General features: G+C 39.7%; 1 protein-coding gene and 1 long non-coding RNA gene across 2 annotated transcripts; one reads left to right on the forward strand and one right to left on the reverse strand.

The window, feature by feature from the left end:
* The first annotated feature begins 12,120 nt into the window (after nt 1-12,120).
* LOC114012639 (uncharacterized) lies at nt 12,121-44,797 on the forward strand. The gene is made up of 4 exons (XR_003555228.1): nt 12,121-12,227; nt 12,320-12,427; nt 35,649-35,870; nt 44,139-44,797. It is a non-coding gene; the product is annotated as an uncharacterized LOC114012639 (long non-coding RNA).
* A 12,641-nt stretch (nt 44,798-57,438) lies between these two features.
* LOC114012638 (UPF0500 protein C1orf216 homolog) lies at nt 57,439-58,367 on the reverse strand. The gene has a single exon (XM_027789062.2). The coding sequence runs from the start codon at nt 58,365-58,367 to the stop codon at nt 57,564-57,566; it is 804 nt and encodes a 267-aa protein (XP_027644863.2). The 3' UTR covers nt 57,439-57,563.
* Nucleotides 58,368-72,089: the final 13,722 nt, after the last annotated feature.

A 72,089-nucleotide genomic window follows, 5' to 3' on the forward strand; every position in this document is an offset into this window, starting at 1 on the left:
TCCCACCGTACAATTGTATGAATATTTGCCTTCTCGTATCTTTCCAGTTGAGAATGAGGCAGCCAAGTAACGGGATTTGAATGCATATTGGCTTGCTGCCTCTGCTGTTTTGATTTGCAGAGTGGCCAAGCAGAACACAATTAGTGGTTATTGACACCTTTACAGGAAGCACTCATAAGGGAAATGGGAAATTGAAAATGTCCTTTAAAAGATGGAAGCAAAATACTGTATCAAAGCTTGCTGGTAAATAAGACGAGCCCAGAAAAGTGCTCAGTCAGAATATTTGTATTTCTGTATCATTTAGGAAAATCCTATTATGGCTTTAGCCACAGAGACATCCCTGGTGTGCAAGATAGAGGCAGTTCATAAAATACATAGCATTTTCAGCTTGAAAATAGGGCAACCTATTGCTTTCTGTAGATGGCTATGTTACACCCCAGTTCCCATCAATAGAACATAATCTCATTGCAGCAGGCAATACTCAATATCAATGAAACACTGGTATTGTAGGTATTTGCAGACTGCCAGTACCTAAAGGACAGAAAGACTTTGTGTTTTTACAAGGGCCAATATCTCTGCAACACATTTATGAAACAAGGCAGCACACCAAGGAGGCAAACGAGTTACATGCATGTGTCCACAGAGCTGTCTGCAGGCGTTTCCTTGTTCTTTCTCCCCTCTCTCTCTTTTCTGATACTTTGCACCGTCCCTACCTTACACTCTCTAAGTTTCACTAGCAATGTCAGTTATGCAATTAGTCCCCTGCCAATTAATGCCAAATTAGATGCCTGCTGTCAGTGCTCCCTAGCACTGACGGAGTGTATGGTAATAATCTGTAACCAGGATAATGCTCTAAGGAGTCTGCATTGTTCTCTGGAAAGGAAAAAAAAAAAAAAAAAGGGGGAGAAGAAAGAAAAAGAGAAAGAAAAAGTATGTTGCACGTTCACTTAAGCCATCAGCAGTCAGTGCAAAAATAAAATAAGTTTTGTTGTGCAGTTATCCCAATGATTAAAATATAATAGGCTAATGAGATTACAAAGCTGATTGTGAACAAGACCAATTGTGTTAATTGGAGACTCCTGAATGGCAATTTGAGCTGCTGCCGCTGCTGAGTTTTGAAATATAATCAGTTTTACTAATTTTATCTGATTTCTTAATGAAGCTTGCCTTGAGCAATTGTTCTATGTGTTCTTTAGCAAACAGCGTGTGTCATAACTGCTGACATTAATCTTGATTACTTTAGTTAAAATAAATAGTTATACTTGGGCGGCTTTCAGAAAATACATCAGAGCAAATGTAATGTTGGGAAGAGATGGGGGTTTACTTATATTTGTTGTTTTTTCTATATTGTATTTGCAAAGTCCCAACTGTGAAACATCTTTCTTGTGTGACCGGATCCCTTTCAGGCTCCCCTGTCTTTTGCCCACCCTTCAGAAGGCATTTTTGCCTTCCACAGAAGGAGGGATAAAGACAATATCATTATTACAGAAAAATCTTTATGAAGAGGAAAAAAAACCACACCACCAACAAAACCCATCTCAGAAAAAAAATACTACAAAGTGCTTTTTCATGCATGAATCTCAAAGTTGGCACACACATTCTCACCACCTCATGCTCCAGCTGCCAGTACTAACACTCAAGCCTTATAGAAATGCTCTCTCTCATATAGCTTATTTATTTTTATGGAGGATTAATATACTTAGGATGGCTCTTTGGAGCTTTCATAGTGCATTTGATGGGATGCTGTACCATATTGCTGCTTACAAAGGGACACATAAACATTAACAAAAATAAACAGTAGAAAAGGGGAAATGGGAATCTAAGTGCAGTCTGAATTAATGGTAAACATAGCTAGAGATTGTTCATATTTCAGAACTCCTATTCTATTATGGCCTTGCCTTTACAAGGATAATCCCTTCATAATTAAGATAATGGCTAACTAGCCTGATAGGTATTATACATCTTTTTGAGCCAATACGCCTACATGACAACATAATTTGCATGTACTTATTGCTGGACTATAAAATCTGTGGATTTTATATGTAGTTGCATTGATTAGGTACTTGGATGATAAATAGAAACCATTTTGGGAAAGATGATATAAGACATATTAAACATTTATTTCACCCTCTCTTTATAGCCAGCAGTGGTTTGGTAAATTAAAAGTGTTTAGTCTGGCCTGGATAGTAATCTATGTCCAATTAGGACCTAAATATGTGCAATAGACTAGCTTTTAATCCACATGCATGTAGCAATTTCTTTAGTTATGGGTTTTTAGAAAGAGTGGCCAAGTTTTTTATCTAAGACACAGTATTCTGGAACAGAGGAAGGTCACGAGCAGCAGTGCAAGCACAGAGAGAAGCCTCAACACAGCACTCCTGAGGGCTGCGCTGAGTATCAAATAGTGGCATTTTCTACTCACAGATACAATGGGGAAAGAAGGAAAGTCTGGATTTCCTACTCAGAATCTGCCTTCTCAGTGCTTGAATGCACTACTGCTTGAAACACTGCAGTGAGATGTCAGCTTTTTATGGGCAGCTCTGACTTTTATGGAGGAGCTGACGCCTGACATGGCGTTTTCACTCCCTGTCCCTGAAAAGTATTGCCTTTTATTTAAAATTCCTTTCTGTCCTGCTTAAAAATCGAGCTCGAAATTTTGGGGAGAAAACACCCCAAACATAAGATGTTTCCACAACAACCCTTCTTTGAAATAATCATAATTCACAACCATGATTCATAACTGTTATTCAGACCCTCACCTCGAACGGCAGTGTCCCCATTAGCCTGGGTCCCTCAGATGTCAAACAACCTTTTTCAGACACGTTTTAAGTCTCCAGTGAGTAGGCTTGTGGCTTCTTCAGAAGATCTGCTTCACTCAGTGAGTAAAAAACATGTGAAATTGAATTTTTGTGTTTTCACTTCTTCTTAATAAATATAAAAATTTATACTTAATGAGAATCTACTTTTACCCCTCTCTGCCTTCCTTAATGAGAGCTAATTGAATAGAACAATCTTCATTTGGCAGGACACATCACGAGGGCTTGTCTATACTTAGAAATTTACTGAGATAACTAATCTAAAATGGTTGAGAAATATCCCTACAGCTTTCTGCCCAAATAGCTGTTCCAGAGCAATTATTTCAAATGAGCTATTTTTGTAAATTTTCAAGTGTATACAAGTCTCAAATCTAATATCTAGCTGGCATTACATACCCAGCTAGTTTTTATGGATCAACTTACTTGATCTGGTGAGTAAGTCACACTGTAGTAGCAAAAATTATACTAACGCTGGCTCTGATTTGCCTTTATGCTAATGCATGACACTTTAAAAAAAGAGCATTAATGCCAATGATAATTTGGCTATATAAGACCTGGATATCAATTCCACACTACCAGCTGCAAATTCCTAGCCCCAAATACTTTTAAAGGTACCATACAGGCTACTTTGTAATAAAATTTTTCACCTTTTCACTTCCCATTAGGACTGAATAATTTATTTCTCAAGTGCTTTCCCTGCAATTTGCAGACAGCTAGGCTGCTGTAACTTTCAAAGGTACATTAGTGTGTGATAAGCCCTATTCTGGGTCCTTGCTGTGCTCAGTGCAAGAATGGCCACCAAGTTTCAAAGCTGACAAGTATTTCTTTGGGGTCTGGCAGCACACCAAAACGGCTGCCTCGGCTAAAACAGCCTGGTTTCAGCAGACATGGATTGATCCTTTCTTTTTATGCGCGAGAACCATTTCCCTCAGCATGACCACTGCTTTAATCTTGTATTTTAAACATAAACAGAATGACAGATTTTACAGTATAATCTGGTAGGCACAGCAGCCTTTTAGAAGGATGAATCATTAACCTAGAAGCTATGTTTAAGTAAAAAGGACAGACAACAAGAAAGGCGGGAGAGATTGGTTTTGTTCATGATTTAACACACAACTGTGATCCATCCGCCTCTAAAATGCATTGCTGGAAAAGAAATAAACCTCACTATAAGCAGGGCAGGAAAAAGTGGCAATACAAAAGAGCTTGAGGAGCACAGGGAGAGAGAGGAAGGAAAAATGAATTTTAAATTTTTCTTTCCTGCTGCATTTTTTAAACGTAACACATATTTTTATGGTGGTAATGTTCTTGTTGCCGTACTGGTGTAAAGAGACAGCAGAGAAGGCAGGCATGTTGAGAAAGGCAATGCCTCTCATTAGACCAACTGATACAAGTGGAATAAAACAGAGGAGAGGAAATACAGATGTATTGTTTTGCCTTGTATTCAAGTCAAGCAGTTTAAAAGAAACTTCCATTCTATTGCAACACTAGGTCACTTTTGTTTAGAGGATAACTAGATTGCAATAAACGTTGATATATTAATCAATTTGCAGAGGGAGAGCTGCTGGGACAGTTTCTCATTTATACTACTGTCCCTTTTGTATCAGGCATGGCAGATTAAATGTAATTTACACCCTTGTTTAAGTTTATTTTACATTGCTATGTTATTAGTGTAAATAAGAATCAGACCCTCTGCTCTTAAACTACTCCCAAAGGTGGCTTAAATAATAGAGACCCAAATGTGAAACCGATACTACTAATTCATTATCTTCTTTGTCTTAACAGAATAAATTTTGCTCTCATTTATATAAATGTATGTGTAAATGTACTGACATCACAGGTACATAGGCGGAGCAGGAGAGTCTGTGCTAGCATTGCTATAATTACAGCATTTATTCTTGTTCATCATGTGTACACATGTAGCTTTCCTTCTTGATTATAAGGAGGATGTTAGATTGACCCATTATTAACTTTAATGTTTTGTTTGTGGGTTGCATTTTCAAATTTGACCCCTTAGGAAGACATCATGGAAAAAAATAAGCCTTTAAACTTGTGGTTAGGGTTGGTACGGTCTTGAGAAATATATTTTCCGATGTATGACTTAAATCCTTTGTGTAACTTGAACTTGTGCTGCCCAATTGTTCACTGCAGTTGGTGTTCCCAAATGCATATGCAACCCATGTGATCAGCAGGTTTTTTTCAGCCATTTCCTGGGAATTGTTTTATACACCTGAGTCACCAGAAATGACTGAACTAAATCAAAGTAGGGCGAAAGTGAGGTCATCCAGTTGGATGGGTGGCTGTTATCATGTGTCCTAATATACTTTGGTGATGCAGTGATAGGCCGTGTTACTGTGACAAGATGCATCAAAAGGAAATGAGGCATGTCTGAAGGCAGTTCATGCCACCAGGAAAGCTTAGGTATGGCCAAGTGCATGCTTGTACATGGAGCTATCTGAGGAGACATCCATGGCCATCTATAAATGGCATCCTGCTGACCTGCCTGTGATGGAGGACATCATCAGCTGGGTTTCTCGTTTGCTTGAGGGAATGAGCAGTAACTCTTTTTTCTATTCTTCATTCAAACTAAGGCATTTGTAAACAAGAAGCAAACTCATACCAGATGGGATCTTACTTTTTATAATGCAAAGACAAAACTGTTATTTAATCCTTCCAAACAGATTTACTATGTCAGGCATCTCTTCTGTTGCTAATAGTAGGAACTCAAGAATTTGGGGGTTTCCTCCCCTCATCCCAGAATGCAGAGTGACTTATCTCCCAGTTCTTATAACTCCTTTTACACCCACAAAGCTGAAGCTACAGATGAATCAATCATGTGCTGGGCATTAGAAGCCTCTCACAGAAGACATGCATGCCTCTACCTTCCTCTCCTCCTTCAAGCCACCTCTACACATAAGAAAAAAGGTCGCACTACGATCCCTTCCTTTAATTCTTCACAGGTATTTTTTTTTAATGCTGTCACACCTGCACTTCTGAGATGCTTTACTAACCTTTTTCTTTTTACCCTTAATTTCTCAAGCATATCTGCTGAAAACAGACAGTTGTTAATTTTCCAGGCAATATTTACTTATGTCATATAGACTACATTCAGATTTCTCTTTCAAGAAGAAAACATTGCCTCAAACCGCACATACATGTAGGTAAGGCACCTTTGCTATATTTAGATTATTTTTTTTTATAGCTGGGATTTACATCTTCCTGTATTGTTTTTATACTGCTGTTTCTTTTTATTAGGGTTTTTTAACATATTTTTCTTGCATGGCTATGGCTTTCTCTGTAAGCCTTGAAAATATAAGTGAAGCTTTTCATACAACAAATAAGAATTATCTGATTTCAGAAAACGAAAGGACAAAAAAAAAAAAAACCCAAAAGATTAAGGTGGGGTTAAAGGCTACAATTTGCCTATAAATGCAGTCTAGCACTTACACAGGCACGTAGTTTTAACTATATGAATATTCCCGCTGAAATCTAGGACAGGGAACTGTATTTAGAACAGGTTTTAAACACTCTTCTGACCAACTGGGGTTGTAACAAGTTTTGCGTTCAAGCATAACACTATTAACAACCACGAGGAAGGAAAAAAAAAAAAAAAAAAAAAAAAAAAAAAAGAAAAGTAGGCTAAAGTGTTATCCCGGGTTGCCTGTCGAGTGATTTTATTCCTGATGCCTTCCCTTAGCTGGACAAATAGTAGTGCCACAGGAGCTCACTGGGCATCCCGAGGTTGTGGGACAGCCACTTCTGAACATGAGAGCAAAGGCTGCTCTGCCTTAGCTCACTGCGTGGACAGGACCTGAAGCGCTAGAAAACAGACGGAGATGTTAGACCTCGGTAATTCAGGTTTGTGGGAGAGTGCAGTCACTCTCAGTCGGGCTGCTTTTTTACCTTCCTTCTCCAGAATTAAATCAAAACTGACAGAGTAAGGAGAAGATTAACACATTTGGAGTTTGGGAGCAGAAAGACTGACTCATTCTTGTTTATAATTCTTGCCTGGTTTGTGATTTGGAACAGAAGAAAAGTATCCAGCTACATTTTTCAAGCACATGCCAAGCATGAAGCGTTGCCGGGCTTCAACCTTCCTCGTGACATCATCTGAAAGGCTACATAACTCCCTGCAGAAAAATATTGACAGAGATCATAGCAGCTTGCTTCAGCAGCAGAAATCTTTTTGCTGTCCTCTACACACTTGCATTTGGGGGAGGGTTTATGATTATTATCTAACTGGGGGTATGGAAAAGTTCAAAGGCAGTTTGTAAATGAACAGGGAGGATAGCTGGGTAGAGACATTAAAACAAAGGTGTGATCTAGTGGCAAAATAAAAAGCAAGAGCTTTCTCTAGGCTCCAGGTCCCAAAGTCCTTAATCTTTCTACCAGAAGAATTTGCGATCTTGTGGAAAACTAACAAAAAATAAAGAGATCTCTTTCCTTCTCCCAATAACCAGTGATCATAAACGATCTGTCAAAAATAGCATCTCAGCGCTGCACAGATCTACTTGATCCCTGTGTGTTGAAAAATATTTATATATTTCACCACTGCTAACCTAGTTCAGATAGTTTGTGGACCTAGCTTGATTATTTTCACCTTGTGGAACAACAAAGTTGTTAATTTAATTCTAATTCAAACTTTTGCCTTACTGCTAATGCACATATTGGGAGAACACCTTTTAGCTTTCAGATTTCAAACCAAATGTAATAATTGTCATGTCTTCCTGAGAGGGAAAAGCTGAATCCACATATTTCCTACGTTATTTCTTCTGTGTAATTTCTTTTGATTTAAAGAAAGATTGCAGTAAGAGAAACTAATGCAAATTCTGTTGTCTTTTGACAAATAGAGTAATCTTGTATTTTCAGACTACAACTTCCAGACCTGAAGACTTCAAGCATTAGAAAAAAACTTGTATTTTTATTACTGTGCCTTGTCTTGTCTCTATCCTTTTAGTTCTTCAACGCCACATGGTTTTAAACAGTGCTAGTCTCAATCTGAGGTTTTTAAAACAAGTCAAAACATCAATCTTGTGGCATCACTAGTAAAGAAATATAAACTCAAGTCTGCATTTTTTACATCAGTTTGCAACTTCTGGCTGCAGAAATTTTCTTTTCAGGAAGCTGCTGGTTTTGGCTGGGATAGAGTTAATTTTATTCATAGTAGCTAGTGTGGGGCTATGGCTTGGATTTGTGCTGAAAAGTGTGTTGATAACACAGGGATGTTTTAGTTATTGCAGAGCAGCTTGCACAGCATCACAGCCTTTTCTGCTTCTCACTTCACTCCACCAGCGAGCAGGCTGGGGGAGCACAAGAAGTTCAGAGGGGACACAGCTGGGACACCTGAGAGCTGACCCCAACTGACCAAAGGAAATTTCACAATCACAGAACAGTCAGGGTTGGAAGGGACCTCTGGAGAGCATCTACCCAACCCCTGCTAAAGGGGGTCTGCTCAGGGTCTCCCAGGGCAGGCTGCACAGAGCCGCGTCCAGGCGGGTATGGGATGTCTCCATAGCAGGAAACCCCACAGCCTCTCTGGGCAGCCTGTCCCAGGGCTCTGGCACCCTCTAGGTAGAGAACTTTTCCCACATATTCAGATGGAACTTCTCGTGTTGCAGTTTGTGCCCGTTGCCCCTGTCCTGTCGCTGGGTACCACTGAAAGAAGCCCAGTCCCATCCTCTTGGTACTCGGTCTTAAAATATTTGTAGAGGTATTTGTAGACATATTTGTAGATAAGATCCCCTCTCAGTCTTCTCTTCTCCAGGCTGAACAGGCCCAGCTCTCCCAGCCTTTCCTCATCAGGGAGATGCTCCAGCCCCCTCACCATCTTCATAGCCCTATTCCATACCATATGATGTCATGGCCAGCATATAAAGCTGGGGGAGAAGAAGGAATGGGGGGACACAGATTCAGAGTGATGGGGTTTGTCTTCCCAAGTAGCCGTTAGGCGTGATGGAGCCCGGCTTCCCTGGGGATGGCTGAACACCCACCTGCCCATGGGCAGTGGTGGATTAATACCTTGTCCTGCTTTGCTTGTGTGCAGCTTTTGCTTTATGATTTAAACAGTCTTTATCTCAACCCACGAGTTTTCTCACTTCTACCCTTCCAATTCTGTGCCCCATCCCACCGGGGGGGAGCAAGTGTCTGCGTGGGGCTTAGCTGTCAGCTGAGGTTAAACCACGACAGGGAATTACAATTTTTTTTCTTTAATTTCAAAGTATTCAGTTAGTTCTTTCTAATGGATACTGCAATCAACATTAGAAACCAACTGGAAGTAAAATAAAGAGCTTGGGTTTGTCTTTCAATGATTATGCATATAGTAGATAAAAAAGGTTGAGCTCTACCACTTTGAAAGCCTTGATGGAGATTATGAACAGAAACAGTTGGTTTAACTATATCATTATACTGTTTCTTTTATTTAATATGCTTGATTGAAATGAAAAAAATCTGGTTTAAGTACATAAATTTCTCCTCCTGTACATCTATTAATTTTAAGATAGATTTACATACCTAGTAAGAACTATTATAAATTGTTTTTCCCTGCAGTTGTAGAGATGTTGTGAGTTCCACAAAAACAGTTTTTATCACAAACATCAAAGAAAAACTAGTATGCACCTAATGAAAAAGAGGTACAGCACTCACTGTATTCTAATATTATGTGAAGTTAAAAAATGAGAAATTTATACTGCATTAAACTAAAAAGCTGGCTAATTGAATGGGCAAAGATACAAAATATCCTTCTGATCAGCAACAAATACATGAAGCAGGCAGCTTACTTCCTAGGATGTGTTTAGCCACGTATTTTACAGCTTACCAACCAAAAGCTTCCCGAGAAAGGGAAAGCTTTCTAAACTGTACCAGAAAAGGACAAATGCTAACAAAAGTCACAGATAACTTAAACCAAGTTAACCTCATTGGTTAAAACAAAGAATTTAAATGCTCGAGAATTAAATCAAATCAATGAAAGCTTTGGGTTTCTACACACATTTCACACGTATCACAGTGAGACCCTGGCACATGCCTGCCACACCAACAGTGGTCATCCATGCCTGTTGTTGCTTTGGAGCTCTCTTCTGGTAATCTGCTTCGACAGGTTCCCCTGCCAACAGGATGGTTTAGCTCTGGGCCACAGCTGGATTTTACCCATAATGTTTAAGGGATGCGCAATCCCAGAGGTTTGAAAAATGTGTCGTACCTAAATGCTTGCCAAGTTGCTACTAGTAGTTCGTGAGCCACTCTGGGACGGTATGTGGCACAGGCCTGGGAGCAGCACTGCTACCATGGCTGCTGGTACCCAGAGGATGCCAGCTCCGCATGACAGTGACCTGCCTCCTGCCCTCAGAGCAGAGCAAGGTGGCAACTTCATTTTCTCCCAGGGTCTGCAGTGACCAGTCTTATAAAGATGACCGTGAACTTCAGGTTCAGAGCTGTCAGCTGGACCTCTCATGCTCCTTGCAACAAGGAGGTCCCTGCCCATTCCTGCCCAGGATCTCCTCATAACTGGATGGGGATGGCAGTCAGTATTACAAACAACCACCAACAGGCTTTTGCTTTGACAATAACTCTCAGCAATATTTACCCTTTCTCCAATACTTCTTTCTCACAGGGAGTGGCCTGCAATGGCTACATCAAGGTTTGTTTGGAGATAAGAGTGTCCCCTGATCTCCTGCCCCTCTTCTGTTTCAAGCCAGCCACTGTGCTGCAAGTTGAATTTCTCTAGCAAAGAGTATGACCCACCAGTAATAAAGTTTACCATGTGGTAGTTCTGGGGGAGATAAAGAGACAATTTCTTTGATCTCTAAATGTGTAACCTGCAATGTGGTGATGGTGAGTCATTTGGCATTTCCTTTTTACTAGAAACCCACCAGTTCCAACTTTTAACTCATTGTCTGTCTTGCTAGGATTGAAACCTGAGCAAGTGAAACACAGTTCAGAGCTCACAAAAGCCTCCAGTCAAGGGGTAGGCTTGATAGCTGGTCACACAAGAGAAGAAATCTATCTGGTTTTATTTCTGGTAAAAGAAGTCATTTTTTGAGAAATTGGATCTATAAAACTGCAGGGCATGATACAACGGTAATAAATGCATAGAAGCTTTCATATTTATTAATTGCACATATTATAAGATAGAAACCAGCCAGAGTAGTTTTCTAAATCGGGATCAGAATTTTTTAAAGCAGCAGCTCTTTTAGCTGCAGCTACTCATACAAAACCCACCAGTGAGGTTTCTGAGTATCGGGAGACTGAGTACTGAATTAGTATTCGAGAAAAGGCAAACAAGACTATCATGTGAAGTGCACAGCTCCTTAAAATTACCTTGTTCATATGTCCCAAGATGGACATTAAAAACAAAAACAAAGCAAGAAGTGACACTTTCTAAGGTCTTGCCCCAAACCAGTCAATAAAAAGCAACTTCTAGAGATCACTTTCTCAGAAATTATTTGCAAGCTTCCATTTAGTGTTCTGAAACATGAATGGTAAGTGGCAAGAAACTGCTGTTATTTCCAGCTTAGAAAGCAGAAATTCAGGCACAGAAATTTTATGTAATTTCTTCAGAACTCACAGAGGACTTGGGAATACAACCCCTGTCTTTAGCCTCAAGATCCTTCATCCATTCTCCAGAAATGGGAGACGTTACTGTAATGACTGTATCGTTTTCCTTTGAGTGGGGGGTGAGTTTCCTACCACCCTATTTTCTTGATATTGAATCTTTGATCTTTCTTGTCAAACTGCCTCTTGAGGCTGTCAACAGGGCATTTAAAAAACAAAATGTGTAAAGGAAAAGCTATGCCACATAGCAGGTATGAAACAATTCTAAGGATTGGTGCAAATATTAAAACATGCCTCCTACATTTAACCTGGCATTTTTCTGCTACACTGGCCAGTGGCATTTCATTGTTTCCTACAAAACTACAAAGGGATACTTACATTTTTCCTTTTGCTTTTATTCCAATAATTAGTCACGACTGACATTTAAAAGCATGCAGGGTGAGACACCCCCATGCATTTTCTTTTGACATTCCTCGAATTAGGCTCAGTGCTAAATGAAAACATTTTCCTGCTCTCTTCCTCTACATTTTTAAATGAATGTCATCCAAATGGTATTGCCATTCAAATGCTACAGTGAAATTCCTTGCATGCTGATAGTGCAGTGTGGGAATCTCTAAAATTGTCCCCCGTAGGTTCGAATTCAGCCCCTGAAGGTTCACTTGAGCTTAATTTCACTAATCACACGGGGACAGTTATTTTTTGCTCTCGCTCAGCTTCTCTTTCACATGCGAGCACACACACCATACACACACACACACTCAAGCTGCATCCCTCCCGTTCTGTTGCACTTAAGTCCAGATTAGCTCTGACCATCCCTGCACGCACGCGGAGAGCGACACAACACCGCGGTGCCTAAGACCATAGGTGGGTCGTTTGCTTCAAGCCAATTTATTCACATTTGCAATGGTAAGATTGATTTTTATCCTGCATTTCTGAGTTTATTTAACTGATTTCAGAAACTGCCACAGAGGTGGGGGCAGAGATCGTCTTCAAGGTTGCTGTCATCTGGAATTTTATGTCCTTCATTTTCTTTCACTCTGTATGCCTGTCACATCGGCTTAACTGTGAGTAGCGTACTAGCCAGTACCTCTGGCATACTGTATATTAATAGAATATTGATATAGCCCAAATACTGTTGTGGGATTCATCATTTGGTAAATCCTCTGCCGTCTGCAGTTTTACAGAGCCGTTTAATTAGCAATTTTACAACCTCCTATTCTCTCATTAAATTAATTAATAATTAAGTTCAAATATAGGCATCTTTAATGTCATAATTATATTTCAGTTTTATGGTCACCAGAGTTTAGCTCATTAGGCAAGGTAGTCATAAACCATAGCTCTATTTAGGGGCTGAGGCACTGATGCACAGGTAGTCTGCTTCTGCTTGGTATTTTTATCCTTCTCGTTTTCTCCTCTTCTCCCACCCCCCCACCCCCCACTTCTCCAGCTCCCCTCCCTCTCATTGCTCTCTCTGCTAGCACTAGCTTTTTTTTCCTGTAGCAGCTCTTTCTCATTCATAGGTAAGGTTTAAAAAATCCCTGACACACACCCCCACAGCCCCCCCCCCCCCCCCCCCCAATTACTCTCTCTGGAGCAGCACAGTGACTCTGAAGCAGCACAGTGATGCTGGCCTGTCGTGGGTCCTGCTTCCTTGCAAGCCTCAGGGACCACCACCTTCAGCCCTGGGCACCCAGCAGTGGCAAATTTTCTGTAGCGTCGTATTGGTGTCGTTGTACTCCTGTTTGACTGTGTGATTTACCAAGGCATGGGACTTAGTAATGGCATTTCACACAATATGATATGTTGTGCGTTGTTTTATACGTAGTGGATTTATTTCAGTCATTATCACTGATTAAACCAGCTTAGTTGAAAAGACAAAGCAAAACTTGGCTTTGAAATTGTTCTTATTTAATTTTGTTTGTGCTCACATAACCCAGGACAGCACTAATTATCTCTTTAGTGTAGCTCATATTTCTAATGTAATTCATATGTAAATTGTAATTTAATTCATATGGGAATGTTTGTGTTCCTTGCATATTCTCAGTAAAGAGCACAAACAGTGAATTAAAACTGTTTGGAAATGAAAACTTCATGTTGCCTTTTTTGAACTGTCTTTGATTTGTTTTGGCTTGTTGTTTCTCTAATGAATTGTGATTCAATTGGATGTCTAAGGCCAACGTATTCAGTCTCCTCTCTCTGTATTTAGGCAGCTTGCTCACTGGCCTGCTTTTCCTCCTGGGTTTGGAAGGTGGGGGGGAGCTTTCTGCATGCTTGGTACCTTCAGAAAAAAAATCATCATGTGATGACTGTTATTAAGAACAAATAATTACGGGGCACATTTGTATGACTACAGAGCCTACAAGCACTGCCTGGCACTATTTGTGCCACTTTGCTCCTCAAACAGAACCACGAGAGCACAGCACGGCTTTATTTCTGGCTCAGCATATCTGATAACATTAAATTAAAATTTTAAGCCCAACCCAGATTTTCCATCCAATAACTTTCACATTTTTATTGCCTTTTAAAACCATCAAACCGCTTAATGCAATGTTACTGCCATCTCTAAAAACTGCTGTTGCCCACAGTGGAGTGGTCTTTTGACAGGGCAAGTCAAAACTTCTGAGTTGTATGAGTAAAGTTTGTATGAGTAGGCCAGCAAAAGTTGTTCCCAGGCTGCTGAATTTTCAGGACAGGTTTGCTGGCTGTACGTGGGAATAACGCAGAGGTACGCCCTAACACCAAAAGCAGAACTAAAAGTCACAGCAAATGCAACAACCTGGGTGTCACCAGGAGGGTGAGCTTGGAAGCACGCGAAGTTACGGGCAGTGGGTGTGAAGTGCTATCAGCTAGTGCAGCAGGCAAGGTGAAGCGAAAGACCTGAAGGAAACAGGAAGGGTAAAAAGTTCAAATGGAGGAATAATTAAACCTGAAGAGCTGGCAAGTTACTGAACGATGACATCAGCTACAGCTTTCTCTGCTGGAATGGCTTTTCACATTTTCAAACTGCACGCACAATATTGGGGAGATAATGAATGTCTATTTCTCATCCTGACGAAGAAGATCTTTGCTCATCCCACGCCAAATGAAGCCACCTGTGCTGTAAGGGCCGAGGCCAGGCCCAGAGCCACTGCTTTACCCCAGCGAACCACCACCTGACCTGCCAGTGGCCACAGATTTGGTGCCACCCCCACGTGCAGACATGGTGCAGAGGACTCATGACGTGATGGTCCGGGAAGCCCCTTCCCATAGATAATTGCGTCTCAGGCTGGTATGCAAAGCCCTCAGGGGAAAAATCCTGAACCCCCAGACATCCTCTCTGTTGCTCCTGGGTGTTGCTGTGGCCAGAAGAGAGGTAGGGCTTTGAGGACTGATATTTGTGTGTTAGTCCCTGCTGCTGTAATGCCGAGCTCTGGGACAGGTGGCCCTGCTCTCGGGTAGGAAAAGTGGCAATTTCCAAGAAAAGAGGCAGAGGCATCACACCCCTCCGCCGACCTCCCCATCATGAAAAGCCCTCTCTATTTTATGGCAATTTTGTCTTTCTTGGGCTTTGGGGACCCCCTGCAAATAAGCTCAGCTCAGGAAGGCGCAGCATTAGGGCACTCTTTAGTGGAGCTGAGCAGAGGGAGGACAACATGGGCAAGAGGGAGCACTGGTCAGTTTGTCTGTGATCGCACAGCCCCCCCGCAGCCAGGTACCCTCCAGGGAGGGATGCTGCCACATCTAGGGCACGCGTTTGAAACACACGTGTACACACACACACACACACGCACACATGCATGCACACTCCCTGTGACGACACAAGAGCTGTCCGAAACTATTTTCAATAATTGATTTGCTGTTTAATTGAACATCATGACTGACTAACATAGCTCATTACTTTACTCATTAGTTAATTATCGGAGAAAGTAGGACAAGTCAATAAAATGGAAGGCTGTAAATTCCAATACTAATTAGCACCATTTCCTCAGAGACATATTTAAGGGCAGATTGGCTACCCGAATGTCCCCGGACCTTGTAGATGAAGGGAAAGGGTAGACTTACCATAAATCTAGATTACCGGCAAGCAAGGCTCGTCAGCAGTAAGTAGTCAAGTACACAGGTGCTGAGCTACTGCCAGGCACCCTGTTTGAACTGGAATATTGGAACGCAAGCAGCACAGAAATTCCTATTTTTAAAAGAAAAGAGGGGGGGCAGGGGGAGTGCTCACACACCAGAGAGTATCCATATTTAAAATAAATTATGCAAACTGAACTACTTCTGCAGAGCACATTTGCTTTCCTAAGATCTCTTTCACAGTCTCTCTCACATGCATTCACTTCATCCTCTCTCTTTTTGGCAGTCCAAATCCTAGTCAAAACATCACTGCATCCCTTCTGGAGTGGACACATTTGTAATGTGACGGTTCTATAATTATATCTCTTATTTCATGTTTTTGAAAAATAAACTATTCCAGTAACTGAAATTATATTCTCCTTTTATTGCTATTATTTTTTGTATTATCTTTAATTTAAAATAAGTCTGAAACACCGTCAGAGGCAGAATTCAATGTGTCCAGCAGAGCTTTAATTGAGCCAAAAAGTGATTTACACAAATAAAGACAGTCTCAAAGACTGGGAGAAAATGAGGCAAAGAGTGTATATATGTATATGCATGTTTGTATTCATGGTATATATTTTATATATACATGAGCTTATATTATTTAAGTATATATACACACATGTATAGAAGTATATGTATGTGTGTATGTACATAAAAAACATGCAAGCACATACATAATGCACACACATACACAGCTACTGAAATATGCCTATATAGGGTTCTTGTTGCTCTTTAGGAGGAAATCAGCAAATTCCTTGAGTTCTGCAGTTTAAAAGCCCCCAGGTCTTACTGGCTGCTTTTTAAAAACCAACACAAGAGGACACACACTATGAAAAGGTTCTGTTGACATACTGGTACATTGTTCAACAGTTTGTCTAAATTAATTATAAAAAACTTCCCATCAGTGGTCTTCCTCTCAACAAACTCCCACTTTTGAAGAACTAGTCTCCAGGTAGGTGAATGAAAACGAAGACCACAAGCATTACCTGGGCTCAGCTAAAGCGAAGAAATCACCCTAAGAATAGCCCTGTCTGGAGCTTTAAATATTTAGCAATTCTAAAAATATATTAACAGATTAATGTAAAAAAAAAAATGCTAACAAATGTCTATTACTTGACTTACTATATTTTCTGCCTGCGGTTCTGATTCTTAAGCCACAAATTGTGATTTATTTTCAAATGTTTTAAAAACGTACCTTGCCAAATTGTTCTAAAGATTGCATGGATTTTTTTAATCAGCAGTTTTGAGAATCTGGCCTCTGGTGCTAATAAAGCAAGACTGAAATTTAGGGCAGAAGGGGAAATGTGGTTGTTTTGCTTAATAAAAAGCTCCTGGTAGAAATAATGCAAGGAAAATTCTCTAATGATTTTAGTAAAAGGTAAAAAAATAAAAAGTGGTATATTATGTACATTTGGGAGGGGATATTTGTTTGGGATGTTCTCTTCACATTAGCAAAGGAACAAAAAAAAATACTCATCATGTAAAATTGGTCTTCTATAGAACAGAGAGGAAAAGGTTTCCCCAGTTAGATGTTCACTCAGTGTAAGCTAGGGCACAAGGTATATACGAACGCTCAAGCACCACATACTTGCTAGCAAGTTGGAAGTTATAAAAGAGAACATTCTGAAAAGCAGGAGGTGTGCTCTCTGCCTTGTTTCCAGAGAGTGCCAAGCACTTTTTGACACAGAGATATTTTTTTTATGATTCTGGTGGGTCACACAGGATCCCTAGCTACGCTTGAACACCTTGGCTACAGAGCATAGGAAAAAACCCCAAACTGCACAGCCAGCATGCTCAGCCTGCAGAAGGGCTCGGTGTACATGCTAGGGATGGAAGCGAGAAGTTTGGGAGAGGACCCAGCCTCAAGCTTTGAGTCCTGCTTTAGAGCCACAAATGGCTCTAAAGCGTACACTGAGGTTTAACATACGCAACGCTTACATCTTACACTGCTGTTTCATACCTACACAATGTAAGGTAATTCTCACCTGCATTTTTAACTCCTTGTCTGTACCTGCTATCAAATACTCCAAAACTGGAGGCAGAAGTTGATTACCAAGTGCAATACCTAAAGTACTCCGTGCCAGCTGATGGTAAATGCGCAGACTGGAAGTGCTGTGGTGAATTTGCAGTGGTCCTCTTTTTGAGATGGGGCCCCCAGGCCCCTGCAGCCTTTAATCAGCTGTAACTGGAGTGAAGCTGTCAGCTCCTGCTTGTATTCTGTCAGCTTCCGTACCACTTAGAGCATCCCTGACAAATGCACAATGCATATTGAACAGTCAATCTGTGAGCAAGCTTTTGATTTCGGAAGAAACTTTCTAAGATTCTACAGGGGAAAACTTGTAAATTATTAAGGAAGAAAATTGTGAAAAACATCTTTTAGTCACACTCCTTTGTTTATGGAGAAACCCAGATGTTGTTTTTTCTTTAGTAGGACGATGAATTGGCTCAGTCCAAGGTAAAATCTCAGGCAGTGTAAGACAGAGCAAGGGCTACTGTATGACAAGGACACCTCTGCCAGCCAAACTGTGCTCACTGTATCATATGTCAGCCTGGCGTCATTAGTAGTATTGCCATATAAATTATTCATACTGAAATATTTGTTCAGTTCTGGTGTGTTCATAAGTTTCCCATTAGGAATTCCAGTTTAAAGAACTTTTCCAGCTGCATAAACTTCCCTACATACCTTTCCCCCCACTCACCTACCTCTGGTGTTGCTTCAACAACATCAGGTGTAAGCGTGACTGCCTGGGATGAGTGACTTTGAGCAAAGCTGTTCCTATATTTCTAAAATACTAAATACCTTTCAAAACAATGCAACCCCCTCATCCACACCCAAGAATTCCTTCCTATGTGTAAATCGTTTGAAGATTTTTTTCCTTATCCATTTCCTTCCCAGCACATGGTGATTTTTTTTTCTTTTTTTTTTCTTTATGGACAGTTTATAGGCTAAACCTATTATTCGCTAATTAAAGGTCCTTCCTCCTCCCCTTGGGAGCTTAAAAATTCTAATATTATTTCTTCACAGAGCTCAGTCCTACAATATCCCTGCTGTAAATGCAGCTAAATCTTAGCTAACGGTGACAAAAATAAGGCCGTGGCACGTCTGAGCAGACTGGAAGAAGGGACGGACACAGCCTCTTTGCAAGTCAAAGCATTCCATAGCATTCCGTTTCCCCACAGTCCCCCGGGTAATGTCATTGCAAGAGGGAAATTATTGTAACATTACAACACTGAGCTCCAATAACCACACTGATCCCTGGGGACTCTGCCATTTGCCGTCCCACAACACAGAAAATTCCCTGAATAGGCTCCTTCCCTAACCCCATTAAAAACAGAGATTTCCCAAGGAGAGGACAGAAACCTCCTTGAGGTTGCTCTAAGAGATAGAGTCCTCATAAGACAGTATTTGGAGGCCTTCTACGCCATTTCTGTAAAATGGGAACGAAAACACTCTGGACTCCTAAAAGTGCCACATGAAGATCATGGCAACCTCATCCAGACAGAAATTAGGAAATGAATTCTAAATTAATTAGAAATTAAATTAAGCATTAGAGTAATTAATATTTATGTGGCACCAATATGTAACTATTTATTACTAGTAGTATTACTGTTGTTGGTGTCACTTTTACTATTTTAATTATTTTTTCATTACTGTAGCACTTCGAAGCCCCTGCCACAGTTGAGACCGATGTTGCATCAGCCAACAGACCAAATTGTTGTCCCTTCCCTAAAGGACTGAGGAGCAATGGAAGCAGTTCTGGTCCTACCAATGCAGAAAGTTGCCTAGTGAAATATGGAAGATTATTTAAAGGAAAAACGTATTAATTCATATTGCTTTCAGTGGGAGTTAGGTGCCTAACAAATATTAAAATCCAGTCCCGGATTAGGCAACCACAGCTAGAAAGAGTATTTACGGGCAGACTCAGCAAACTGAAGCACAAGGCACAGCTTTAAGAAAAAAAAGCAGCGACAAACTTTTGCAGACTTTAAAGCGGGAATGTTTCCAGTCGTATTTAAAAAGAGAAAAAGTTTCACACAAAGCCAGGCCTACCCATTTTGCAGAAGTTCAAGAAGCGAGCAGCGTGCCAAAGAGTCCAAAATGAAGCCACCCATCTCCATTACACATTAAGTAAGAGGCAGGCAAATGAGGAAAGAAATAAATATTTGTGCATATACTTGAAAAACCCTTCTTTCCTGCAGTTAACATTCATCACATTCTCACTGCCTCTCCCAGTCAATCCTCTCCTTCAATTAACCAATAAGTCAATTTGTTCCTTCTCCATCAGAAAAATCCCCCTCTCAGCAAAAAATGCATCACTTCACTATCAGATCAATTCGCCCTTCCTTCTCACAGCTCAATCGATATACTCCTCCTCTGCATCTGCTAAACAACAGGTCAGCTGAAGGAAACCTGCCTAGGAAGCTTCTCTCCTTTTATTTGGCATACTACGTGTGTACAAGTGCCTCGCCGGGCACCTCCTGAGTACGCAGACGTGGCAAATATTTGAAACAATACTGTCGAGAATCGTATTTTAAGACAACAAAAAATTTGAACTGAGCTTTCATTTCCAATAACATGTTCAAATAACTGCTGTTCAAATAACCAGTGGAATTAGATGTTAAACCAGTAGCGCATGCAACATTTCACTATATAAAAACAAACAAAAAGTTGAGGCTGCAAGGACAGACTGCACCTTTTTTAGACAAAGTACAGCTTCAACAAAACATTCTATTCCACTGAACTGTTCTGATAAAAGTAACAAGTGCCCATACACAAAGCTCTAGGCATCCTTACATTGCAAATGGAGAATGTAAAAAAAAAAAAAAAAAAAAAAAAAAAAAAAAAAAAAAAAAAAATTACTGAAATCAAGAATTACTCTAAGCCAGGGACTTTTCATTCAACTTTACCATAAACCATCAATAAAATTCAGTGCATTCAAGACGTCTTTGCAAATCAAAAACGTAATGAAATATGGTATTAGAAAAGCACAAGCTTATCTAAGAGGTTGTATCTTCTGTATGATACACATGTACAGATACAAACCCAGAGACTCCTTCAGCACAGGCAGGCATCCAGCTCTGGATGAAATACCGTTACCGTGTAACTAGACAAAGTGGCAATGCCCAGCAGATTCAGGCACAAAGTGAAAAATCTGAGGAGTTTGGATTATATAAAATAATGCAATTTAGCCAAATTGGTTACGATGCCAATATCAGTACTCACAGCAAAGAAAGGGCAAGAAACTCACTTCCACCAGAAACCACAGGCAAACTACAATAAGCAACAAGCACTCCATCCAGTGATTAGAAATAAATGTGAGATTGTGTTTTGGGGGGGTTCTCCACCATTTAGAAGTGTGAAGACTTAAAAGTATGAACTGCTAAAAGCAACAGGACTTCATGCAATTTTTTAAAAAAGTACTGCTGAGTGTCTTTTCACTTTAGTTTTGTTTTTGGGGTTTTTTTACCAATTCAGTAGTTTGCTTTCTATAGCAGTGAGACTGGATGTGGATGGAGTACATTTTTTACTTCCAGCTGTTTATCAAACTAAAAGTGAAAGCTACCCTTTTTTTCCTCTGTGATCTCTTAAGATTTGTGATTATTTTCATAACTAGAGCACTACTTGAATATTCATGGATAAAAATCCATGTAATAGTAATGAGTTTACCATTCTCATTCGCTAGCCTGTTTCTTAGTCGGTTTTACCATCAATTGATAATCCCAACACAGCAGTCCAAATTAGTCTTGGGAAAAAGTTTTGGCTGAATGTTTTATTTAGGGAAGAATGTAAATTTGGGCCAAGCCAAACTATTCTAAACTTGTGCTGGATTTTGTTAGTAGGTCACCTGAAACAAAAAAGAAAGAAATTCACAGAAGTCAGACTTCCCCTTTCCCTTCCTTCACAACCATGTTTCCAGTTGCTGTCTCAAATTGATGCTTTCTGTTCCAGGGAGAACGAGGTCTCAGTTTAACCCACTTAAATACTTTCTGTGCAACCGCAACTTTAGGCACCAAAATTTCCCTCTTAACACCCAGGGAGCTGTAGTCTCCTATGGGAGCCCAGCTGTTTTTGAGTGCCTTGCAACTGGGCACGTCGCTTGCGTCAAAGAGCTCCCGGCACAAGGGCTCCTCCCTGCAAGGATGCTGCATCTTGGCTCAGGCAGCAACAGTGCTGCCGCAGTGAGCTGGGACCTCGCACCGGACCGCAAATTTAACTCTCCACAGGAGAAAAGAGCCAGAGGTTGAGGTTGTAAAAGATGCTACAAGATGTACAACATTAGAAACCTTTTCAACAGAAAAGCTAGAATAAGATGCAGCTTCTTTCAGACAAAAACGTCTTCACCTTTGAGACATTTAGGCCTGCATGTATAACATATACATACGTATTTCACATTATAAATGTCATACTGTGAACATGTACATATGCATTGCTGATCATTTCTGATACAGCCTCTTTTGAGACCATCCCGCAGAAGCTGAGACTTTGCCAGCGTCAGCACTGCAGTTCAGTTTACCACTGATTTTCTAGGCACAGCAAGTGGAGGTGTTTTTAAGACTGAAAGCTCTGTGCAATCTCTCCAGCCTGACCTTCCATAATATAGACATGAGTTTACTTTGGATCGCAGCTGATTGTACGTGCCTTAAGACTCCAGCATACGGAAATAATCTTGCTTTACTCTGTTGAGCTGCCCTGGGCTGGATAAACACAGTTTTCAGTGTTACCTCAGGGCTGTAAGAGCTGCATGGCGGGGAGGGAGGGGAGGACTAACCTGCGTGCAAGATTATGGAGGGGAGAGAAGAGTGCAGGACATAGGCGGTGCCTACCACACTCTTTGTGATCATCACCCAACAGGTCTTCCTTAACCTGAGAGTACGGGGAGAAAAAGGAGAGGATGCAAGATCTTTTTTTGGCCAAGCAATTTACTTCCACATTGTGTGGTAACAGCAAACAATACCCGTACATCACTTGACCAGAAAGACATTTTCATGCTGTTTCCCTTGAAATCCATATTTTTGTTAACCACAGGGCTTACGGCTTCGCTCCCCTTCCCTGCACCCCCTTCCCTCCCAGCCCCTGGTAGCAGGGAAGGGGTCGGGGCAGCCCGCTCCTGGCCCCAGGGAGGAGGTGGCAGAAGGCTGCCTGTATTTGCCTTGGCCACTTCCCCATGTAATCTGGGTAATAGTGTGGCTAATCGGCAATGCGGAGGAGCCCCCCATGCTGCGATTCACAATGCCGACCCATTCATATTTCATACAATAGGGTATTTAAGTCATCCCATGCCTTGCCGAGGAGATTGTGCTCCCTTTGTTCCAATGTTTTGGGCAGGGGTCTCCTGCCCTACCCCCTCTTTCACACCAGCATATGTCCCAGCTCTTGCCTGCTGCAGCTGGACAAGGGCTGTTGTTTTTGTTTTCTCCTTCGAAACCAATGAATTGACTATGGTGGTGTGAAATGTGGGGTAAAACAGTCCTCCTATGTATGCATACATTAGCCATTTGCTACATTACAACTTCACAGCAAGGTGACCGAGGAGGCAACAGTGTTCGTGCTCTTCCATTTCGAATGGGCAATCTGTTGAGCACAAAAGGAAATAAGAAATAAAAGACTGACTGCACGTATTGTTTCAAAAATGGCTTGCCATGCTATATCAAAGTGACATAAAAGTGCCTCTACCCCAATGTACTGCAACCATAAAGATCAAAACCTGGCCTGTAACAGAAAATTACAGGGTTCACATGTATGGATATTGAATATTAAATTCAGACCACATTCCTGCAATAAAGATTGCTATTGCATATTCACCTTTACTTGCTACCCCTCTCACATTTGGGATGTACTAAACTCAACAGACTCACAGAAGCAATAGGATCTGACCTCATCTTTGTACAAACCAAAACCAAAAATCCCTGCAGTTCAGGATTTACCCCTCATAGGGTGTACTGATCCGTGGATCGGAATTGGCACAGAGGTTTTGCCTTCCTTTGCTAGACTGGACTATCAGCTCTCTTCCAGCCCAAGCTTGCAATAAGTCACATCTCTCCAAAAACTCTTTTGTAGCTTGTACAAAACAAGTCTTGTGGCTCCATTTCTCTCCTGAGGTATAAAGAAATGACACATCACAGGAACTCCCTCAAAATTAATATTACAAGCTAAGTTAAAGTCTGGAACAGAAATACCTTTTTCATTTTTAAGAATAACCCTAAATGCATTATAATGTAATTCAGCTAATTAAAAAGATAGATGTGTTTAATGACAAGCTAGAAAATGTCATTCATTCCTGGTTCAGGTTCATGTTACTCCACGGATGTCACTCCTGACTTTTCTCTTAGAAATGCCTGAGCCGTGTTCTTTGGCTTCAGTTCAGCATTTGGAAGTTCACACCTGTGCTCTGTATTACAATCAACTTTCATTTTTGCTCCTAAAATTGGGGGAAAAAAGGCTTGAGCCTCCGTCTTGAGAGCCAATTTTCCAAAGAAAGCTAAACTTTCTATGAAGAGTTAATTAATTAGAACATGTGCAATATTTTACAGACTTATAAATAGTACTGTTTTGTATAAAGTGTGCAAAAGGAAAAATTTGTACAGCATGCTCATCTAGCTATTTGTGTGCTAACTGTGAAACTAGAAGCCAGGAAATAAAAAATCTTTAGGGGAACAGAGGGCACAACACAGATGTATTTAAAATTTCATTTTGATGATCAAAGAAGTTACAATATCTTCTTTCAACAGCTAACTTTCTGATGTCAATATTTTGAAGCCTCTACTCCACCCCACCCACCCCCTTCTCAAAATCACAGAATAAGAAAACCAAAAAAAGCTTCCCAAGGCTGATCTTTGAGGGCTACTGGCACTCTTGTGTGCAGTAGCAAATGATCGATCTGTACCTCTCCCACTGAAGTAAAGCAGATTTTGTTGAAAATGCTATCGGTAGAATTTATACCACTTGAAAATGATCCTAATACAGCTAAATTTGTAAATGGTTACCTCCCCCAGCACCCAAACAGCAGGGACGCAGCTACAGCAATATAAATGTGCTAATCCCAGCACAATGTATTCCCACATCTCCCTGTATCAAATCATTCTAAAGGGTTTTCAATATACAAGTTAATTAGCTACAATGAAGCAGCAGAGTAACATCTAATGAAGACCGGGGCTTAAAATACCAGAAGTGGCCTGTTGTACCCTTTCCCCTCTCTTTAATATTGACATACTTGTCTGAAATAGGTTACAGATATAGTTCAAATGTTATTTAACAAGGTATAGAAGGCACTTAAAGAACACAATTGTTTTGACTATATTGGAAACACACTGGACATATTTAAATTTGCATATTCAACAATATCTACAAGAATACCACTTCTGTATTAGCACCTCAACATGCTACTGCCATACAGTATCTATCTATAAATATACAGATATACACTTGTAATGCTGAGCAAGAAGATGGTACCATCTTGTTACTGAATGTATAACATTATATTCTAATTACATACTCAATTTCTCATTGCTTAAAACGATCAGTGCATGGGGAAGTAGTTATGTATATTCTTCTCAAAAAAATAAATCTCTCTGAAATGAATTGCACAATGTTAAAATGATGCAAGCAATCAACGTCTGCAAAACACAACTTGAAGAAAGAAGGCAAAAAACAACACAGGAGAGTAAACTTAATTACCTAAGAAATATATGCTACTTTCAGAAACAGGGAGCTGCCACGGTTGCATGTTTCAGATTTAACTAAGGAATGAAAAGCCCTAATTAATTAAACTAAATTCCTGATCCTGACTGGATGTGGGAGTCAATGAGACTTTACCCATGCGAACCTCATTGCTGGAGTGGGACTGAACTCTTCCTTTTGCTGTCTGTCAAGGAGGAAGCTCATCTTGTAATCCCACCACTTCATTAGCACCTTTCCAGAACATTATCTTTGCCCTAATCCTCCTGTCACTTTAGGGATTCAGGGTCATTAGAGCACTTGAAGGGTCGATGTTATTGTCGAGGAGGTGTGAATTGATCACTAAGATGACAACTGGTGACAAGTGTACTTTATTAGTCTGCTACTTTGCCTCTTAATTGCTACTGATTAGCCTGTCTGTTAAAAAGGAAATTTGGGCTCCTTCTGCCCTTGCCAAAGATTACACTGCTTCCCTAACAGGACCATCCAAACAACTTTCCCCCCCTGCCCCCTGCAGTGAGCCCATTTAGACATAGTATATTCTCCCAACTCAATGCAACTATTCACTTGAGTAAAATCAACAAAGTAGGGCCCGTTAACTCTCCCATTACATTTAGTGTAGCTTTTAATGGATAGGAGAATTTCTCTGTTAAAAACTAAAACATTTCCAATTGTTTCTTTTTCTTCCCAAAGGCATGAATAGGATCATCTTTTTTTCCAAAAATCCCATTTTAGACATGGCCATGCTTACTATTTGAATGGATTTCCCAGAGGATGTGCTGGCTCTTGAAATATCATATTGCACTTAAACTACACGTTAAGACAAAGCAGAAAAAAAAAAAAAAATAAACCATGCCTCTTGCCAGAGTTCACATGCTTCAAGATTTAATTGCTGTTGACCACAAGAATTGAATATTGAATCATACAGGGCACATTGGCCAGCAGCGAAGAAGTCCACTCTAGTATTTAGTTTTATAGAGCTTGCTGCTTAAAAAGAGGAAGAAACGAGAAGAAAAAAAAAAAAGAGAGAAAAAAACTTTTTTTTTTTTTTATAACTAGATAGCTAGGATAGTAGAAAAATCTTAGTGTACTGTAAATGTAGGGTCATAGTTGCTTGACAGTGACAATCTTTGCATTGCTAGTGGTTTTTTTTTATACCAGGTTAAACATATCTATAAGGGATCGTGCTTAGCAGCAAGATAATACGGATGCAGATCTCTGTAAGCTGTCTGTTCACTTTTATCAACTGTGATTCAAGAATAACAAGGACAACAAAAAGAAAACAACTCCCAGATCTCCTGTTCCTACTCCAAAACGCACATAGAAAATGAGTCTGTGGATTACACTCCCTTCCAAAAGCAAGTGCTAAACCTAAACCGGCACATATTAAGAGCTTTAACAAATACCTAATCTTGAATTGTGCACTGGAGACATTACAGTATGACTCTAGCTGCTGAGGATGAGTATTTGACCTTCCTGGAGTCACCTGAAGTGTTCAAGGTTATTTTACAGAATCGGTATTACACATCCTAATTTTCAAGGATGACACATTTCCCATGAAGAAAAGCTGATGCGTAAAGTTCCGTGATTGGCTCTTTGAATTTAACTGTGGTCAAAAGAAAACTTCAAACAGCTTGTGCAATAACCTGATCCCTCCCCTCCTCTTTTAACCATGCCTACATATAACATCTGCACAGGCATTTTGTTTGATTAAAAAAGCTTGAAGATGATGGGAACCTTTAATTATTTTTTTATTTGATTTCACTAGGGAAAAATAGCAAATACTTATGGTATTAGTTGTCCAAGAGTATGATTGCTTTTTATAGATAGTTGTACGTGCATAGTCCTGTTCAAGAAAAACAAAGGTTCTTTCACTTTACCTCCACAGGTTAACACAAAGCACACATCTGCTCCTGCCTGGAGTCTTGTTTGGTCTTCTGGTATCACTGTCTTCTGCAAAAAGGAATCCTACTCATTATTTGGATGGAAGTCTCAGTAGATCGTATTTTAAACTGTAGCTACTCTAACTTCACAAGTTCAGGTTTTAAAGCATATTAATTTAATTAAGCCAAGGCCCATGCGTGGTCAATGCAATTTCAGGCTGAGTGACACACCTCAGTTTTGATTAACCAGGACCTAAACAGCTTGGCTTGCCTGAAACAAATTGGCCTGTGTGGAAATAATACTCTTACTGACTACAAGAGGTACTGTGTTGATGGGCAAGATAGCTGGGAGACAGAAGGTATCTGGGAAGTAAACGGGAGCAGGTGAGCACCATCGAGGTCACTTCTGAAACAAATGTCTATGCTTGCTTTACACTGTCTAACAAATGTACCCTTAGGAAATAACCGTTATCTGGCAGTATTTCTGGGAACAATAATTCCTGGACATTCATGCTACAAGAGGGTTACTAAGAAACAAGATACTGCAACGGCATCAAGACAAACTGGTGCAGTGAGATGTGGCTGAGATGTTTCCTTACCATTGTCACTCTGATGATTCAAAATGTGGCTCCCACAGAATGTAATTGTCTTCCTGCAACAGACAACTAGTGAGCAGCCCCTCCGGGAAGGAGACTGGCTGACTAGCCATGATCTACTCATTATGATTTAGGTAAATCATAAGGTCAGGTAGATTTTTGGCTAAAAAAAAATATTTCAGGCAAATGATCCCTGCTTGTCTGGACCACCTTTCCAATGATTTGAGATCTTTCTATTTTACATTAGAAAACACGGACTTTCCTGTTGGACAGCCTTTAAGTGTTAGTAGAAGTGTGTCAGACAGCAAATCGTGTGGTCAAATCATTTCATACTGTTGAGCTCTTTTCTCCAGGACTACTCACAGATCAGAAAGGTACTGTCCTCTTGTTGAAGTTTCAACTACATTAAAATACAAGAAGATCACCTATCTTACAAAAAATAATTCTCAGCAGGTCCAAAAATTCACAGGAACAGCTTTCAGGAAATTCCTGGAAAAGAAGGTAGTGTTTACGTGAGATGGGAAACAGCAGCTCAGAAGAAAGGACACAAAACAGCTTGGGGAGGAGAACCTTAGTGGACTGCAGTGGCTAACTGCTACCTCAGTGGCACGGACAGGACAACACCATGGAGAAGCAAACAGGTGGTATCACCTCTACATCTGGTAAAGAGAATATTGCTACTGAAATACACTGATGTCCATACTTAAAAGATGGAGTAGATAATTTGAAATATTTAAGAGAAGGATCACAAAATTAAAGGGCTGAAAAATATGACCAAAAAAAAAAAAAAAAAAAAGGGAGAAGACTGTAAAATTCTTTTACAGAAAATAGTGTCAAAAGGGAAACTAGGACCTCCTGGCTAAAAGCTGGGAATAGTCATGCTCTGAGCTGAAAGAAGGCATATATTTTTCAGCACAGGGAGGGTATACACATTCCTTTGCAGCAACTGGGCAGAGATTGTTCAATAACAGCTCCATCCTCACAGGCAGAGCTGAACAGTTTTCTCAGAGACTTGCTCTTTTCAAGCAGAGCATCAGCAGATTATAAGGCACCAGAGTCAGCTCCAGAGTGGAACTTCCTGAACTTCCTGTGGCAGAGGCTGTATCTGACGGCAGCAGTGATGAGTTCTAGACTTAGCATCTCTATAGAAGTATCCCAGACCCTACCAATTTCCTCTCACTGCCTGAGTAATTCCAGGGTTTCTTCCCTCCCATAGCCTTGGCTTCCCAACCTCTTGCACTTGTGTATAACACCCAGGCATAATGCACCTACTACACACCCAAGGCCCTCTCACAAACAGCCTTAGTAAACAAGCCTAAGGATGCCATAGCACATGATCACAAAGAAATTAAGGTCGTCTTTTACTAAAAAATATGCTGATACTATGTATTGGTGTTAGCAGGACTTTCGGTTCAAGAGATAGCTGTTTGGATAGGCAAGGCTCATGAAGTCCTGGTCAGATTGATAGCTTAGCTCAGAACTCTGGCATTTGGATTAAAGCAGTATAGAAATGAATCATATATTTGACATTTAAAACACTTTCAAAGGGAACCTTTTCCACTGCCTGTAGTTTCTTAAATCATAGCAGAAAGAACTGCCATGGCAGAACGGTGTGAGAAATTACTGTCCAACTGCTTCTCTGTTTTCCCACATTATGACTGAAGACATTAGTCCCTGAATCATTTTACATCCTGGCATTATGTGCAACAACACTGTGCGTAATAAACAGACGATGCAACAGAAAAAAAAATTTGAAAATTCATTTCTCCTTTCCTTTGAACAACATCTAGAATATAAATGTGGTTTGTGGCAGCTCCAGCTGAAAGAAAAGAAAGGGCTGCTTTCGGAGGGCTAGCATGACTAAAAACTTTGGATTTATACAGCCAGACTCCCATTTCCTACGCGACCTTGGCAAAGTCACTTATTGTAACATTTTCAGAAATGGATGCTATTTCCTCGGGCTTTCATTCTACTTCTCATCTCCAGAGTATCTGACTGTTTTGCATGTACAACCAATAGCAAAAGTAAATGTCTCAAGGGATTTCATGGAATCTCTTGATCTCGATCCTTTCGGGGCTTCAGAGCTGTTTGATGTAACATATACATGGCATGATTTGTTAGCTTCTTCCAGGACTTCCCGCTCAACACTTCAGTTTTTACAGAAAGTCTTTATGGACTGCCAGAGTTTTTCAAGCCCTGTTTGAGATGGCTAAGTCATCCAGATGAAGTCGGTGGGAGGTACAGTAGTTCCAAAATATTAGATCTTTTTCCAAGTTAATTTCTTCCCATGCACATGAAATGATATGTTTAATAACTGAGGGACACAAAACAGAGAAGTGGGTGTTTCATCTCTCCCTTATTTCTTTGCCCTCAAATTGGGGGTTAAGCTATTACAGAATGGTTGAGGGAGAAGAAGTAATGAGACAACCACTGAACAAGCTGAAGACCTCCATACTTGGTGGAAGTTCAGTAATATGGTTTATACATATGCTTTTTAGACATAGTGCTTTGTATATTTGCTAGCAACTTCATTGGTTTATAAGAAACATCCTCTTGAACCCGGATATTCAGATTAAGTTAGTAATTGCAATCTCACTCTGCCGCAGCATAAATAAATAGTACATACTTTAGGACTGAAAGAATCAATCCAGGAAGGACGGACTACATCAGACTATAAATACAAACAGAACAAAGCTCTGCTGATCTGTTAGATCAGTTATTGTAGGAGATTCAAGTACACTGCGTACTTCCTCTTTACCTTCACCAGTCTCTCTCCTGCTCAGGTTTGGCCTGAGATGGGCTACCAACCTTCACAATCATCAGAAATCTCATTCTGGTGAATATTCAGGCAAATCTGGCAGAGCATGGGAAGCTGAGTGCTCTAATAGGGCTGGAAAAAATCAGACACTCTGTTGGCGTTTGTACCACCAGCCTTAGATATTCTTTAATTTTTATTGTAGGATGATTTTAGTGATGCTGTCTTATGGTTCTCACTGAATTTTTCCATGTATATGTTCTACATTTTACTGTGCCCATAGGAAATGTCATTTCTCATTGCCATGGCTTAGATTTTTATTTCCACTTTCCTCCTTTCAGTTGTGTGCATATGAAGTTTTCACTGGCTAACATTTCTTCTCCTCTTCTTTCTTTTTTAAGAGTGTTTGTAAGCATGTTATCACTTAAAACGTGCTATATATTTCTTAATAGATGTTCCATTAAGTCAAAACTATGCCAAGGTGAAAATATCCCTTGCTTTACATGCCAGATCATAAAAACAGCTTAGCTTTTCTTAAAATTCTGGACATAAGGTTTGCATATAAAAAATGAAAATGCTAACGAACCTATGATGAACCTATTCTTCAGTTCTTTTGGACAGCTCTAACGGCCATCAGCAGGACAGCAGACAATGGTGTCTGCTGCTCTTACCAGCAAAACCTACAGAGGGACAATAACCAGAAAAGAAAGGAAATTGCATGTATTTTTTTCAGTAATTAAATCAAAATGGAGTGAAAATCTTCTGACAGGTGACCATAATATTGCATACCTGTTAGTGGAATACTGATAAATAGCTGTGTCAGTCAGTGTGTGTGCACTGATTGCCATTTACAGTAGCAAAATCCAGTTGTAGCAAGATTAGCCAATAAAAAGTAATGAAAGCTGATGAGTAAACTATGATATAGGTATGAAATACATAAAAGTACTAAACGGGGGGGGGGGGGGGGGGGAGGGAAGAAAAGGCAACACCTGGAAAACAACAAAAACCTGTAAAACCAAGATCTGAATAGGATCAGACAAATTAGCTGTGGCGTTCACTTCAGATTTCCTCAAAACATAATGAAAGATATCATTGTTTGTAAAATCAAAAAGGGACTTGGCTCCAATAGCTTTCTTAACTGCTACTTTGTAGTGTTTTGGAAACAAAGAAACTGCAGTACACTGACTGTTTGAGCTAAATGAGAACATCTAACACCTCAGTAAATACTTGAAAGAGTGCATTACTCTAATATCTGTAAATCAGGGCACTTCAAATTAAACCCATGTTCATTAAAAAGCTTGCTGATTTTATGTTTTTGTTATCATTCTGATACAAGTCTGAGAACAAAAGTGCTTAACAATTCCAGTCAAATAGGATAAGGGCATTAATTCTTGTTTGGATGCAAGAGCAACATAAATCATCTGTTCCAAGCTAACAATTTAAAGAGTGCACAGCACGTTACGTTAAATAAAGTATTAACACTGAGTTAAGAACACCTATTAAGGGACTTTGAGAGTTCTGGCTCACATTACCTTACACCAGTTTTGAAATAACCTTATTCCAGGTTTTTAATCCCATAATTATTCCACAACAGTATTGTCAGAAAACTCCCCTGCTTCTAACAATTTATAGCTATAAGACATTATGTGAACCACTTCAGTTAAATTCTTGTACTTCATCATATTATCAGCCTGGCCCACATTAGTGACTTATCTTTTAAGCTTTAAGATAAATAATTTTGTAACTGCAAGATGATTAAATGAAGTGCATTTGATAATCTAAATTTCAATCTTTTTCAAAACTGCTAAATACTGAAGAAGAAATCAAATTTCGTGTGTGCATGCACGTATATGCACATACACACACACACTTATATTTCACTTATGACTGGCCTTCACTCAGTCATTTAGCAGAATGATTTCTTCCCAATCACTTTCAAAGTTTATAGGTCAACTATCTGAGTTTCCTCTTTCAGGACCTCAGTTTTCTTTCCAAGATGTTTTCTCTTGGTTTATGACAATTTCAATGGATGTATTAGATCCACCGGTGTGCATATACTTGTATTAGATATTGCCACAGAATTAATTTAATGCCTGAGATGCTGAGAGGAGAGTGTAAGAATTCCTGGCAGAAAAAAGGAATGGTGGGTGGCGCATCCATGGCCTCAGGCATTAGTTTGTGTGCCTGGTCGGGCAGGCCATACCCATCACTTGTTTGAAGCAGGAGAGACACTTCTACCCTAAGTACCTGTTCCGAGACATTTTGCACAGCCTCCATTAATGTAGTTACACCTTCCTCAGCAACACCCGTCTTTGAATCAAATAGGTGGGAACTGTGGTGTGTGGAGTGTCTAGGGGCAATATGGCAACTATGTATGCTTATACAAATACGTATCCACAGAGAAAGAGCTCTCCAGTGTTAAGAATTATTGGTGTTTAGCTAGAAATCAGATAAAATTTAGAACATTTTTCTAATGAAAAAAAGTTCAGATGATCTGAAATCAGCACTATGTAACAAACCTAACCAAAATACCTTCATGTTACTGTAGTTGTCAGCGATGGCAATCAATGACCTTGAAATAGCAGGTCTCTCACTGTCCCTACTTTTTGGCCCTTCAGTACAAGAAGGAGAGGGAGAAACTGGAGAAAATCTTGCTGAAGGCAATCTGGATGGGTCCAGGACTGGAGCTGTACATGGATTTTGTACTGGACAACCCCCTCATGTCCCTTCCAGCCTGAATTATTCTATGACTGTTAGTCTTTCTGGTACCTTTCTTAGCTAAAAATTACTTGGAATATAACAGAAATAATATGAAATATAAAAAGGTCCCAAGGATCATCCTCATCTGTTCCACTTTTATCCCCTGCTTGGCCAGACTTTTTGATCTGACATAACTCCATAAATCTTTAAGCTAGCTAAGAAACTAGCACCAAACCCTATTGGATGTAACTACATTTGTCACAGAAATTGATTGGAACAATTGGCTGAATAAATAGATATAGCGTATCTTTTAAGTGCCATAAAAGTGATGTGACTGCAGGTAAATCATGTAAATAATTACAACCAGGATTCAGGTTTTCCAATCACTCTTTCACATGCTTTGAATCGCAGGGCCTTCTGGTGACTAATTTGCCACTTTCTATAGAGAAATTAAAGAACAGATTTGCAGTGATGTCCAAGCTGCAAGGTACCAGTGAATGAACAGCAAAAATACTCAAACATGACACTTTTAAGAAACATTGAATTTTGCTTCATCTTTGTTACTTCTCACAAATATTAATGTGACTACGCTGTCAAGAGACTGAATTTTATGTCTGGAGCTGAGATTAATTCATTCATGAAATGAAAACAATTTTGTGAAACAAATAAGCCTTACTTCAGGCAGAAGTGAAAGCAGTTTATAAAACCTTACCCAATCAGTGAAATAAGAAAACTGCATGATTTAGATAACTGCTCTGATTGTATGAACTATTTAATTCTCAAAGGAACATTCCAAGCAGAGAATCTGTGGGAAAATCAAATATGAACACTGTTTACATGACATAATTGACATTTTTTTCATTTGACATTTTAGACAAAAATTCCTTCTTGATAAAAGAAGGCCCGTTCTATTGAAATGGTCCATTGTCAAATTAAAATAAAAGCTAAAATGGTAAAGAAAACTAAATGGAACAAACACAAATTAAAATTTCCCCCCATTTTACTACATACCTCAGTTGGCTTTGGAGCTGGGAAGATTCTGAAAACCTCTGGACATACTTTTAAATACATATAGAGAATTTGTTTTCATAGAAAGTTTTGAACACCTGACTTCCCAGTCAGGCCTACTTTTCACAGAAATGTTTAGGCATCTGAAAATAATGAGATTTGCACTGAAAAGACTAATTACTACTGAGAAAAAAAGGACTACATTTTCTGAAAATAATAAGCTGCTATTACAGATAGGTTATCCAGCTCATGAATTGACCAGAGAGATTCTTTCTCTTGCATCCTGCAATAATTTAATTTTAGATTTTGGACTTCTGATCTTAATATTTTCTTCTTTATATGTATGTATATACATGTGTCTCTGTGGCTTACTCTTATATATATATAAACCAGCTGCACAAACCTGAGACAAACTCCAACAGATAAAACCTCATGTGGCAGTTTTGGCTAACCTTTTCTCTCTCCCCTTTCAGCTTGTTTTATTTCTGATTAACACAATTATTTCTCATTTCACTATAATTATTTTTTACTTTGTGTTTTTAGTAAGACTTTTAGTAAGACTTGAACTCTGCAACAAGCCAAGAGTGTATTGCCACGGGCCAAGACGTTCTCTTGTAAAGGGTATTGTAAAAGAGATGGTTTGGGGAGCAGGAAGGGCAGGGTTTTTTGTAGTTTCACTGTTTCAGCTGAAAATCACCGTTGTGAAATGTAGCTGAACCTCTACTTTGAAGTGTCCAAGGGAGAACATGCATACTTGCATTTCAGAACCGAGTCTCAGCTTGGCCAAGAAAACCAGAAATGTGCCCCACCACAACTGGTTTTCAGTCCCTCTGAATGGGATCCTCCTCTAGATGTGCTGATAGTCCCAGGTGTGAGCAAATCCATTTGAAAATGTCAGGGGAAGAAAAAGACAAAAAAATGTTTTGCATTTGTTTGGTAATTATTACTTACGGAAACTGGGTTATAAACTAATGTTAATGATTCATAAAGGTTTCAGACACTCAGTTTATATAAACACACAAAGTCTGGAGGGGTACCCAAGGATTGTCAGTCTGGGAAAATGGTGAGGATTCACTTGCTGGGTCACTAGCTCAAGCTTCCAACTGCATTCGTGTCAGGCCCTCAGCTTCTGGATCAAACCAAAGCAAGTTGCCAACAACAACAGACAAGAGAGAACTAGAAGTTTTCCATCCTGAGGAAAAATCTAGTTCAGATGGGTACACCCTGATTTGGACCACAGTTCAGATCTGTTGTTTTGTCTGGTCTCTGCCTTCATGAGACATACAAAGAATTCAGATTCTTACTTACATTTGCCAAAATAATTCTAAAAGCAAATCAAACACCAACAATTTAAAATAAACATAACTGAATCTTGGTCTGAACTGGAAGAAAAAATTGTACAAACCAGCAAAGCCAGCAACAAAGCAGATGGCTACAGTTACTTAGCAGTATAATATCACTGATACTATACTAAGCACACAGGTTATAGAGCTCCTTAGGCTTCCAGAATTTATTCATTTAGACCCACCTGTTCTCTTTTTTATTTTTTTTTCATGTGCCAAATGCTAGCCCTTGGAGACACAGACCTTCTTTCTTTATACGGACTTTGAGTTCCTAATGCAGTGGAGTCCTACTTCTCAGCTGAATCCTATGTGTCAATTTGAGAGATCAAAACGCTCATACACAATGGAGCTGCAAGGAGACAAATGAAGATGGGTTTTCCAGACTCTTCCAGCCTGGTTTTCTGTTGAGTAGCAGTGGGGCATCAACAAATTTGGCTACAATACAGAGGTAAGAATGCTGCAGTTAAGCTCCCTTTAGGTTTATGGGGTCAAGGGTGCTGTTTAAAACAAATAAGGTGGGAGAGGGGAAGAAAGTAACAGCCAGTTTTGCCAAGGTTTGCTTTTCCCAAGCATGTGCAGTTCTGCCCATCAACAGGCGTATCTGTCCTAGTTTCCTTCCATGTCAAATAATGTCATGCAGTGTGCTCAGTATGGGCCAGATGCTAACACAAAAAAAGGAGGGGCTGAGGCCTTTCTAAGAGTGTGTTCATTTGAAGAGGTATTTATTCAGTATATTAAATCAGTGTTCCACTGGGGATGGTTCTGTTCTCAGTGTTCCTCTCACTGAACTGATTTGGGATCAATGCCTGATCTTGCGCCTCTCTTGCAGCTTGCCTTCAGAGTCTTCTCCTTAAGGAAATCATGCATGGAAATTCCTTTTTACGAGCTTTTACTGAAACCACAAGTCTGTATCTGAAATATATACTACTGCAAAATTTTGCCCAAAGCTTTGTCTTGGCTATATAAAGAAATTATAGGTGTGGACCAATTTTTGAATTAGCATGAAAACTGCTTTTATGTGCATATGAGAAAGGCCTTTGAAACATCTTGCCAAAGGCTTTTTTGTCTTCTGGTTGTTATAAGAAAACATGGTTGCCCAAAAGAAAAAACCTGATCATGGTTCCACCTTAATCAGATTCACAATCGTGTCCTAATGCAATTTGTCCTAATCCATTTCTAGGGAAGACAACCATTTATGATTTGGAAAGACATGTGGGAATAAATGTGGCTATATGGAAAACCCCTGAGTTCTTTATGTACTATATTTTACCAGTTCATAAAAAAAACTAATTACATTTTAGAGAAGGCATTATAGATGCGATGTATATTCTAATACAAAACCCCTCTGCCCAGGTGTCCTACAATCAAATTGTGCTCAGTTTGCAGTATCACGGTGTATTTTATATCTCTGTGGCTGGTTTTAGAATAATGATGACATGCTTAACACATTTTAATACTGATCACACATTTCTGCACATGGCTGCAAATGCCGCTATGCTTATTTTGTTTGGTGCAAGAATACCTTCTGCTTAGTACGGCAGCAAATTACCCTTGCAGCAAAATAGTTAATTACTTGGTGCCCATGGAATAAATTAATTAATACTTGTGCAAATATCTGTATACTCATCCATACAGAAAACCCTATATAGTTATCTCATTAAAATGACGTGCTCCAGAGAATGAAGACAGTTCAGCGTGTTCAGGAATCTGCTTTGATATCTCTACCTCACCCTGTGCACATGCAGGTTGGAAAGTGAAGGGTGGGATGGGAAAGGGTGCACGAAAATGCCTAAGACTTACCTTTATCCATATGAGTTATCCCATTGGAATTGTGTGAATAAAGTTAACCATAAGTGTTTTGAGGACCAGGTTCCTAAAATAATACAGTGGAGTTCCAAATGTAAAACAGTTGAGGTTTATTTGCACTGAAATTCTTTCATGTGTTATTTCCCTCCATACACACACATTAAATATTATAAATGTTATTGTTAGGAAAAATTTTGCTATAAACATTACTGACTATAATGAATGGCATAAAACTGGGGCAGGTCAGCAGTGTAAATAATCAGAGTCTTCTTATTTACCCATTTGTAATAATTAGAAGATCACGTAACTCATGAAATCATAATTATCCAACATTTCATCCTTTGTTTTTTACTTGAAAAGTTTGGGAGAGAATGTTTTTCTTTTTCCCGCTCACATCTGTGGATGATCATTTGCTCTTTAGGTGGTGAAAACTGAGGTCCTAATTCAAAGCTTATCATCTGCCCCATCCTTTTTATCAGGCAATTGGTTTCACGCATGGGAAAAGTTGCTGCTGCTGAAGAAACAATGGTTTTGCATGCACCCAGTAAAGGGATTTATTTTTATTTGTTTGCCTTATGAAAAAAAGAGCTCCACTGAAGTAAAAGTTTTGTTTTATACAGGACTACAAAATAGAAAAAATTGGCCCTGTTCCGAACTGGAACAAAACCAGTGCAGTTGCCTCGGAAGGAAAATTCCATTACTTGTTCAAAACACGTTGATCTTATTTCATGCAGCTATAATATAAAATAAGACAAACAGGAAGAAAATAAAGTGAAAGGCTGTAGAAAATTAAAAATTTGTTTGAATTCCAAAATATCAGAGCAATGTTTCAATATGAAATTATTTTTTAAGATTTTCTGAAACAAAGAGATATTGCAAAGGATTTTAATCTTTATAAATTTGCATATTTCAAAAGTAAAGTTTCCTCAAAGTGTCTTAAAAAAACAATAGAAAATTAAGTGCTTCTTCATAAGAAAGTATGTTTTTTCCTTCCTTTTTTAATTATTTACTTTTAAACACACAGAAGTGCAATACCCCCACTTGTTCTAATGATTCTCTACGTAGCGCACCATATGACTGAAAAAGAATTGATTTACCCCTTGAAATCTTCTAGTTACTGTCAGAATTAATTTTGATATTCAGAAAACTTCATGCCATAGCAGCAGCATCGACAATCAAAGACTCGAAAAAACTTTTGGGGTCAAAAAGGAGCATTGTACGAACAACTTTAAAAGTGGCTTTTAATGAGAAGAACCAAGGTTAGATGCCTCCTGATTCATAAGCAGAACTTGAAGTAATTCAACTGAGTGAAGTTTAGTTTCCAAGAAAATACAAAGTATCCATCACTTTTACAGTTGAATAGAAAGTGAGACAATACATTTTTGTTTTCGTGCACTGCATGAGCACATCTCCAAACTGAACACCTAATTAATGCATGAACCAAACACTGCAGCAACTCAGTCCATCTCATTTCAAGTTACTACACATACACAAAACAGAACCGTTCTTTGATTTTTGTTGTTGTTATCGTTTTGTTGTGGGGGTTCATTTTTTATGGGGTTTTGGGCTTTTGCTATATTAGAGCTTGCTTTTTATTGGAAAAATCATTTCTCCCCACTTACTTGGTTTCAATGTTTGTCATATGATTCTTATGCACATATTGCATCACATGTAGGCCTGGCCACCATCATTGGTCCAGACAATACCGCTTGAGCAAACTTTGCAGTCATATGACAAAAAGAAACTTTTTAGTGTTGAAGAATATTGGAACTAGTACAGAATTGATGTGTTTTGAGATGAAAGGCAATCAGCATTCAAAAGTGACAAATCTAACCAGGTGTGACAATGAACATGCTCAGCTTGAGACATTTTAGAAAGAATGGTTGCCATAGAATGGACATTCAGCACTTTCTTAAATTTTACCTTCTTTACACTGGATTTCCAAAAATAGAGGTACTAAAAATCTATTTTTTCATTTAATTTTAGTTTTATTAAATTTGAAAGTTGCAGACATAGCTTTTGCAAGCTCAGCATGCTCAATATGTAACTTTGAGTACCTTTAACAAGACAAGACTGATTTTCCTGTTGGGAAGATTAATTTTTCATTGCTGTTGTTGTATAAGTATAGGCCTGTTTTCTTTTGTAATAAATAAAGCTGAAGTCAACACATGTAACCACCAGTATAATACGTGCATGTTGTGAAACTTGTCCTGACTCAAATCTGTTTAATGGTTTTCCACTGAAAATTCAACATCTGCCAACACCACACAAATCTTGATAACTGATGTCATCATGAACCCATTAAGCCTTAGTTTTTAACATGTTAGGAAAACAAAGGGTTTATGGAAGACTGCTAACAGAGGGCTAAATCCTGGAGCCCTTATTCAACAGTAGGAATTGTTCCTTAAGTAAGGTGTGAGTAAGAACATCTTAAGCCTGGCAAAATGTAAGCAAGCTCTTGTTCCACATTAAATTTAATTAGCCAAGCCATTCATTAAAATGACACCGTAAGATATGAAACCTGTCACTGCAAATCACCTTTTGTCACTGAGGCTGATTTGGAAATGCATGTCCTGCCACACCAGCTACTAGCTTTGATGTGTCACAGCTGTGATACTGCAGCAAGGAAAAGCCATTTAAATAGAGGGGGAGCTCCAGAGGAGTCAGGCATTTTCCCCTAAGGATCTGAAACTTCTCAGCAGAGGCCATCCAGAGATACATACTGAATAAAAACGTCCTCATACTAAAATCTCATAACATGCCTGCAGGATCCCTGTAGCTGTAGCTAGAGGAAAAAGCTGTGCAGTGTTGAAACAATAAGGAGCATCCATCCAGATAAAGGAGGAATCCCATGTTATCTCTAACATCCATACACCTGCAAAACTGATAATGCTTATCCAGCAGTTTGTTTCCTGGGCACAGAGGTGGTTAATCAAAGTTACAGCATAAGACCTGTGGGGGAGGGAAAGTCATTTAATTAATGTGCCAGATATCCTTGCCAAAGCTTTTGCCAAGATTAGGTTCAGATTGCAAAGAAATCTCCAAGAGAAGGGTAATTCTCAACACCTGCGGGCACTTTTATTAGCTGCTTGCACAGAATAGAAAACCTTATGTTAAGGTATTTGTCTCCACTCTACCAAACTGACCTCACATGCTTTTATCTGGCCATAACCATAAGCAGATTTTAAAGCAGGCTGCAGAAGAGATTGCTAATGGGCAAGTGCTCTGTGGCAAATCCACTTGAATAAAGTAACCTGTGGATGGAAGCAATCATATAAAGCTGTTCAAAAGGGACGCCGTCAAAATTCACTGTCAAGGGTAGATTCAGGTGCATGGAGGAGGAAGAAAGTGAAAGACATCACTAGGTTCTTTAACACATCCAGAAGAGGCATCCACCTAAAGCAGCATTATGCCAGACCCAGGTCCAGGCCACCAGGGCAGAACCTTGGCTGCCTCTAAATTTTTCCCCCTTGAAAAAACTTCAGCAGTGTTCTGGGGGTTTTTTGTTTGGTTGGTTGCTGTTTTGGGGGTGGTTTTGGTTTGTTTTTGGTTTTCTTTCCAGAGGCAGCAGATTCTACAGCACTCTGCAGAATGAGGTTCAAAAGTTGAATGCATAGCCACAATGCTTTTAAGGAAACAAAACCTCAGTAAACACCTGATGTGTTTAGAAACATATTACAATAAATCTAGGAAATTGTTATGTTTTGGTACTGCATAATGTAACTCCTCGTTAAAAGAGTGAATTGAAGGTTCGTTTATCTGTATTTTGTTGTGAAATAACTTGTTTGCATCCGAAATGAACAGTTACAACTGTCTAGTGGAGACTTGTGGAACTGTTACTCACCCTTGATCCAACAGTATGCACTTTTAGCATATATAAACACATACACATGTGCAACCCAATTTCCACAACCATTTGCAGTAGTGAAACATGAATTCTCAAATGTTCATCATTCCACGCACTTTAAACAGTCTCTCTTTAATCTGTTTTACCCATTTAAATAGTAGCTTTCAGGAGTTCAGAAAATTCCTACCTCTTTTCTAGTTAGAACAATAGCAAAAAGGCTCTGATTTCCATTTTGCTAACAGTAATGAAATAAAATTACTAGTAATTATAAAAAATATCAACATCCACGACTTTGGAAAATATAGTAAAACACAGATTTTTCAAGAAATAGTCTTGAAATGTTGCCCTGGTGTTATTGTTCTCTTTGCATTTTCTTGCTTCTCTCCTAGCTGCAACGGAACTCTTTTAAACAGAACGTTAATGACAACTCACAGCTCAGTAATTTCATGTCAGATTCTTCCTCTTCAGTTATGCTAACTAGCATCTTACTCTGCAACAGCCTAAGTCACTAAATGAGTGATGATGACAATGAATAAATGACCAGAAACATCAGGGAAGCTGCCGTAAATCTAAACCTTAACTCATCTGTCCTTCCATTTTTTTCCCAGGAAACATCACAAAAACAGTGAATCACCCTAAATATTGATTATCCTTTACATCAGGTAGGGTAATTTATGGCACTTGCCACTTACTGTGCTGGCAATGTTGCATGCTATAAAGAGCTGCATGAGGTAAGGAGACCAGAGCTGTGACAGAGCCCTGCCACTTGCCATCATTTGCAAGGGAATTGCAGAATCAAAGCCTGATGTCACGACCCTAAAATTCGGGAAGCAAAGCCCTCCCACAGCCTCTGAGAATACTGCAACTGATCTAATAGCTCACACACCAAAGTAACTCCTGAGCAAATCCATCAGTTCAGAGCTGATGTCGCTTCTTAACTTTCAGAAAGCTGAATATAGCCGTAATTACAACTAACTTTGCACACTTTATACATTATAAATCTATAGCTATGATTAGCTTTTAGAAAACAGATAATCAAAAAAAAAAAAAAAAAGCAAATGTATTAGGATATTCCTAAAGGTATTCATGCTTGTCCATGAAGATAAAATTGATATTAGGGCTTTTACACTGTAATTCCTAATTTTCTGAGTCGCAAGAAAAAGAGCAATCCAGCACTTTCTGTATATTGGTCCTCTCCGCACTCCAAATTCAAGGTGATGGCCTTCTCCTGACATTATGTTATGACTTACAATCATTTTAAACCTATCCCTAGGAATTTACTTTGAAAACAATTTGGAGTATATATATGCAAGAGCCATCTTTTAGAAGACTGATCCTAATACTTAACCCACCGTTTTCAGTACAATAAAGATCAAAGGCAGCTGTGCAGATATCCTCGTTAGCATTGCTGATACAGGTTTATCTGGGTAATACCTAACTATTCAACTTGCTACGAACAAAGGAATAAGAAATGATGCAGACTTCTGTAAAACATAACACACTTGTGTTCTGCAGAATTTGCTCGGGCCCCAGCCCCACAGAGTGCATACATCAGAGTTTTACACCTGACTAGTTCCACCAGTTGAGAGAGGGTTACTCATGCATATCATGTTAAACGTGAAAATAAGTGCCTGTAGGATTTTAAGGAGCAACACAGGCACTGAAAAGACAGCATAATCTTGATGGGCAAATAACAAACATGTTCCTCCATGAAAAAAAACAGAAAGTGAGCCTGCCGTAATAGCTTCATCAGTGCAAATTTGGCAAACACAGCACCATGGCGCTGACTGCAATTTTTCCACTATAAGCCTGACCTGTAACTTATTAACCTACCACTAAAACAGTATTCACCTCATGTTCAGTTCTTCAAAATACTCAAAGGAAAAAGAAATTGGAATCAATTTTTATTCCTCTCCCCTGAAAAACGGGTAAGGCATGCCATATTTGTAAAATTTCATAAACACTAGAAAAGACTGTAAAAGAATCTATGATGTATTCATACAGCACTCAGAATGGCTTTCACAATTTTTTGTCCACATTAATGTCATTAGACTGTAACTCTTCTCTGATATTGCATTGCTCTCAAACAAAAATAAACAAACCCTCCTGTAACACCAAAATTGCAAAGGTCCAAGACCAATGATAAACCTGCTTCTTCTTTATTTCCCTGGGTACTTGCCACCTGCCCCATGGCTAACACTGTATTCCGTAACCCTTCTGGGTATTTCTGCAAACCCCACAATGCCACCAAAATGACTTCTAAATCTTTTCTAGAGCCTGAGTTCATGAATGACTGTTAGTTTAGGAAGTATTAATGGGAGCCATTTCATCAAATACAAACATTGCTTTCTCTTTCATGGGATTGTGCAGAATTTAAGACAACCTAAAACTGAGCCCACGGTTGTTGTTTTTGCGTAGGTTTATCAGAGTCTGTCTAATTGAAGACAGGTCCATAAATAAAACATCAGGCCATTTTTTTCCCTGTTATTATCCTCATTAGGATAAGATTAGATCACACAAAGGTTATAGTATGTGAAAAATTGTGGAGCATTAGATTAGACCACTCTAACAGGAATAAAACCAGTACTCCCCAGATTCCTTCAGGAAACTCAGATGAGTGGCTCACTCAGAAATTTCCAAGCCACTGTCTAAATAACTTCTCTCCAGCTTCCCTAAATAAGTATAAGTTTGTAATTTGCTGAAAGATTTTAGTGATTTCCTTCTCTTAGTTATTGCATAAAGCTCCTAACTAAAGCACTGCAACTTCTAGAGAAAGGAGCATAGGTCCCTGCAACCTTAGAAACACAAGATTATTTTTACTTTCTTTCATAAAAGGGTTTTTGTATCTTGATTCACCCTATCTCATTATTTACTTTTATTTTAAGGTCATTGAATTTTCAGGTTGCCCCTTGACAGTAGCAAAAGTCACCCGTAAGTTACCAATGCACACAGACTAACCAACCTATTACTTTTTCCCTGCTCTGAAAATTGTCTAGTTAATAGATAACCATTAAACTCAGAGATTCATAGCCTTTACTTTGGTGTTTTCTGTTTCTATTTCAGACCAGAGAAGACCTCGTTTGCCATAAAGCTTGCCTGATTTCTTCCAGCCGTATTAGCTGATTAAAAAAAGAAAGGACTTCTTACAGTCCTGGGCAGTACTCTGCAAGTCATCTTGAAGATCAGAAAGGCTGTGGAGCTTTCTGGGAAGAATCTTTCTTTTGTTTTTATTTCTGCACTCCAAGCCATGTAATTAATACTGCACAAGCACAGATACGTGTAACTCTTACAAGTGACTATTTATCAGAATTGATGCCAAAAATGCAACCTATTGTGATTTGTGTTTTTAAGCTGCATAGCAGAGACTGATCAGCATTGCATCAGCAGTCTAGAGGCAAACTCCTGTGCTTATACAGGCAAATTACAGGTCTGGATGAACACCAAGAGCAAGCTCTTCATTCCTTCAGCATTTTCTGTACTGCCAGGTCTGGTTCTATAAAATATGACCTTCAAATGGAAGAGGGTCCTAATCCTAATTCTGAGTTACATGTGCCTAATTTCAAAGCTTTATGCTTGGGCACTAGCCACAGTGAGACAGATACTGCGTGTTGCTCACTCTTCCTCCTTTTCACACACTTTTCTTGCCAAGGTGCAGTTGTAGAAAACAGCTTTAGAAAGCAGTAGTTTGAGATACTGTATCCCTGTTTCCCCCAGTAAAGCATAGCCACACAGACATTTCAAAGAGTGTAATTTCTTTTTGTCTTTCCTCTTCTTAGAAATGATGGTTTATAATGGGTTAAAAATCTGCTGCTAAGCACTGGCCATTTTAAGGTGTATTCTTCTCCCCTGCTGATTTGCCCTCTGACCTTCTGGGGGCCAGGGCGGCTGCAGACTTCATTTTTACTCTATTTCCTGGTCTCTCTCCTGGCTGTGCATTCAATGTTTCCACAGCAGATTAATGACAGCTAATAATATCTGATATATCTGGACATTGCCACATAATGAGTTGCAGTCCCACTGGGTGCCCAAAGTGTCACTACTAACAAATTCACCAGAGCTGCACATAATTAGCATGTAAAGGGAGTGATCATGCAGTAAATCTGGAGGGGAAGATGGATAGCTCATGAGGAGAAAATACAAGGAAAAAATACTGTTCTTAACACTCATTGGTAAATGTATGTTTCTTGCCATGAATATTTTCTTGATAACAAACTGTGGACAGGTTACCTTTACAGTAACATTATTCCTTCCACGGCTGATAGGCAGAATTTCATTATGCCACTGCTAATGTTACAATATTTCTGCAAAATGTCACCATATGTAAATTAGAAGAGGTTAGGGTTTCCATCTTAGTTTTCTTTCAGGATGCACTGTCCCTTTCTGCTACGGCCTAATCCCCCCTCTTACTAGTTTACAGACATACTAACATTGACTCAACCCTGCAAAATAAAATCGGCACTGGAGGAAGGCTCTTACTTCTCCAATAGCTAAATATGAATGAAGAAACTCAGGACATGACAGAGGGAGCAAAGATACGAGAGTAGAAATTAGCTTACTTGATGAGGTTTTACCCGAAGTATAACCTTCCTTGACGCATTAGAAAATACCCAATAAAGAAAAATGGGATGCACAGACAGTGTGAGTTACCTGACCTGACCTGAACACAGGTCTCCACCTTGTGACCACCTGGCTGCCCATCACAAGCTAAGTGCTGCCTGCAGTCTGGATCTGTGCAGGCAAAGAGGCTTTCCCAGGAGAAGGAGGTTGACAAGGAGTAGATGAATTATCCTGATGGGCTGCATTCAGCCTGAAGAGCCCTAAACAAGGCAGCTCTGCTCTAGTTTAAGTCATTCATTCCTCCTCATTAGAAACCATTGCTCACCAATGCTAAAGACTTCATTTGGTTTGAGGTTGTGTCACTTACACGCTTTTTGCTGCTTTGACATCTGGGTGGGAACACTTGTATTTATGTGACTCCAGCTCTGAGGTTTATTTGGGCAATTGGCCAAAACATGGTTAATTCAAAGTGTAAGGGCTTTTTTGAAATTATTATTATTATTATTATTATTATTATTATTATTATTATTATTATTATTATTATTATTATTATTTTGCTGAACAGAGAGGCCTTTGGCCCTGAAGGCTTCAAGCCTTTAAACTGTTCTTCATAAGGCACTTCAGTCATTTGGGGGGGGAGTTAACAAGGAAGCCTCACTTCAAGAAACAAACCCAAATTCCAACAAATAAACAAAAAATTATCTACAACACATACACTTTCCCATGATAAATAATTATTTAGAGATGTGAAAAATTCATAAGGGCTTATTCTGTTCTCTGTAGCTGCCTTCTGCAGAGAGCGAGCTTGGCCAGGAGAGCCTTGTGATCCTCAGGCTAAGCAAGCCTGAGGCTGACTCAGAACCCATTTTATATTGAAGGCAGAAATTGCACAGAGCTCAGGTACCAGCTCCTGTTTGAGATGCTGATGAGCACTATCAATAACACTCAGCACTGTAAGTGTGAACTGCTACTCAGCAGTACAGGGAAGCACCCTGGAAATTACTGTAGCTGCTCCTGTCCACTACTGCATTCCTGTTTCTGTCATTAGCTAAGTGGTCATGAGACTCACAGATTAGCTCATAAACTCTGAAAATTTCTGTATTCACAGCTCATACTGAATTTCATGCTGACTCGTGTTCTGTTGGAGAATCACCTTTTAGAGCCATGCGACTTAGCTTTTATCTTTTTTTTTTTTAAAAAAGAAAGTTTCCAAACTGAATGTTGCACAGAGAAGTATAAACCACAGAGGCTTAAAACCAGCACAGTTAATTAAGAAGTGAGCATGTCTTTTAAAAGTCCCTCCGCTTTTGCACCTTAGAAAGGGCAATCCTACTGGTTTGGGTTTTTTTGAGGGAGGGAGGGGAGGAAAACCAACCCAGACATTAAAAATCATTAAACTCTTCCTGACAAATAACAACTTTAATTTTGAACCCCTTGTTTTACTGCCTTCTCTCTGCAATCCATATGGTAACTCTCAGCACAATTACTCATTTCAAGATTCACCTTTTCACATAATTTCCTTGTATACAAAAAGGTCCAAATGAAAACAAAAACAAAAACCAAACAACAAGAAGGCTTATATTGTTTATCTTGTTTTTGATGAAAGAGCAAAGCTCACAGACTATCCAGCTCCCACAGGGGCCTTTTTTTATGCAATCTTAATGATAATTAACTGACAGTGATTGATGACCAGTACTGAGGTAATAGAAGATATAACTCCACCAGTCTATCCAATTCACTTTTCTATTTTTTTATGAGTTCTTGTTTATTTCTGAATATTATCAAATCAATTATTTGTCCAATTTGAATTTCACATTTAAAGATCGTCGGAAACACATTTGCCCAGTTGTTCTATCACCTTGCTGACTCGGATTTCATATCCTCAAATTTCATTCTGTGTCAAGTTTAGGGAAGGCAACTACTTTTGCATTAGAAATACAAGAAAACACTCACATTTCCATATGATTTGTAGGTAAAAGTATTTCTACTGGAAAACAGGCCCCAGAGCACTAAGGCCATACAGAATTTTTTGATATGTCCACATGGAATTTTGTTGAAGGGAACATGAGTCTTTTTTAGCTTAATTTCAAAATATTGTTGTTAGCATTGTAGACATCTCCAGGGGTATTTTTTATATGCACTGAACTGTTTTATTACAAAATCACCTTTGCTGAAAAACTCCCAGTCTCACATCCAACTTTGGTCTTGTTGAATCTCACAGCATCTCATACATTGTCTAGAATGGCTACATGAAATGACTACATTTTATGCTTTATTCTTCAAATCTACAGTTCTAAATAATTGTCGGCATTGTGCTGGTTGTGTCAGCCTTAAAATTTTGTATATATATCAACTGTTTTAAAAGCTTTTTGAAGAGGTCTATTGCTTTACCAGGAAAATGGTCCAATTTGAAATGTGTATGTTACACAGAAGACCTCATGTGTTAAATTTCTTCATCTGACAGGTGAATTCTCTCCAGTATTTTATCACTTGTTACATTTAAATGATACTATTTTAACTGCTTTTCTGAAAGACTCTTTCTTTCTTTTATTGGTTGAAAGAAGAATAAGTTCTTTTTAGACATGCAGTGTTCCCTTAACAGCTTCACTGCCCTTTCAGTGTGTCATTACATATAACAAAATGTACACACAATGCATCCCTTGGGAGCTGAAGCTTACCACGGTGCAGTACTTTCAAAGTGAGTGTTTTATACCATTTGGCACCCTGAGGATGTGTGAGGTGACACCACTGATCTCTCAGGAGAGACATTCCTGATTTCTTACAGGTCTCGCTGATGAAGAAATTAGTCACTAATTATATTTTGTAAATTCTAGCAGCCTTTTCTTTCCCTTGCCCACCCCCTCACCCCCCCATAAGACAGAGAATGTGGTAAAACTGCATCTGCCTGGGCCTCAAAGCATGTTCAGGTTTTGCCTACCTTTATGCCCTCCTTGATGAGAGCGACAAAGGAGGATCCTTCACCAAGTCAGATGCTGCTAAGCCCCAACTACTAGGTAAGACTCCCATGGAGGTCTATCAACAAGTCTCAATCATCCATACAGGTTATTGCTCAGGGACAAGGGACATCACTTTCCACCCAGAGGCTGCCTGCTGCCACTGAAGCATCTTTTTCCAATACAATCAGTGATCATTTGGCACACAGGGGACTTCCAGAGTTATGGCCGATAAACCCTCCCCACTATGAGAACAACAGAAAGTGGCCATGAATCATGCATTTTCAAGCACTAGAGAAGATGGGCGACGCATAAATACCTCCTTACTTAAATGATTTCCGAGGAATGCTTTCCTTAAGGATAGGCTGGGAAATGCTGGTCTGTGTGCAAAACAACATACCCCTGCCTCCCACAGGAATGACATGGTCCCACTGCTTCACAGACAACTACAAATGGAAATAAAACAATTGCAAGAAAACTGAAGGTGATCTTTTTTGTCTTCAACTGAAGGAACAAAGCAGCAACAACAAATATTTTGTGTCAGAAGAAGCCTTCCAAGTGATCTGAAATTAAATGCCTCCTCACATACTGCAAATAAAGCAGAGGACGTGATGCACGGAAGTTGTGACACAGGAGCTGGGAAAGGCATTTTTATCTCTCACCCTACTAACTGGCACCTGGATGCAAATTCATCTTCTTGCTGAATGAGTTTGAACCAAATGCCCCCTGCCCTCCTCAGGATTGCCCTGCCTGGCCACTGGGCAATCATGTATTTCTGTCTCTGTGTACAAGGTCAGGGGAAGGGAGAGCATTCTTAATTTCTTCTATGGAAGCACTGCCATGCATTGCCATGGAGAGCACAGCAGCCAGTCATTTGCAGTCCTGTCTTGCCACTGGGCCAAATTCAACTTTTTTAAAGAATCAGAAGCAGCACTAATAGGAGAGGCTGAAGGACTCTGCACCACTTCCCTCAAGTTAAAATACAGCAATTCTGACATTCTCAGGGTAAACGGGTGACTTGACTTGAAAACCCATCAGGTAAAGGTAGGAAAGGAACTGAGTTCTTCCAAGTCCTAACCTCTATGGTGCTGGAAAGGTTGAGAGGCCAGGGCAGCTTCACCCTCTGCATTACCAAAGTTTAGTCTTAATTTCTTTCATCAGAGAAAATTACTCATGAGCATGTGTTACTCATGAATGTAACACAAATCAGTGCTTTTCAGTAGGCTTGCTTCTAACCTTATGTACACGCATCTATCATATCTGTACAAGTAATATCAGGAATATATAGTAATGAAAATAATCATCTGATTATAAATCATCTGGTATCTGAAACAACCGTAGGTATCTTCGTGACAAGCAGGAATTATACATTGCATACAAGACTTACTGAGATAATGATAATTTTATATTCTATGGTGCTTGCTGTGTGCAAAATAACACCCGAGATTATTTAAGTTCTAACGCCACAGTGTAAAAGACATCCTTAATTTTATGCTGGTGGCCCACTATAAAACAAAATAATAGCTAGACTGACCTTCCAGGTCCCCTGTTTTGGGCTATCGCTTGCTTTCAGCAAGGCACAGCTACGGATTTGTGAACTTCTCCTGCTGATGGAACCACCTTTGTGTTTTGATACTTCTGCTGCTTCCAGTGGAGTCAGTTGCCAAAGTGCTTCTTAGCTGGAGACTGGATTTACAAAAGACTTTGATCAAAATACCTTTGGTGGGCTTCAGGACAGAATCTAATTTACCTATACAAATAGTGATTCTGCTGCAAAATCTAGATACCATCCTATACCACAGAATTATGGCTGCTCTCTTTACTGTCTAAATCAAGCTTTTGCTTTTCTGTTCAATTCTTAGGTCTACAGAGCGAGGAAAGATGAAAGAGAAAGGACTTAATCTCATTGTCTCTTGTATGTTGTTAATTTAGAGGAATATGTTTGAAAGTAGAAGCAGGCAGCAAAATACACTGGAAGCAACAGCATCCACATGCACTGAAGAACAATGTGAAAATGATAGCAGTAAGTTATATACTCTAGTCCCTAGGCTTAGACTTCCATGTCTGAAGATTTGGACCAGGCCTGTTCTCCTGGTTCCTGTTGCATCTGCATTCCACACAAGCGATGGAAATCCAACATGCCAGCTACACATAAGCTGGAGGAGACCAAGAACTTTGTTGTGACCCCCTGTTTGATTTCAGGAACTGAGGTTTTACAGATAAAAAGTAGGGGAATATATTCCTCCACCTACATGTACTTCCATGTGGTTCCATGAAAATGAAATGTTCCAGAAAAATTAACAACATGGTAACACCATATCACTGTCTCTGGAAGGTTTCTTTTCAAACCAGAAGTATTTCTCTAAAAATATTTCCTCCTCTTCAAATTTTAAATACACCTGGAAAAGTGCTCTCCCATTGGAACCAGGATGCTCACAGGATCATACAAATGTTTGCTCCAATTAATGGGAACGGAGTTTATTTCTAGAGAAAGGTCTACCTCCCTTTGGCCCACTGAGTCTCAGATGAGGTTTTCTAATGCAGCTTGAGGGCTGTTATCAGGCAAGCAACCAGCCTCTTTCAGAGTGGACAAATTAACTGATTAAAAGCCCTGCTAGTGTCATGACTCCATATACACAATTCTATTCTTATGGGGTATACTGCTTGCCAAAATAATATCTAGTTAGGTCCAGATGTTCAGGCTTCCCTGTTTTACCCATTTGTACAGGCACCCATTAATTCTGAGCCAATGTTACCCTGCCAACACGTTATATAGGGGGACTGGAAGAATGGAAAACAGCCTCTACTAAACTTGGTGATTCATCTAAACAAGTTTTGTTTCAGTAAAGCAAAATTTGTACCAGTCTGCTTCCCAATTACCTCAGACAAATCTGCAATGATTTGTAATTACATTATTATTTTAAATTAATCTATCTGTGAATTACAGTTGCCTTTTGTTTATTCACTTGTTTAGACTGGTCTACAAAAATGAGCAAAGCGTTCAGCCATTTATAATAAAAGCAAAATGACTAAAAAGACCTACATTTTTTTTTAGTTTGCATTAATGAGTTCATCCCAAAATATATATGCAATAATATATGAAATTAAGTTATAAATGTAGGGATGTGCTCTGAATCACCATGAAAATCTGCATGCAAATGCATAATAATCACAAATCTACATTATTACAATATTAAAAAATACCTACAATTAAATTATCATGTGGAAATAATCATAATGTTATTGGAAACTCAATTATTGTGGCAACCCTTGTCGGGGAATTAGCAGGCTATGGCAAAGGCAAGTCAGACCTGAATTCATCAAATATATATTATCACAATATTACATGTTCACTTCGATTCCATGCAAAGACAAACATCCTCACTCACTAGTATCTGCTCAATGCATTTGTATTATTCATGAACAACTCTGTGATCTATTATACATACAAAACTGATTGTATGCTGCTTGCCGGAGGCTACAATGCAGAGACACAGAATTAATTTTATTATATACACATGCATGATAATTGTGTAGAATTCGGTCAAATATCAAACTCTGCTCCTGTGCTCCATTATTTTACTTTCCAAAAAGAGGTCTAAGGTCAGCAGCAATTTCTCTTTGGCGACACTGAAACTCTTTGTCATTTAGAGTAGAAAGTTCCTGGGTACTAATGAGCCTGGAGCTGTGATGAATGGTCACACATTCCCTTTCCTTTCCAACCCCCACCCATCAAAGGGAAAATGTAACTTTTATTGAGATTCTCAAGAATTCCATGCCTCTCTTGCACACAGAAGTCACTTTGGGCTGTGGACTTAGAGACTTGATTTGTCAGAGATGGAGACAACTTTTTTGTTTGTTTTGGAGACTTGTCTAAAACTGTGCGAGAAGATGTTCAATACAATTAAGGAAACTTGTTTGCAGCAGTAGTTTTGTTCCTGTAGGAACTGCTGTTATTTTCAAGGTGTTTAAGTAAACCCTCCAGAAGTGTTTTCACAGGGCCTTCTTCCTTGCTACAAATTTTCATTAAAAGCAAACAACTCCCACTTTCTTCAATAGCACAAGGGACTGATAGGAAAGCCTTTTTCTTCTTCTCCCAAATCTTCCAAAGGTTTTGCCAATAAGACAAAGATTAGCACCATCCAAGACGTTTGGATGTTTGTAATGTTTGAAGACACAGGGAGATAGAAATGCATCAAACCTGAGATGGGACTTGAATAACGTGCACCACCACAAAGTCCTGGTCCAGGTTCAATTGTCATTGAAATTCAGTAGGACACCTGACTTCAATGTGTTTCAGTTTAGACAAAGTCCAGGTCTAGGGGAGTAAGCAGTATGTGCAACTTCTGCCAAAAGTTGACTACTGTCATTCAGCTTCAGAGACGGGTATCACCTCCCATCTACTGTAGTTACACAATCCCTTTAGCACGCATCTAGCCCAATGATCCTTGTTTCAGGAATGAGAAAAAGAAAAAGGTCATCTTTAATTGAGAAAAAAAAAAAAACCAACAACCTGTCCAGTGTGCCGTTCTCCACGCTGCATTAAAAACCAAACCCTGAAACATCTTTCTTTGTAGTTCTGTTCACTCCCCCTCTCCATCTACCATCCAGGCTTTTGGCTATCACACTCATCTGATTCTATGAGCTTTAAAACTGAGGAATATTTACTCCTTGCCTGGCACACCAGGAGCAGGGTCTCATTCAAGCACATCCCAAACCTGCTCTTGCAGTACCACGCTGCTTTCAACAGTCATAAGCAAAAGGTGCACTCCAATGCATTTATATTCTAGATTCATAACATTTCAGAAACAAACTGTAACAAGGACTCTAAAGGGTCTCTCTAAGTCTGATCATGAGCTAGGGGAGATTTAAACCTCCTCATCTTTAAATTTATCTTTTGTATGCTTATGTCATGCCCAGAGTCTATAATTTTCATAGCTCTGAGAACAGTGCAGGGTGATCCACATTTAATAGTGTATGGCTCGCAAGTTTACCACAGTATCATAAATATACTATAAATTGATAAAATCATCACTGTCCTAATTAAGGAACATGATGGACAGAGAAGAAAATATCAGGAAGGAGGAAGTGAACAAATCCCCCACATAACATGTGGCTCCATCATAAGAGGTAACAAGTAAACATGTTAAGCTGGATGTTTATCTTGGTTGACTCATAGCCATCAACAACAGAAACAGCAAAAAAACAGCTCTGACCAGTCTCCAGGGCAGTAGTTGAGCCAAATGAAATGCTGAAGGTGCTGAAGAATAGCTCTAGCATTAAAGATCATCTCAGTAATCCACTGTACTACTTAATTGTTTATAACTCCATTCTGTTCTTAAAGATTTGTGGTTTTAGGTAGGCATAAGCTACATCTTTTTTGGTGAAAGCAACAACTCCATGAGAGACAGCAGCTTTTAAACATTTCACTCCTCCATGGTAAACCCATGGTCATTTCCTGCTATTTCAGGCTGGCTAGGAAGTTAGGTGAGCAGCAGGACCTTAAAGCTCAGGCAGCATCTTTTAACTTCAACTTTTGCTGTAAAAGTATGTAACATAAGCTGCCAGGTCACAGAGAAAGCTCTGGAAGGCAGCAAGATAATGGGGACAAGGGCCTCACCCAAACTACTTATTTTTTCATCATTACTTAAGACCTGTGAGTTCTTATGTACATATATGAAATTTCAGTAATTCAAGCTTGTACCTCTCGCTAGCACTAAACTCATGCAGTTTGAGTTCAGATAAATATACAGATTTTAAGAAATTTAGTTGAACCTCATCCATATTACTAAACCTCTAACCACATGAGGAGAGCAAAGAATTTGAGAGCACACACTTTATTAAACCTGAGATTGTTGCTGTATCTGGTATGCCTGAACACACCTCCATGGGTTACCCATGGCATCCTGGCACCTTCCCACTGGCCTTCAACTGCTAAAACATACAAGGAAAAAAACATACCTGCTAAGCCACATTTTCCAAGCTTGTAAAATAAACTAATTTAAAAATTGTGTAGCTTTCAACTGGTTTGCCCAACTCCAGTTATTAGTAGCCACACTAGAACCACCAGCTAAACAGCAAATTGTTGTAAAGACCGATGTTACTTCCTCAGTTAACATTTATTTTGCATGTATCCATAAAAGCGCTACAAGGAAAGAGCATGCACACACACAACAAGTCCTGGCTTCATTTTCCTGCCAGCTATCAGACAGCATTGCTTATGCACAAATCTTTTGGCATTTAATATTCACAGTGCAGAAGCATCTACTGATCCCAGATAGGATGTAGAAATTTTATGAGAGGTGTTGTACAAAACAAAGATTGTCACAGTTCTGCTACAAAGCACTTACAGTTGCACAGGTTGACAACTCAACTATTGCTGCACTGTATATCATGTGAGAAGTACTTTTTAATATTATTCTAGTTACCCTTAAATGCAAATATGACACTACAGGTAGCTCTATGCAGTAATGGAGGGTGTTCCACTTCTTGCAACAAATGCAGGACAATACTTAGCAGCTACTGAGGCAAAACAGCTACTTTGTCTTAGCAGATTTTATATATATATATAGCTATACATATATGTTTGTGCATATATTTTATTTCAGTGGAAAATTCAATGACATGATAGTATTAGAATTATCTGCTAAATTAGATTCAGCTTGACTTTTTCGAACAAAAAGTTGGCCAAAATTAATAAAACTATATATTTTTACTGCCTTCCTAATGGGAAAAATTTGACATTTGATTTCAAAATTAAGTAATATTTTTGAGATGTGTCTCTTCTCCAACACTTCTTCCCCCAAGAGAGTGGACGTAATAGCGGTTTGCTTGCATTTGGTTTAACACAACACTTGCTCTCATTCTTAACAAATGACAAAAAGGCTTTTCTAGTTCATGAAGTAATAAAAAAAAAAAAAAGAAAAAAAAATCAAATATTTGCATAGCCTTATTGGCCATGATCAACCTTCCTTCTTGGGAGGCATATTAAGACAGAAGAAGTTACCTTTGAGGTGAGTTTAGTATTTAAGCATTCTTTGGGAAACCTGCATTGCTGCCAGAGAACAGCTTTCCCAAGGCTAAGCAGAGAGATGCATGGGATCAAAGCTCTGGAGTAATGTCTCCCAGTCACATGCGATCCCCAGCTCTCTTCTGCAGCCCACTAAAGGCCCCTGGCAACCTGAATCCCCCAAATGAGGCAGTAGAGGATGCTTCTTCAAATATCTCCTTGATGCCAAGGATGTTTCTATGGTAATTCTGCATTCGAAGTTACAGGCTTGTGCTGTGTGAGAGGCTACACCAGGGCCCAAGGAGATGAATGAACCTATCTAAGGTTGTGCATACCCAGGGGGCTTCCATAATTTTGGGTGCGCAGAAATACAAAGACAGAATAATGACAATGTTGTGCTGCACTTCAATTGTTGAATTACTTCAATACCTTGCTCACAGATGTGTGCATGTGAATCTAATCAACCAAACTCCTTGCAGATAGCAGAGATTATTTTGAGAGATTATTCCTGCTTCTGCTACAGAAAAAGAAGCACTAGTCTTTCACAGCCTCTTGTATACAGGGAGGTGCGTGTGCGTGTGTACACGAACACCCCCCCATACACATAAAAAAAAGCTGAGGATAAAAAGTTTCCTATATATATTGCACATTATTCTCAGAAAGCTATGGCCTCTAATAACAGACTCACTTTTTTATGCAGAGCATACCAAATACCTGTTTGATTGTTAATCTGCCTAAACATTGATAATAAAAACACAACAGGGGAAAAGGAAAGGTGGCATGATCAGAAATAAATATCTGAAAAAAAGAAGAGATTTTTCCATATCACTTTAAATCCTAGAAAAGGAAGCTTTTCAGTCTTGTCTCTTCTTGAATCATTTTTCACTTCAGATCCTATTCAACTATTCAATCTGCTGTTCAATAACAGGGGTTTACATTGCCTTTAATCGCATACAAAAAAGTTGCATCTTTTTCCTTTCATTTTCCCAGTGTGTTTGTTGCATACTGACATCAAATTCCCTGCAGGCATCCTAACCTTGCAATTGGAGAAACAGTGCTCTAGGGTTTTCCACGTGTCTAATACACCTGGATAAAAAGTGTTAATTGTCACCAACTTCCATTAAATGACAACAGTAAGGCACAAAATATGCTTGATTTGCAGACACTAGTGCCACTGGGAGTTAGCAGAAGACTAGTAATTGTGCAGACCTCAAACATTCCCCTGGCACTGCCAGTCTGGGTTTCCAATGCAACACCAGATTACAAAGCCTTTGTTTTTAGCTTGTTTTCCTGCAGAAATAAGGTTTAGGCAGTTGCACTGTCTCCCCATGCATGTGTCTGACTGTCCTTCAGTCAATACTGCCTTCCCACAATAATTTCTGGTCAACCGGAATTAATTTTATAGGAAGGAAGAGGTTGCAAAAGTACAGTGGCATTAGCAGTTTTGTGATAAAGTAGGTAGATATAATCAAGCCTGTGGTTAAGTGTTTCAAGCATCCAGGCTTTCTAGATTCAGGTATTCTTGCAGACAAATGAACCACAATTTTGCTCAAGTTTTGTTAGCACTGAAAGTAGAGGGAAGATATGCCATATCACATGTTCAGCAGGCAACAACTCTTGCATCGGACCATCTTTACAGATCAGGTGTCAGACTCGGTTCCCAGTTTGTGGGTTTTTTTTCTATTTACAAGCCTGTATGCCAAAAATCCTATTTCAGCTTGAGGCTTTGACTGCGTCAGGAGTCAGCTTCTTGCACAGGTACAATCTTGCTCCACTTTCCTCCAGATAAATTCAGGGGTCAACACTTTACCTTCCCCTTTCTTCTTGCTCTGCTGCTGCCGTTTCCTCACTACTCTCAGCACACACGGGCACGTACTCTTGGGTACAAGGACACCACCCCTATAGCATGCAAGCTTAATGATGGCTCTGGTGGCATTACAAAGCTCATTTCTGCATGCAGCAACACGATTATGGCGAAGGTGAGGGCGAGGTTGAGCGAATGTGTTTCAACACTTCTTTCTTGGTATTTATTACTGTGCCGTAGCATTCCTGCAATCTGGCCTGCTGCTGCTCCAGCTGCTTATGCAAGCTCCTGATTGAGCGCAACAGCAAAAGCCGTCGGTACATAGCTAGCTGGAGACGGTACTTCTCCTTTTCCTCCTTTTTCTTATTTTCTAAGGTCTCCATTACTTTTGCAGTCTTTGCCCAAATCACCCGGCCCAGACTGCAAGGGGCTGTACCGCCCTTGGCGCCGCTCCCTGCATGCTGCATGTGGCAGCCCCTGGGGTCAGTCCCGGGCAGGACAGTGAGAGTCTGCAGGGTCTCACTGGCCCTGCTGGGCACCTTTGGGACCTGCAGCACCTCTGAATTCAGGTCACCATTGCAGCAGGGGCTTCTGGAGCACAGGGAGGCAATGCCCACCAGCTGCTGGTTACAGACCGTTGCAGGGTATGACGAGTCACCTAACAATGCATTTACAGCTGCTGGATGATGCTCAGCCAACTCAGAGGCTGTCTTCTGTGCCTGGCCACTGCTAACCACCTCTGGGCCAGTCAGGGCTTTTGTCTGGGCCAGAGCATTGCTGGAAAGGGTGGACAGTTTTTCTGGCACTGCTGAGCTCCCCTTGTCTTCGTTAAGGCTGGCTAAGGAAGGGCTGGCAGAACAACCAGGGGATGCCACTACAGCATCACGATTCAGAAATGGGTCTTCATTATCGCTGTTATTTTGGATGTCCTCTTCATCTCTTGGTATTACACCTACTGTCTCAGCCATTTATTGCATGAGCTACAGAAACTTTCTGTGGACAAAGTGGAAGCAAGAGGATTTCATTTCCACATACACACACAGAGAAGACCAGTGCAGAGTGACATTTGAAGAAAGAACCTCTCTTTATATTTAAGCAATGGACCTATTACATTTCTAATAAAGCACAACCCTTGGGTCACTTCAGGCCATTTCTTGTGATTTGCATTAGATGTTCTTCGAGACACAACATTAATCCAATAATAATTAAAATGATATACTGTACTATTAACATTCTCAAATCTTTAAAGGCAAGTGATCTATCCCTGCAGCACTGGCTGTGCTGACTAATTAAACAGAATACAGTTGTAAATGGGCATTGTAAGCACTTCTCCCGTTTAAGAACACAGCTGTAACAAGTGTAGTTTGTAGAGACGGGTAAGTTATCAGGATTGATCAGCTTTAAAGGGAGGTGGATGTACCACAAACAGCAGGTTGCATTTAAATGCCCTCTCCAAGATTAATCTGTTTGCTAGCAGTTTGCTTACAAGGTTGCTTCTCCCCCTCCTATTAATTCTAACAGTAAAGCTATATTAGCACCACACTAGCCATAGACAGGAAAAAGAAACCAAACACTTACCGAGGTTACTGGGGGAAAAGAAAAGAGTTACAGTGCACTGTGTCTGTGTATCATGTTTTCCTGAATGTGAGTCAGCACAATCTGGAACAGAAACATCACGGTGCCAGAGCAGGAGCAGCAACAGCATTATGCTGTTCCACCCAGCAACAACACAGTCAGTCCCAATCACAGAGGAGTGCAAGGCTGGTTTCTCCCCCACCCCCCTGCCACCCCCAAAATGGATATTCCTCCCTGGCATCCAGATTTTATGTCATCTTTGAGCACCAAAATGAAAATCAGGGTTGGATAATATTTCTTTTCCCACCTCAAAAACAAACATACCTGATTCACTTATTCTACAGGGGGACAATACCTACAGCCCTTCCCATCCGGCCAGTCAGCCAGGAGGTAACCCAGCACCAAAAAGAGGGTGAAGCATTCTTGACTCCAATGTACACATTTTCCTTCAGAGAAAATAAGCTTAGATAAACTTCAGATGTATGAACAAGTTAAACCCAAAAATGAAGGAAGCATTCAGCACCAACTGAATGTGAAACATAAAGGCAGATAGAGGCTGTAGATTTAAGTGTTTAATGTACACACTTGTTTAATTATGCTGGCCTAAACTTTAAGCTCTACATCCAACTCAGGTATCCCATAGAACAATAAACTTTATCTGCACCTTTGATGTTCAGAAGAGCTACCTTCAGCATCCTCTCTCGCTTGTGATGCCAAGAATAAAATTCACAAATCATCTATCTGCATCTACTTCAGTCAATTTACCATAGGGCTTCAGTTGCCCCAAGACCTTTTCTACTATGTTCTACTAATATAAATAGAAGTAAGAACCAATCCAAAATACTACCTAGAATCTCCCTGGAGGTGGAAAAGAATGAAGGTAGATCCTTATCTCCACTTCTGCATGTGCTGCAATACAGATAATAATTTCTTATGTTGCATCTGTACTGATTATCCTTTTTTCTGATGAATCTGTTAGGATATACTTCCAAACTTGAACATACAAAGGCCAGTTAATGTAAATTCAGATTTGTACTCTGAGGTCCAACTTGAATGCATTTTTTGGAGCAAGAGATATTTTGCACTGAATTGGTAAAATAAACCAAACCTGTTGTGTTTATGTGTCAGATCATGCTGCAGATCATATAATTAATACTAGAAAGAGATTAATATCCAGTGAGTTGACAAAACTCTGCAAGTTTTTATCTTGGGGTTTCCCATTTATCTGAATCACAAGTTACAGTCATTGAAGAGTATGGAATTCAGATAACAGGGATTCAGATAACAGGGATTTTATTCTATTACACACTGGAAACGTTCGTCTTAATACAGCATTATGTAAAGAGTCTTCTAGTTTCAGCTGCTCTCCTCCCCAAAGCACTTCAGGCACATCTTCCCACTACAGATAGGACAGGGGCTGGGTGCTAGGCAGCACAAAGTCTCCAGCTGTGTCAGTACTTTTATATCAGCAATAGTATTCTGTTCCTCACTTATACCTTTGTAGCAATCTGCTGCAAAATATCTATTTTCTAATAGTCTAACAGGGCATGAAGAGTTTTGGGTTTGGGTTTTTTGTGGGTTGTTTTCTTGCTTGGTTTTGTTTGTTTTGTTTTTTTTCAAATCTCTTTGCAGCTTTGATTTTTTCAGCAAAACTTTACAGTCGCTGTCATTTGAAGGGATGGGGAGGGGGGCAAAAAGAGTAATTTTGCACACAAAATGAGTTTAATCAGAAATAATATTACATGTTTTATAGGTGTGGATCTGGATAGAATAAATAGCATCTGATACAATGAGCTAAACAATAAAACTACAATCAAAACTCATTGAGCTAGATGGCTTTTCATAGAATATTACGACTTCAGCTGTAATCTATGAAGTTTAATAGCAAAAAATATTCAGTCCATTGGACTTAGAGGTTCAGCAAAATAGAAATACTGTAAAAGATACATATTTATTATTGCTGAAATGCAAGTGGCATTTATGGCTAGGGCTGCATGCATGTTTCTGTTATTATCCTCCCTTCTGTTGTTCAAAGTTTCCTAAAACCTCACCTAGAGCATCAGATGGAAATTTTCTAGATTCAGTTTCTGCCTGAAGGTGAATATATACTGAACACTTCAGCCAAAAAGATTGAGACGCTCAAGCACAAGAACAGTCTTACAGCTGGGGAGACTTACGGAAACCTTTCAGGAGAAAGGCCTGTTGCGTAACTGACAGCCAGGGAACAAGACCACAGCACCTTTCAAATGGAAACATGTAAATTCTTGTTCTGAGATGATACAACTATCCGACCCTTCTTTTCCCCCCAAGACTGTTACCTCGACAAAGTGACTCCTACAGTTTAGCTCCCTTTTATTTGCAATTCAGCAGTTTAATAAAGAGACCTGAAATGACCTTATGATAGTTTCTTCTGTGAGATGCATGCTGTGCCATTTCCCTGATGAAGAAACACTTTGATAAGAGTTTCTGTCCCCCTGAGAACCTGTTGCAGGTGAACTCTGTTCAATGCCTCTTGCTCACTCCTGGACTTGTTCTTCTATTTGTGGGAGCCTTTCCAGGTAGAAGCTGCTTCAGATTTCATGATGAATACATCTGTCAGACCAACACACTGAGAATTTCAGGTAGGTAAAATGAAAGCAAGGACACTTCCAGCTGAGGTTCATTGCATCACAGGTCAATGTGACTGCAGCAGTTTCTAGGTGTAGACCCCAGGGAGCCATCTTCAAGCTGTCAGGTTTGCATGCCCCCGCAAGGTCTGTGCCAGCAGAGGTTTTAAACCATCACATTCCTTCAAATATTAGCTACAAGAGGTACTTGGCAACCTACAGGCTCGTATCTGTAAGAATGTGCTGAAATACTCTGTGCTTGCAGGCTTATGGAATGAGGGCTTAGCTATCACGGTTGTGTCTCGCATGGTAGCAGGAAAGAAATGGTCATGGGGGAGTCCCTGCAGATAGTTATGACAACTATTTCTCCCTTCTCTTCCAATTATAATGCCATTCTTGAGCATGGACAGATGTGAGGACAGGAAGGTGCTTGGTCCTGTTTTTTTTATTAAGTACAAATGTTTTACTGAAGTTCAAAGCATAACAGCCCAACACATTTACAAACAGCGTCAGAAGGTGATAAGCATTGGCAAAGATATGCCATTATAAGACCATGGCCTGGGAAGCTATGTTGTTTTGTATTTGAGTTTGGGGAGTACTTCTAACAAAGTAGTAAAAAATATCCTATTACACAGTAGTGTAATTCCATATTTTATATTAATTGCTCTTAAAAATCAAAAGACATATTCTGTCTGTTAATGTACACACTCACATGGCCTCCTATGAAATCAATGAGATCCACATGTGTGCATCTGAGGCCTAAATTTTTCCCCAAAGATTCTTTAAAATCTTTTTACAGCCTAGTAAGTCATAGAATAAAGTCGTATGTTTCCTTTCTTCTGCCTCCATACCCAAAACAGACACAAGTTATTACAGGCTGCTCTGCATTATGCTGGATGGTAAAGGTACCCTGAGGGGCCACTGGCCAGCCAGGGATTGCCATCGTTCTGTTCTCACACTCGTGCACACCTAGACATTTCTGCAATCCTTTTACACCAGCACAGAAATAAGAAATGGAGCCCAGCTCCATGTGCAGCCCACTGATGATATCAAGAAGTGCTCCAGGTATTTCAGTGGCAGGGAAAAGTGCAACAGGACATCTCAATGGCTTTCAGACCGAGGGTAATTAGGAACATGTACAGAGCTGCAGCACAATCATGTGTGCAGATAACCTGGAAGCTTTTAAGAGAAAGCAGAGTGGATATGTGATTTTACCAGTGGGGAAAGGTTCAATGGCTTCAAACATGAAAATCCAGGGATTCCAGCAGACCATCTTTATATTAAGGGTAAAAAATTTTGAAAAAGTCTGCTATAACCAGCAAAAATTAGCAGGCTTGCTGCCAGTTTCAACAGAACGGCCTGTCAGAGGTGCAAATCTCTGAAGAAGTAGCACAGACTGTACTCAGACTAAGGTTGAGTTTGCAGGCTTCAAAATCTCAAAACTGCAGGTACCAAAGCAACCCAACACTAGGAAAAGCTTGATGACAGCTCTCACTGCAATATTTCAGCAACTCTACCCCTAACCCTGCTTGGGCTTAAATATTCCCAGGGACACAAAATGAAAAATATATTTGTATGGCTTTATAAGACATTTTAAGAGTGGAATGTTTTGATTTTTCCTCAAGGCAGCAGCTGTTCTCCCTACCATCTATGTGGAAAACATTAGCCTATGATTTGAATCACCTTTCACTGAGTCAAAGAATAATGACATCGTTGCCTAAACCAGTTTATAGTCAAGTCCACATTCCTGCCACCCAATCCACAGAGCCGTGTTTTTATGCTGAAACAGCCACAAAGAACTTTCTAAAAATCTTGTTGGGAACTCAGGGACCTACTTAAGTAGATAGCACAGTAAGCAATTAAGATTGGCACAGAGGCCAGGGTGGAAATGGACAACCCACGGGTACACCTAGCTGTGCTTTTGTTTGATTTTCTCCCATCTGGGCAGACTGATCTCTATTGGGCAGAACCAACTGGCATCAAATGGTCTGGCACATCTAAATGTGGAGCAAACTCTTTGCATTTGTAGAGCGGGTTAAGAATGCCTTGCAATTGACAAATAAAGGAGGAAGGCTTGCATGACAAGGGCATCTGCAGCATATGCTCTACAAACTAGAGGGGGGGCAAATAGAAATCTTTATGGTGACAAAAAGCCTTGAGAACTGCCCTTTTACCCCATTTACTGTATCTTCTTCTAATGGAGAATACACTTGTTTATAACTCATTACAATTGTACTGAAAAGGAAAATCTGATTATACACTGACAAACTGACGGATAGCAAAATGTAGCTTCCCTTTGGTGTTCAGAAAATTCTAAAATATCAAAGGTTTGATTATTTTTTCCCCTAATGAAGAAAAAATTGTGTTTCATTGTGGCAAAATTAAAGGTGACCTTCAATGTGATGTTCCTGCCTATATTTTTTTAATCTTAATTTTGCAGGATGCCTATCATTTTGTTCATCAAAAAAAAATGTGGAAGGGGGAGAGAAAAAAATGCAAAAGAATTTAAAGTAGGAAGATCAGGTAACGTGAGATGCTGTTACAATCTGCCTATGGAGAACAGACTAAAAAATCCTTCCTGCAGAAAGGACGATACTTGAAATATATTTGAATAACCTCCAGTATTAAAAGATTTAAAAGTATTGCTCATATATTGCAAGAACTCCATGCCTGGCAGGTAAATACTGAATTACCCAACCCCGCTGTTAGATTTCAGATGTGAAAATGAGTATGTAGACAATTCACGTGTCTAGTTACAATTCACATCCGGTATGCATTGAGAGAAAAGTCCTTTCTACTAAGGAATATGTAAACAGACTATGTAATTTTTGATAATTAATGCTTGTGTTTGCTTTCATTTTGACACTTGATCATAACTGACAAACCAGTGGCTAGGAAAGAAAACTTTAAGCTGCAAGAATAATAAACAGATCACTGAGAGAGAGGGGGTGGGGGGTGGGGAACCAAACAAAAACCCATACATGGGAAAAAAAACTTCAGGAAGTGGGAGTAAGCCACAAATAGATAGACAAGTAATTGTTTGGTGTTTCATCACAGCTTTAAATGAACTCACAGACCTTTCCAGAAGCCAAGTGCATTTTTTTTTAAAGTAACAACATTAAATGCTTTAAAAAGGGTTTAAAAATGCATTTTCTGCCTTAGCTGTTTAAACCAGAATGCTATAAGGTGAGAATATTAAGAGAATTACATTTAATATAAAAACTTCTGTTAAGAAACAGTTTCAGAACAAGTAGATTAAAAAAATATAAATAAAAATGTATGTATTGATGCTGTTTGAGCCTAACCATTTCTATGAATCCTGAATTGACTCATGAGGAGCTTAACTCTACAGTTCAGTATCAAGCACTGAAAGACTGCCTCTAAAAACATCTTCTCAAACATTCTGCTTTCTCATTCAATAAGTCTTGGTGCACAGCCCACTGTGATGTCACCTACCTACCAAACCTTGCACAGGGCCCAAAGCAATCCAGCTTTACTCGTAGTGTCTACATTGGCTCACCTGCCATATGTGTTGTCCACACAACCTTCCCCAGACTCACCTGAGCTGAGAAGGTGGTCAGGCTTCCTCACTCCTTAACGCCTTTGAAGCTGTTAATGTGGCTGAGATGGATGAGAACAAGTAGGACACAAGTCTGTCAGCAGAAAACGTGATCTCAGCAGTATGTAGTGTAATTGATCTAAATCTCAGCTACAGCAGTTAACAGACTCCAACAGGGAGGGAAGGTATATGGACCACAGGGTTTGTTGTACTTGATGGTATTCTTACTATGCAACGTAGGCATTGCTCAGCAACAGGGATTTTTGCAGCCTGCTGCCAGTGGTTAGCACAGATAATTCTTTCACACCAGCAGTTTCATTTTTACATCCAGAGGCTCTTTGCTGAGTGTCTGTCAAAGTCCAATTCATTACCTGCAGAATTATCAGCTAAAACCCTATCACTTTCCTCTAAGTAAAATTTTTAAGAGATCAGACAGCAACAGAGAAAAGATAGCCATACACAATTAATGAAAGATAAGCCTCCAAATGTTTGGAAGTTTATTTTACAGATGTGTATCTACAGATACTTATTTCTTAAAGGAAGAAGAGATACAGAGTCCAACTTTCACTTGATTGAATAGAGGACAGCCTAAGAAAGAAGAATCTGAGATAGCAATTCAACTGAAGTCTCAGGCTGAAAAGAAGAAATAATGCATCCTTCCCAGAAACCGCAAGCATAGTTATGTTCTGGATGTCAAAATTAGGTAATGCTTCCTTGTATCACTTAAGTTCCCTGTAGCTCTGCCTGCTTGAACCCCTTTGAACCTGCCTGAGCCCCAGGCAAAGGTCTTGCTAGAACCCCATTGGCACATATAGTCCCAAATCCTCCTTGTACCCAGAAGGCACTAGCAAGCTGTTATTAACTCCAGTGACACCAGTCCACAATTTTATCCTGTCATGCTTACAGTGCCTCCTTGAGATCTACCTGAAGAGCATTAAAAGAACACAGAGCAACTATCAGCGTATTATTTGCCACCTTGCAAGATTTATCCCCATTCTTTCTAAAACTTTCACCAACGCACCACCAGCACCACCTTACTGACTCCTGAAGAGATCCCAACGCTTAGTGGAGGTACTGTACTAATTAAGATTTTGAGAGCAGTAAGCAAAACCATCTTGTTTGACCTCACACTTGGCAAATTATTCACAGTTCCCTTCACAAGATTGTCTTGATAACAACCATTGCCAGTAGGGATCTGAGACAGTGAGTGCAGCAAACAAACAAACAAATAAATAAATAAATGTCTACATGTGTGAACTGCATTCCTTAGGCAAAAATAATGATGTGAAGGATCTGCTGCTCTCTTATGTATGGCAGTTGTACACACAACAATGTGCAAGAAGCCTTCCAGAGACTTCTGTCATCACTTGGGTAAGCGATAATTCAAATTGCCAGCCTACAGATTTCAGGCACTTGCGTTACTCCCAAGGTTGCTGTTTTGTCATTCTAAAAGGGCGGCACACCTCTGCAGCTTCTTTCAGTATAGGTTAAGGGAATGAGCGTGTATCACATATGCCAGAAGGAGGTGGAATTGGCAAATTAAGGCAATCCAAAACTCTGAGACTAGGGAAAAATAAATCCGTGCAGAAGGACACATAGTACACATATGAACAACACCCACACAGACTATCTGAGGCCTTGCTTTCTTGCTTGGAAGCACAAACTCCTTTCTGAACTCGGCTCATTTTTACCGACAAAGCCACCAAGCTCACTGGACAAAAGTACAAGTAATAAGAGAAGTACAGGGCACCTAACCTAGGGAATTTATCTCATTCTGAAGTGTTTTCAACACAGACAGGAGAAACTGCCACTTGGAACAGGCTTCCTTTAACTTCACTTTCAAGCAACACAACTTTCAGATAACTAAGTCCACCTTAACCATGAGACACATATTACTGAGAGCATCTGAAAGCTCAGCCTTAACACTGTTAGGAGCAGGAACTCTTGGTGGAGAGGGTGATCCTTGAACTGGTATAGCGAAATAGCTTCCAGCAGCCAGGGTTTTAGGGATTTCCTGTGTTTGATGCTGCATCTAGATAGCTGCATTTAGCAGTCATTGATAGAATTTGCCTAATTCCCTTCTGAAGCCACTTACGCCTTTTGGCTTCTATAACATCCTATGGCAATGAATTCTGCAATCTAATTTTATGTTGCGTGAATAGCATTACTAACAGAGTAAGCCACACCTTTCCAGGGATTCAGTAAAATGCTGACACCATCTTAGTTTTGTCTTGTTTAATCTCATGAATCATAAGCAATACAACAAAGATTTCTACACCTGTCTGCTTTTTTCCCCCAATATTAAAAAGCTCTTTTAAAGCAATGGCCATTAACAGGCAAATGACCTAGCACGCTTTTGAGCAGAAATGTGTATTTCTCACATAGCTCATGCTACTATAAACCTAGAGCTGGATGAGGCTACTCAGCAAAGGTGTCAAAAAATGAGGAATATTATTTGCAGAAAGAAATGTGAGGCTGGGAGGGGACAGGGAATCTTCTTAGTCTGGGAACAGCCCAAGTAGGAAGCAGTGGAGTCTCCCTGGAAGAGAAAAGCTAGGAAAAACCAGCAGGAGTTTTAGAGGCAGGGTGAATAAGAAAAAGAGACTGGGAGAAGGTAAAAAGATGACTTTAGATTTCCACAAGAATTAAATTGGAGAAAGGGAGCAGGAGGAACAATGGAGAGGCAGGTTAAAGGATTGTATTCCTGTCATCGCTAGCAGAGAGCAAGTAGGAAATGAGACCTGGACTGCCTCTCTCGCAAGTCTGCTGCCCTAGGCAACTGTTTACTTTGCTTTTGCCCAAGCCAGCGTGAGATGTTATAAAATGAATTTCCAAAATGCTCTGAGTCACCAGAACATGGATGAGATCTGTGGATTCAAGCCACCTTTCAAGATTATGAATCTCTTCTGAATATCCATTATGCCAACAATATATAACAAAATCACTGCTGTAATGTGATGCCCATGTCAACTTTAAGGATGCAGTCTCTGCTCAGATGGCATCAGCAGAGGGACACGTCAGCATGGTGGATTACCAGAGCAAATGCTCTAGCATGCAAAGTGATGCAATGTGTTTTGACAACAATTGTTCCCTTATGTTTGTTTCTGTGTCAGGTTTGACTATCTGCTAGGACAATGCTCAGGCTCCTTTGCATTGTTTTGCAGAAGCTGATTATGTGATCAAATGCTTGAAGCACATAAAATCACTTCCAAGATTCAATGAGATAGACTTACCAGAAAAGTCAGTAGGTGTTTGAGATCATTGACACTAACAGCTAGATCTGTATTTTTCAAAAGAATATGTGCTTTGTTTTGGATTTGGGTTTTTTTCTTGGTAGTGGTTGTTGATTTTTTTTCTAATCCACTATCATATAAACTGCCTAGAAATTCAGCCTTAGCATAACGTTCACATCAAATGAAATTCATCCATTAAGAAAGAACACACAGAGGATCCTCCCTGAAGTGGAAAAAACAGTCTTTGTATAGAGCAGATTAGATACCCTGTGAGCCTTTTTACCCTATGCACATGCCTAGAACACAGCAGACTCCAATGACATAGTAGATCCTTGTACAACTCGGAGGCTCAGTACTGAACTATATCTCTTAGCAGCCCTTTCCCCATCTGTGACACTAAAGTTTTTGCAGTAAAGCCACAGGCCTCTATAGATATGTTGCATATGTGGATAGCTGTAGAAGAAACAGGAAGGGTTACCTGCTTTCATCGCTTTTGTATTGTATTTCCAGCCTACCCTGAAGCACCACACAGTCTCCAAAGTGAGGAAGCATCATTCACATTCAAGAGACAAGGGCAGAAGGCTAAATGACTGTAGCACTTGCCCAAACGTCATGATCTCATACAGAGGCTTCACTCTGCTCCCAGTGTGGGTCTAGCCAGGCACCAGCATCTCACTATAGAGCTTTGCAAGAGCTTCAGGCCCTCAGAGGTATTTAGGCAATGAAACCAATGAGAAGTTGTACCGATAGACTTTCAGAAATCTGTCTTTAATTTCATCATCCCATAAATCTCTTTAATGGAGACATCCTTCATCTTTTCTGCTTCACAAGCCAGTTGTGAAGCTTAATTGCACGATGATTATGAAGTCCAGTAAATACAACATATATTAAGATCAGTTAATGAGATTTCTGTCACAAGGAGACTCTATCTTCTGTGAAATATTACTCAGATGTTGAAAAAAGAATATGTTTTTAAAAGAAAAAGACAGACATATTCAATATAAAACAAATCCAGCTTGATTACTTCCTTAAATAATGTTATAAAACTCAGTGATATTTATTAACATGGCACGGAAAATAGCATAGACTTTCCTGACCAGTGTGGAATACCATCTGCTCATCCATGTGTCAGTTGTTATGTGCCATGTCGGGCCATGACTGGGACCCTAGACCAACAAGAGACTCCAGAACCACAAGGGACCTACTTCCCAAGGGATCTAGTTCTTAAATACCTCCAAAGACCTCACGTGAGGTCCCATTCCACCAAGTACCATGTAAATCCACCACAAAAAGATGGACTCAGTTTCAAATCGTGTATACTCAGTAATGCAGTCTTACCTTACCACTGGGCCCCACGTATAAAAAAAGGTGCACATAGCATCACTGCAACTGGAATGTATTCAGCCAGTTCAGATTCCTCACACTGCTTCAACCATTTGTCCGTAGTCTTTACATGACCAAAGCACCTTGTGTCGCCAGAAAAGAAGAAAGAAAGGAAGGAAAATAAAAAAAGAGGTGTCAAAGTTTATGCAGTATTAACTATGTAATGGCTGAAGTGGGTACAGTGCAAAGACAAGTACTTTCCAAACAGATATTCACATACTGACCAATTAATTAGTTTCATAGCATGGTGGACCTTGGTTAGATGACTATGTGCACACGTAAGAGTGTAGTGCTGCTTGCATATTCAGTGCTTTCTCAAGCAGCAGTAAAGCATATAGCCTAACAAGGGCAGAAGGACTCAAAGGGGGAAGGAGTGATTCCTGAAAAAGACAACTCTTTAGCATGCATGCTTCCCAGACACGGCAAACATCCTTCCTACCTATGCTGTATCCGGGCAAATATTTCCTGTCAACAATTATGGTATGGAATTCATAAAGACTTTTGCAGAGCTCAGGCAGGAGTGATTTTCAGCACATGAAGCCCGTTACAACAAGTTCTATTAATATTCACCAAAGGAAAACCTGTTTGTTGACCTAAAGTGCAACTGCTTCCTATTCTCTTCTTGTGAAATTATTTAAGTCCTGTGGGACAACTGTACTGAGCTTTTGACGCAAATATTAAAATTCTATTTAGATGTACAATGTTTTAATGCAAATTTTTACCATAAAACCAAATGCTCCATTCAGTTAAATTAATAGAATTACAAAAAGATGTAATGATAGCAATTAAGTCTTGAAAATGCAAATTTTATAGTCAAGGACAATTACTTCATTTATAGTATACTGGAATGATGCCAGATGAAGGTAATTTAGATCCCCCTAGCTCACAGTTATATCATGAAGGATATCTTAATTTCATTAGTACAACAAAGATGGGTGAGAAGTTAGAGAATGCAAAAAAAAAAAAAAAGATGGGAGAAAAAATTTGACCTTTCTCATTTCATTGCAGCTAGAATACATAGATCTTACTAAAGTATCAGTAATATTTCTTTCTACTCCCATCTCTGAAAAAATGCTTTTTTTTTATTAGCAGCGATGGAACATTAGTATGTAAAAGGTCAGCCTCATTCAGATACTTAGAGCCAACGTGCCCATGCCACAACAGTTATGGACCTCCCATTATTTCAGTTTTAAGGATGCATACAGTGTTAGCTCATGGCTTAAAAGGTCTCAAGCCACAGCCTCAGGGCCACAGAATTCTGTCCACAATAGGACTTAAAACATTCTTGAAAAATTCTGCTCACTCTTACAAAAGTACTCCTGCCTTCCCAAACAGACAAGTCAAACATCATTAGCTTTTCATTAGCATAGCAAAGAGTGATCAAGTAGATGCAGAATAGAGTAACTCTACTGCATCTCCTGGCCTGCTTTGCAGGAAGGAGGGGAAAAAAAACCCCATATTTTTTTTTTAATACTGTTTCATGCAGATTCTTTAGCACATTACCAAGTTCAAATAGGAGTCTGAGACTCCAGAGGTTCTTCTTTCTTTCCTCACTGCCCTTAAAGCTACTCCTAACCCAAACAAGCATCCAGGGAAAGGCATATTAAATATAGAGCAGTATGCAGTTTAAATAAAAAGTTCTTACATCTACCATTTTTGCTTCATGACCTGCTGCAGCCACTGCAGAGAAACCCAAGCCCAAGAGGGATGAACTCACAGAAGAGCTGTATCCTAAATTATCCTAGTCATACCAAATCCTCTTCCCAAAGCCTAACACATGATCCTACCAGGCCACGCCAGACCCCACCAGACCCTGCCAGGCCACACCAGGCCCCGCCAGGCCCCGTCAGGCTGTGCCAGGCCATGCCAGGCCCAGCCAGACCCTGCCAGGCCTCGCCAGCTCACAGCAAAGCAACTCGCGCACTTCAGGAGTATAGGGGGTTTTAGCCTTCATCTCATTGTTGCCGTCGTGTAATGTCTTTAAAGGGCAACATGCATAAGTTAAAGCCTTTCTGGGAGAGGAGCATGAACAAGTGAAAATGTTTCATTAATCTAACCTATAAGTTAATTAAATTTGTTCTTCAGTGATTTAGTTAAAGGTATTGTTTACCACAAAAATGGGCTTCTTAGAAATAAAAGGACATCTACGACCTGCGTTTAGTTAATTATTGGCCTGATGGCTATTTTAAGGAAACAAGCCTATTCTGATGGAAAAAGCTGCCTCACTAGGGCTTGTGCTTTTCCTCCTTATTCCTGAATTAAAATACAGCTGAGCACACATGGAGACACGCTGGCTTTGCTTCCTTAGAGATGATCTTGTGAAAATAGGAACAG

The sequence above is a fragment of the Falco peregrinus genome, chromosome 3 (assembly GCF_023634155.1).
Source record: "Falco peregrinus isolate bFalPer1 chromosome 3, bFalPer1.pri, whole genome shotgun sequence".
NCBI lineage: Eukaryota > Metazoa > Chordata > Aves > Falconiformes > Falconidae > Falco > Falco peregrinus.

Bases quoted from the DNA above. Each gene is read 5' to 3' on its own strand.
- LOC114012638 (XM_027789062.2), bottom strand. From the start codon at position 58,367: ATGGCTGAGACAGTAGGTGTAATACCAAGAGATGAAGAGGACATCCAA.